Source organism: Gavia stellata, chromosome 4 (assembly GCF_030936135.1).
Source record: "Gavia stellata isolate bGavSte3 chromosome 4, bGavSte3.hap2, whole genome shotgun sequence".
NCBI classification, from domain to species: domain Eukaryota; kingdom Metazoa; phylum Chordata; class Aves; order Gaviiformes; family Gaviidae; genus Gavia; species Gavia stellata.
In genome coordinates, this window is record NC_082597.1 from 37,010,601 (window position 1) to 37,082,689 (window position 72,089).

The 72,089-nt window shown below is 38.6% G+C and overlaps 1 protein-coding gene across 1 annotated transcript; it reads right to left on the minus strand.

Moving 5' to 3' along the window:
• Positions 1–1,639: 1,639 nt before the first annotated feature.
• On the minus strand, positions 1,640–56,236 carry TAFA2 (TAFA chemokine like family member 2). Its single transcript, XM_059816131.1, has 4 exons — positions 56,128–56,236; positions 24,262–24,414; positions 23,091–23,215; positions 1,640–1,651 (listed from the first exon to the last, which is right to left on the minus strand). Exons 1-4 carry the CDS (start codon positions 56,231–56,233, stop codon positions 1,640–1,642), a joined length of 396 nt encoding a protein of 131 aa, XP_059672114.1. The 5' UTR covers positions 56,234–56,236.
• Between the last annotated feature and the right edge of the window lie 15,853 nt (positions 56,237–72,089).

Genomic DNA, 72,089 nt, shown 5'->3' on the forward strand with positions numbered 1-72,089 from the left:
ATGAAATGGTTTTGGAACAGCAGGGGCTACTGTGACAGGCAGAGCACTACAGGGTGTTCATCCATCATGGAACTTAATATATAACTGCTTAGCCATGTCAATGGCTTGTAACGATAAAATCATTTGCCTCTTTTTTCTGGGAGTCTGGTAACCACACAGGACTTTTAAATAAGCTTGCCCCTATGTATTTTTGACTACTGTTAAGTGTGTGTGGTTTTCATGTCAATGCACCAAAGCATACAGTCAGAACTCCCTCACCCTCTCCAGTCAGCATGCCAATGCAGTGTCACTAAAAGGAATTGCCAAATTTCTGCTGTATCGATGTTACAGATGGTACAATATACATTAAATGGAGTATAAAATTATACATTCTGTAATAACTTAGAAAAAAGCTCATAGATGCTTAAGGCCTTTAAATATTGAGGATTTTTTCATGTAACAGCACATCACAAAGTTCAAAAATTGCTACTGAAACAGAAAATAAAAAAGTAAATGTGATTTTGGCAAGGATCAGATCTGAATTGGATGACTGTAAGCAAGCAAAATACCCACGAACTGTAAATCTGAGAGGGCACTAGGACTTTTTTCCTTTATAGCAAACAGACTGAGCAGACATCTACATAAGCATCCAACAGTACTTAGGTTCAAGCAAGAGATTTTATTTTTTAATAAAAAGACAAAAATTCTGAATGATTACCGTCCAATTTCATAATTGCAAAACTCATTTACATCCCTGCCTACCCTTATAAAAAGGGATGAAATACTGTCATTGAGTGCTTACCACGAATTTCAATGAATTAAAGGTTGGGAAAGTAAAGTACTTATCAGGAACACCCACCTCCTTCAAACTAAATGGAAATGTATATCTTAAAGGTATAAAATGCCTTATAATGGAAGTGGTAATTGAGTTCTGACCACTACTTTCTTAACTGCCAAAGAGCTGCAGTAGTGGGTTACACTTAGGGAAACATGTCAACCTGACTATACATTCTAACATGACTGGTGTATTCAGATAACTATTACTCGTCAACAATAATTATTAACAATGGATCTATATTTCCATTCCTATAACAAAAGCAACTTCAAGATGTTGAAATATGTACCTTTGAGAGCTCCAAGATTAGAATATAAATAAAAATGTCTAAAACTGTGCCATGCCAGAGGACAATTTCTGCAACAGAAATTTAATTAAAGCAGTGTGCAGTCCCACCAGCAATCTGAATGGTGGACCAGGGGTCATTTGAGAGAGAAGGAACCAATACATTTTGGAGGTTGACTTCATCAGGATGAAAAGCCACTGCTCTGGAATGGAGAATCCGAAAGATTGCTGCTTTTCTGCACCTTTTGAATACCAGCTCTTGTGATTACAGCTGCAAATTCCTCAGCAAGTGCAATTTTACAAGTGTACACAGTTCAATCAGTTGAAATCTTTGTGACACAGAAGTTCAAAATAACTTTCCAGTAGTTTTGATCTCAAGGTTGTTGCTGATTACAAGCCAGGTTCTCATTGAAACAATTGATTCTGAAGGATACACCCCAGCAATATAAAATTTCACTTCAAGGATTGCCTGGAGGAATGAAATTCCTATGTGTTGTATTTAATGTTATCAGCCTTGAGACTGACTTGATTTGTCTTTAGCTATCGGGTTACCTGTAAAGAAAAAGAAAATCAGAAAATCAAAACTGTACATAGAGAATCTACTTCCGAAGTACTGGAAACTGAGACTGAAATATAAGAACTCTGTCCACAAAAGCTCTTTCAATTGTTTTTAAATAAGTGAATAATTCCCAATGGTAATAGATGGGATTGCTCCCCAACTTAAATTGTGTGTTTAAATGCTTTGTTGGAATTGGACCTGACAAGGAGAAATCGAAATGTGACCATGCTTAAAAATATAACAAAAAACCTGAAGGTCACAAATTACGAACCCACAAATGTCAAAAGCATTGGTTTCAAGGAGAATTTCTGTGTTTTGTTTATCTTTTTCGATGTCAGAACTTCTGCATGGTAACAATTATGCTTTTAAAACGTTAGCCATTGAGTATAACAGTGACTAATACTGGAAACATATTCTTCTGTTCTTTGCATGCTACTTTAAAACGCAATGTCCTGTTAAGGGCTAAATGCATCTTAGCAAGCAATAATCACTTCGTGGAGAAATAGGACAAAAATCATGCATACATAAACAAGAGATAGATAAATCCTGTTATTCACAAGGGATAAAATAACTACCAAGGAGTTCACTTACAGTGGTTTCACCCAGCCTAGCGTGAAACAAGAGTGGAACAGAAGGACCAGAGAGAAAGAGTGGGAGACAAAGCATTTCACAGTAATTGGACTTTCCCTGTGTCTGGTTTGGATTTTGAACATTAAAAGGAAAAAAAAAAAATCCATCATATCAAAGAAACATAACTTTGAGGAATATTTCTGCTGTGTCAGTGGATACAATTAATGATCATGTAACATTTTAATATCAAATTGTGTCAGGGGACAACATCCCAACTCTTGAGGAACAACCCATTGGAATGGTCACAATAACACTTTATGACATTAAGGTGCATATGCTTTTCATTTTGATCACAGAGAGAAGGGTCATGCTCCTTAATGATGAAACATTCTTTTGCCCTCAGCAAAACTGTTTGCATACAGTTCTCATCGGCTCTGCAGAGCATGAACATAGAGCAGAATATTAAAAGGACTGTTCAAGGAGTTCATTACTTTAGTTTCCCTTCTCCACCAAGTTGTTTCTAGGAACTGCACTTAAGAAGGCAATAATAAAATTGTGCTTTGTGATTTTTATGATACATGGGTTTATTTATTACATTGCTTTTATTTTGTTTTGCTCTTGCTCTTGCTGTTGGAAACAGCCTCATGTGGCCCCTTCTATAATGGAATATTGCCTGAAAAAATAATGAAGAATTAATTTAAAAGTCAGGCAACATATTTCTATGCCCTGCACCAAAGCTCAAAAGGCTGACACAGCATCTTATTAGTATTTATTTTTTGCTTTATTGTAACAAGCTGGAATGCTACTCATGGACCCAGGTGCCACTGAGCTACCTAATGTAAACTACACATCTTGTGATCCTATCCACAGGTGGATTTTTATTAGCTTCACTTGATATACATATACATATAGATATATTTAAAAAAACCACTGTGGTAAATCAACTGATGCAAAGCACACTGAAGCTACATCAAAGGCTGTGAGACTCCCAAAGAGGCCATGTAGATGCAGGGTCAAAGCATCTTACTTTTCCGAACAACAGAGTAGACCAAAACCAAAGCAGAATCAGAGGGCGTTTTCCTCAGAGGCACAACTGGACAGGCACAGTCACTGGAACTCAGCTGAATTCTCTATTCTGCCTACATATCCATGGAGTAGACCTTTGCTAGCTATTAAAAAGAGAGGGTGCCAGCTGACTTTTGAGAGCAAGCTGACCATGACTCAGCAATGTGCCCCTGCCGCAAAGAAGGCTAATGGTGTCCTGGGCTGCATTAGACAAAGTATTGTCAGCAGGTCAACAGAGGTGATCCTTCACCTCTGCTCAGTACTGGTGAGGCCACACCTGCAGTAGTGTGTCCAGTTCTGGGCTCCCCAGTACAAGACAGACATAGAGCTACTGGAGAGAGTCCAGTAAAGGGCCACTAAGGCAAATAAGGGACTAGAGCATCTTCGTATGAGGAAAGGCTGAAAGAGCTGGGACTGTTCAGCGTGCAGAAGAGGAGGCTCAGGGGGAATCTCATCAATATGTACAAATACCTGAAGGGAGGGTGCAAAGAAGATGGCGTCAGGCTCTTTTCAAGTGGTGACCAGTGACAGGACAAGAGGCAGTGGGCACAAACTTAGACACAGGAGGTACCCTCTCAGGAAACACTTTTTTACTGTGAGGGTGACTGAGCACTGGCACAGGTTGCCCAGGGAAGTTGTGGAGTCTCCATCCCTGAAGATATTCAAAAGCCGTCTGGTCCTGGGCAGCTGGCTCTAGGTGGCTCTGCTTGAGCAGGGGGGTTGGACTTCCAGAGGTCCCTTCCAACCTCAACCATTTTGTGACTTACTATTTCCATTACACCCAGCCCATCACCTGGGCTAAGGTAATATACTGCCGCTAGCAAAAAAAGTATTTTCACACATACATGACTGCTCAGTTATGTGGCTGTTTCAAAGTGCAAATGTGTTCTCTTCAGTCACAAAGAAACTCAGTAAAATCATAACCTGCAGGCCTATCTGCTCCCCCCATCTAGCTCTACAACTGTGTGGTGAAAATATCCCTATAAAAGCAACATACACTGTTACATAGAATAAATAAGTGATATATAGCAGAAAAAAATCAGATGGCTATTCAAATCTCTGCACATAACAGGTGGCTAATCATATACAAAGGTCATTTTGTTTATACAGACTGCACAGGAAGTCAAGCTGCATTCTCCTAGTTTTTATGATTACATAATTGGAGTTTTTAACTGCTTTCCTTTGCCAGAATTTTTATTGTTTCACCTGCCAGGTTGTTTTTTTTTTTCCTTTTCTTTTTTTCTGTTAACTTTCAGGTCACACAATGCTACTCTGAGTAACATGCATAGTGGTCCACGTTTGCCTCTATCTAAGAAGGTAATACTTGTTTTGTGTAAGCACAGACCAGACATTAACATTAATGGAAGTTATATATCTGTACACATTAGGGAGAGAATAGACCTCTCAAATGCTAAAGGCAGTTTCATAAAGAAGCAATGAAATTTTAGCTAATATCTAGTGATGGTATTCCCAGAAATGCTTAATTTTGGATATTGTAAAAGCTATTTGGTTTGAGTGGCTGGGAAGCAAGATATTGTGCCAAAGGTCTTTATAAGAAAAGGAGGACTGATAGCAGCATGTGTCTGCTCTTTAAAATCTTAGGAGAACAGTAACACACTGAATGGGTGCAAAAAAAGTCTAATCAATTTTTCAGTTAATAATTAATATCTATGGAAAATTAACTTTGCTGCTGTTTAACAATACAAATGAAAAAAGGACATAAAACCTTTAGCATCCTAGGTGTTGATTTGAATTAATTTGTTCATTCTTGGAACATAATTACTCCCTTTATGCTAATATATTTTTTCACATGGTTGTTATAAATACAATGCATTAGACTCTCTTCACTTTTTTGTACTAAATGTGCAATTAAAGTATAATTACTCTGCAGTTGCAGACTTTTTAATTTAAATTAGTGAGTGGCTGCTGTAAATTGGCTGTAATTGTATGTGAACTCACTTGTTTTATTTTAAAACAACAATATATAATTAAATGCAACTGACGTTTTCCACATTTCTTCTCCTCACAAAATGTTCGAAACAGATTCAGTCTTTGGGTAGAACATTTTTGCCAGGGTAACCCAGAATGGACCAGAGATGAAAAGACCTCAAAGGCAGTGCATTAGAAAAGGTACCAGCTCACGAGATTTTCTAGACAGCCTCCATTCCAGTGCTGCTGACAATGGGTGAAAAATCCCCACAGCTGATGAATACAGCACATAATACCATCTATTCCATAAGAATAGATTCCCAATAAAAACCCAGCCCGCTACTTTTACTCAAGACTTCCTTCTGCCTTAGAAGAGGAAGGGAGGAAAATCAAGACTACAGGATGTAAAGAATGGCTGAGTGAATATGCTCTGAACAGTAAAGCACTTTTCCTTACTTTTATGCACCTAAGCATCAAAGTTACATGATCACAATTAGGTATAATACAAATCTTCTGTTTCTTCAGAGAAACAAATGTATCACTAATTATTTGCTAACTACAGAATAGTTTATACATGCAAATGAGGCACATAATTAATTATTATTTAGTAATGTTAGAAGAAAACAGATAACAATATATGGTATATTGAAATAAGTGTGTGCTGGAACATTTCATAACACAACTTTGTATATTACTATCTTTTTGACTGGCAGCTCTTTCAAATTTTTTTTATGTTTATCACAAAACATACACAAAATCCATGTTAAAAACAGACTCTTGAGTTTGCCAATTCAAGCACTTGAAAGTTAGCAGCTTGCCTTTCTATGGGTGCCCTTGCAACTCCAATTCTATCTCTTTTCCGTCGTGCACAGTAAACAACAGAATTTAGTGGGGGAGGAGTGTTGGAGAGAAGCCTATTATGTCATCAGGACTATGTATCAATGCAAATGCAGAAAGGGGCAAATTTTTAAGCCAGTGTTTCTTCCCTCCACAAATGATTCAGCAGTATGATGGACCTTCTCTTCCAGGTGTTCGCCAAAGAATGTAAATAAACAGAAGAAACAGAAAGAACTTAATACTGGGATCTTTCTTTTTAATTAGAACTTTTCCATCAACTGTATAGGATTGTGTGTGTGGTCATAGCCTGAGCGTCATCTGAGCATACTCAAGATTCATCAAGTTATCTTTTTTTTTCTCCTGAGATACGTAAGACAGAGAAAGGAAATTATGTTTTTTTAAAAGCAATTAATAGCTCACCCTGAGCTCAGTGGAATTTCATGAGACAAAGAAAAGCCATCCTGGCACCCTTAGCATTCTTCTGTAAAATATTAAAGGCCTGTGGGAATCAAAAATGGTGTGGGTATTTCTTTAAAAAATAAAAAAGGGTCTCACATACTTAATGAACAACATGAGATAAGCTAAATACAGGGAATCCCACAAGAATCCCTGAAATAAATGCTTGAAGAAAGAGGCTTGAAGAAATGCCTAGCTATGGATTGTCCTCCAAGACATGGAGATAAGACAGAGATCTCGTACCAAGACAGCCCTTATTTGTAGGAGTACATTTCCATCCATTTTCTGTCCTTCTTTTTGTATTTTCTCATACCGTATGTAAACAGACCACAAAAAGATTTAATAAACTATGATCAACAAAGTGATTACTTAGCAAACCTTTCCTAATAAGGAGTGGACTTGAAGAGGGCTACATCAGTCATATTTTTCCATGACATAAATGACTTTGTTTTGGTAGCGAAAACCTAATACGAGTATTACAATGCAGGAAAAGAAGGGCCCATACAAACAGAAACATACAGCTGCCAATGCATTTTTTCCACTTATGTCCTCTGCAAATGAGGTCGAGGTTGGAAATGAATCTTTTGAACAGATGGACACCCACTATTTCCTGGAACTTCAAAATTCATACAGTGTGTTTGCCATGCACTATCATTCATATGTGGCTTATGAAAGAAAATGACAGTTTGCATTGCCACTTGTGCACGTTTATTCACTGAAACAGTTCAACTTGTAAGCTTGGAAGGTGCTTCTGATCTAATACTACTACCTTGTAGCAGTGATACGCAAAAGTACTTTGCAAAGTACTTTGTCCTTAACAAAGGACAGGCTCACAATTTCCTCACAGCTTGAGAATCCTGTAATTTATTTTCTAAAGTGGGAAAGCTGGACAAAAAGACCTGTTAAGGGCATTTTTGCAATAGGGCACCCATATGCATATGCACTTAACAGCAGATAGGTGTGGATTTGGGTGTTTATGCTAAATAACTAAGTTGCTGGGTGCACAGGAAGCCGTTACAAAAGTCTGAGAAATGTTAAGGTGATTCAACCATATTTCAAGGGTATGCTTGATAAAATAACTGCAGCAGAGAACTGTGGGTTAGGAAACAGGCTCTTGTTTCAATCTCACAGATCGCTATTTGACTTGGGCTAATGACAAAAGGCAAAATTTGAGTCATTTGTGAGCAGTTTGGAAAACAGATATTTAATGATAACTATATGGTATCAAGACTCAAGAGCTTTAAATTTTTCCCTTAACTTTATTTTAGGCACTGCAGTATGAAAAGTGTTAGTCTAAACACGTTCCCAAGCCTGTAAAAGAGCAATTTAGAATTCTAGATCCTCAGGTCTGTCCTTCGGCAAACATCTCTAACTCTTTTTATTAATTAAACAGAACATTTCCCAGTACGCTTAAATGGCTCAAAAGTTTCCAATGTCTTTGATAACTACCAGACTCTGAAGTTTTTAATTCTTTCATACTTCTATTGCACTGCGACTAATCAGAATTGCATTTGTGATAATTCTTGTCTTAGGACCTTCCATTAGAAAGAAACAAACATGCTGAAAACTCATTTCACACAATGCTATTTGAAGTCTAATTCTGTATTTCATGTTTTCCCACTGCTCTTAATGATTTCAGCAGGAGATTTTCGGTGTTAAAATGAAGACCTATACAATCAGTATTAAAAATTGTAATTAAAACTAAAAGGGTTTGGAAATATTTCACATGTAAATTGAGCTTTCCATTTGCTCCAAATAATCTTACAGTTAGGAATAGAAAAATAGGTAAAGGAAAAATACTTTAGAGCATGGCATACGTTCCTGAAAATGGCAGAGTTCATCCTAAACATGGTTTTAAGACTAAACAGACAACAACTACCATATTTTAGGAATATAGTGGAAATACCCCTTTCCCAACCTTTTCTGAATTTTAAGTAATTCAGTATTGGATGCTGAGCTTTCAACTACAAAGTGACACCTAACTGATTGTACTAAGACATACTTCCTTTTTAAGTGCCGTTCTTTTCTCCAGAGCACCTGTTGCTTTCCCATTATAGTGAGTAACTTAAGTTTATCAATTGGGTCTACCTTTGAAAGGAGAGTGAGTGAAGAAAGTAGTTTAAAGGCTCTCAGAAGCATCTGACTGACACACTGAGGCTGCTTAGGAGCACAATGCAGAGTTTCTCCAACTTCTCCTGAAGCTCTGCCCAAATAAGCCACGATTCCTGGGCATCTGCAGCAAACTAAGCAACTACAATCAGGGGTAAGGTACAACAATTCCTGTTAATACTGTGTAAACCTGTATTTGTACACACCTGCTGCTCTGTGAGTAATAAACCAGGGCTGGAACACATTTTCTGGAGTGGTTTGACTCTTTATTCCTCAGCGAACGTTCTGGCCCTTCCTTAGAATCCGACCAAGACTAGGATTCATCTCAACTAGTGCTCCAACGTGGAGCCAGAATATTTTGTGTGTGTGGAAAAATCAAAAATTGTCATCAGGCACAGCAGAAACCTCCTTTCTCTACTTCTCCATTCGGACTTGAGGAGTTTTACACGTTTGCCTAAGAAACAAACACATGTCAAGTACTACACTGTTATGGAATTAGTTACAGAAAACAAAAATGGGATAGATGGAATTTTCTTTAACTTACAAGGAAAAGTACTAAATGACAGGAAAAAACATATTTCAGAATCAGAGCAACTTCTCTTAGCAAAAGAGCATGGTCTCAAAAACACACCCAAGCAATAACAGTAACCCCAAAGGAAAAGGTTTAAACATACTCAGATTCAAACTCATTGATTTGTCACCAAAAAACAATAGAAACTGATTGATAACCCTCTTTTTTGCAAGTATATCAGCAATCTTTAACTATGATAAAACAGTAATTGAAAAGTTCTTTGAAAATAAGTCCATGGATAGTCCTCTAGTACAGAAAAAAGCCATGAAGTCAGAATACGATTCCTTCTAAATGTTCTTCCCATATATGTTTAAAGCAAAAAAAACCCCAAACAAACAAAAAACTCAAACCCCAGAAGTTTAAAGTTTGAAAAACGTGAGCATTCTCAGGGGCACTTTACTTACAGTCATTTCTATGGTTAGTAGGTTACAGGAAACACCATAAAATAACAGATGACACATTTCAAAAGACAATATTCAATTCAGACAGTTAGTCACGTATTTAGATATTTGAGGTAGTTTTTGCACCTGCTGATAATGATTGCTTCCAAAAAGGGTTGCACAGCACCTCAAAAGATCACCTAAATTTCTTTAAATAATGCTTACAAAAAGATTTTTATTTTCCTTTTTTTTCTTTAGGCTTTTTGACTTAAACGTCATGCTGCAGATCATTAGAAACATACATTACAAGATTAAACTCATAACTTTGATAACTTGTTGCTTTAATAAAATCTCTACACATTTAAATACTATGAAACAAATTAATATGGCTCTGTATTCATATTTCCTTGAACTTGATAGTTTACAAAATAAACTTAATTGATACAACTTACTGGGACAATTATAGTGTATCTCTGATGAAGACATATGAGTTATGTCAAGGCTAAATCTAATTCATTAGTCTTTCGAATGTACTTCGTTATTATTCTCTTCTAAAACGTAATGCCACTACAGTGCACATACCTAAACTTTCTCAATGTTTCTGTAACTCAGCAGAGAAATTAAGTTTATGGTAGAATTGTTTTAACGTCACAAGATTTTTCATTTACAGACAACAGTTTTGTATTAAAAGAAGACTTAAACATAAACCTTATTTTACTTTCTGTAACAGATAATAACTGTAGCAATTCAGACAAGGATATATCCTCTTGAGGTTTTTGTGGTGATCACAGCTCCATAGTGGGACTGCAGCATGGCGGCATAAAAGACTGCAAGACAATTAATTAAATAAATGTAATTTTCTTCTCTTTTACACCACTTATTCCATCTTGTCATCTCAAGTAGGAGATAAAAACAACCTCCTTCCTTTTTACAGGTGAGGAAACTGAAGCATAATAGAGTCATGCTATGCTACCATTCCAACTGTGAGAAAGTAAACAGAGAAGGAGGGATGGGAACAGAGTCCTCCTGTCTTTGGCTTTATCTGACCTTACTTACCTAAAGAAAAGCCTACTGTTGTTCTTGATTGGAAAGGAAAATCTGTAACAAGCAGTTTCCTGTGTTTAATATTCTAAAAATGAAAAAACAAAACAACAAAAAAACCCCAGCCTTGTTTTAAAGCTAGGTTGAGGTTTTAAATTGCCTAACAAGTATAACAGATTTTCATCTTTTAATATATTTTTCCAGAAACTGGGTAAGATTGAACTTCAAATTATCCCTAAGAAAAAGTCAGCTAGTCTAAATTCATCACATTTGATATCTTTTTCTTCTTCAGATGTTTATGGTGTGTTATTTTTTCTGGGATTTTGAATGGAGAGTAAAAAGCCATTTGGACGAGATCAAAATAGAAATTTAAATTATTTCCTTACCTGTAATCTTATCTTCTCTATGAGGGTACCTGCTGCTCTGTTAGTGCAGTACTGATGTGTTTTCTGCCTTTGTCCCAAGCTTCAGAGATTCCTCTGGTGATTTTTCCCCACTTGCTTACCAGCTTCCACTGCTGGCATTTTGAGGTAGTGCACTCACATTTGGCTCCAGGAATACTGCCACAGCTGAGGGAATATAAGACAACTAAAAAACAAGTTAGAAAACAGCAGAGCAATATCCAGGTAGGAAAAAAAATGTTTAAAAACAATGAATCAGTCATCAACTTGAAACCCTTCAATCATTTTCCTCTCTTTCCATCCATTTAGAATATCCACATCAAGAAAAGACTTTCCCGTGCTTGGAGAAATTTTTGCCAAGGTAGTGGATGCTGACAGAGTAGTGGGTACCCATTCAGAGAATATAAAATTATTTTAAGAGAATCTAATTTTAACTTTCTCCAGTATGAGTACCCATCACGCCATCACTCTAATACAGGTAAGAAACAGAAGAAAGATGGCAGATTTGGAGGATTTTAAAAAAAAACCCTGTCACCCTATCTCAAGTCTTATTAGAACCTGGGAAAAGGAAGACTCAAGGGCTTTTCACCTAAAAGCTGTTATAGATGAACAGTTGGAAGGATTTCTCATTGCCCAAGGAAAAATGCATAAAATCTGGTTCACTAAGAAGTAGTGAAAATTATGGTTGCTGTTTCCCAACTAACAGTTGTAGTCATATTGGTCATCAGAGAAAAAGAAGGGAAAAGAGAAACTAATACTGACAATTTAATAAGTAAATAAATTAAACACAAAACAGAGAGCACATCCACCATCCATACTTGAAGTTGCACGTAGATGACAAAATTTCACTGTCATTCTCTTGCATTTTTTACATGTAATGATCATAAGTTCCTGTGGCATTCTTGGAAGAAGATAGCATAACACACTGGTATTAATTCCAGAAAATGATGGCTTTTATGCTTTTCCCTGGCATTTGCCCTGAACTCATGATAAACTGATGCACATTGCAAGCATCATTCCTGAACTGATTAGAAATGTCTTCTTGCTTGAGTATTATGGAGATTTCCAGGTGAAAGTTACAACTTCCTACAACTCCTTCGTAGTGGGGATCACCTTGATACTGTTTCTGAACTTCACAGTACGCAGAAAAGATGTATCCTGTCAAAGGAAAAAATGAACTCCAGAAATTTAACTAAGAACCTGCTTTGGTATTCAATTTAGTTTGTCTTTCTTAAAGAACCTGACCAGTTGTCTTCATACCACATCTTCTCATTATCTTCTGACTAGTATGTGACCCAAGACAAGGTAAGTATGAATGAATTGGAGTAGATAATCACAATTAGACACTGGTATTCTAAAATCTCAAGTAATGAAGGAAACACCAAAAGGCTCTGAAGAGGTCGTTGCCTTCAAATTTCAGGAATGTAAGTACCAATGATGTGCTTTAAGGTCAAGAGAGAAAAAGGACTCTGGTAATTTCTTGAATGACACTCCAAAAAGAAATTGGCTTTGCAAGTAATCAGCTTGAAATTTGCCAAGCTGCATTCTAGGAGAATGTCTCCTGTTCCTTTTTCGTACTTTGAAAATGTTGAACAATCTTTATTAACAACTGGAATTAGAATGATGCCTTGAAGATGATAGATTTGCTATGCTCTTGTTTTCCAAGGTCACTCTGAAAAGATGATAAAGAGGCAGGACAGAGGGATCTCATAATTCTAGAAGAACAACTACTCTGATTTTTCAGTGCGCTTGCCTGAATTGGTAACAACACAAGTAGAGGTAAAGTCCTTTCGTCTTCTTCTGACAGGGACACGTTCCTCAGCCACAAAGCTTGAATTCAAGATGAAGGAACAAGCTGTTGTTCTTCTGGCTGGCATCAGTAAGATATTTTCTCACATTCTTGAACCTGAAGAAGCAAAGCTGGTTTGGACTTCTTAAAATATGCAGCTCCATTAAAATTCTCTAATCTTCTATTACTACTGAATTTGTAGGCACATGTTGGTTAGATACAATCCATTGTTTCCTTGAGATCATATCCATCTTCATAAACTGGAGACACACTTGTGTTCACTTCTGGTTTTAGAGGTCTTGCCAATATAATTCTACTGGTCACATCATACAAATAAGTCATGATGAACTGGATATTTTGTAGCTTCACCCAGAATCTTCACTTCAGAGCTCTATGACATTTCTCACTGCAGATATGGAAGGGGATGAATTGTCATCAGAACTGTAGCGTTTGAGAAGGAATCATCTGTGTATGATAATAATGCAGTAGAAGAAAGCTCAAAGTCCATTTTATAGAACACATAGAGTCCTTTGGAGTCTTTTCTCCATACACAGCAGTAGTATCCTCCCTAAGATGAACCTGGTGTTCACCAAGGTGGAAGAAGGAGCAAACTACAAGCTATGAAAAAAATTAACAATTTTGAAATTCTTATGAAAATTAATTTTATGTTGGTCCTCTTCTTTTTCAATTTAGTCCTAGACATCAATCTTCCACTTATTCTTGCCTGAAATACATTTTTTCTTCATTTTGAACAGTTCTCAGATAGGACAGGACTATCTTCAATATTCTTATGAAGAAATAAATAAGATTTACAACCCTGCTCACTTTGCTCTGCAAGGGAATAACATCTGAGTAATCCGATTTCAACTGGTTTGAGAGTTGTTCACTCCTCAAACGGTGACTGTGCATAACACTCTGTACGACTGACTTTCTCTGCTTGATATTGATTATTATCCATTTCCTTCCTTCTGTATTAGAAGGCAGAAAAGCAGAGCTGGGACAGGGCAGTACTTCGGAGGTTTTATACAAACAGTCCTAATGAGTAAGAAAATACCCCAAGAAAACTATGGGATTTTGGAGAATTGAAAGTAATACCTTTTGGACAGTTGGGGGCCACTTTTCCACTTCCTGATATCAGTTCTGCAACTAAACAGTGATGCACAGTTTTTGAAGCCTGTGCTAAATACCCATGGAAAGAGGCAAGACTTCTGCCTGCAGCTATTTAGGTAGTAGGCAATGTGAGGTTTCAGAACACTCCAGTTCCTCTGAGTTGAAATGCATCATTTCTGACTTGCAGAAATGATCCAAAGAAGCCCTTACAGACTGCAAAGGAGGGTGAGACAAGGAAGAAGCATTAGTTTTAGAGCATGCCAGCATGACTCGGACAATACTGGCATTGGAATATCATCTTCCTATATGGTAACTTGTGAAGTAGCAGAAGCTGACAAAGATTTCCCAGGAAAACTAAAAAAGGACTACTAGATATTCAAAGAGCCCTTCTTGCACAGCTGTGAAAGGGCCAAGAGACTGGAAGAAAATGCCGCTGCAAATGAGACTGGAAATGTCTTTGATTTTGGTGTCAGGACTTTTCCACTTTGTGGAGAAAACCAGTAATTTACATACAACCTTCAGAACTCATTCTTATTTTCCATCATAGAGGCAGAAAATTATTCTTCAGACATGAGGTCAATATCTCAAACATGCCAGCAAAGGACAAATTGGGGGGAAAAAGAAAAAAAAGAAAAATAAATCACAAGTTGAATCTTTTGGGACAAAGGCAGAAAACCTCTTGGCTGGACTGATGGAGTAGAGGATTCCCACGTGGAACAAAGTAATGCTTGCAAAAATCACTGATTAGTTAATTAGTGACATGCAACTGAAACCCATGTGCATTTTTCTTTAAATATTGCAGAAGTATTTTCCTTTGATTTCAGAGTAATTCTGTCAATTTTCAGGTTCTGCAGAAGCTAAAATTATGCTTTACAACATATGCTAGCTGCAGTCTTACCTTAGGAAAAACTATTCCCTCATAAAAATGTATAAACCACGGCATATATTGCTAACACTCTGCAAGTGCGATGAAAGGATTGCAAAAGATTTCATTTCTCGTGATTTGTACAGTGTGTCTACTCACAAAAAAATTAGAGCAACACTTCTGAATAGCTAGAGACAAGACCCAGTGTATTCATAAAGAGGTGCAGCAAGGGACTGGGGGGAAAAAAAAAAAAAAAAGGAAAAATTGCAAACCTTCAAGGCAAAAGCCTCTAATTAATAAAATAATTATTTTATTATTTTCGAAATTATTTTCATTCAAGTAATGCATTAACAGGCTCCTTCTTTCCAAAGGCGCTGTGTACCAATGAATATTGCCTTTAACCCGTTCTGTCTTTGTATGTTCCTCACTTTCAGTTCTTCGTATCAGTATCCATAGGACTCAAAGTCAAAACAGAACTAAACAAAATTTGAGACTGAAAATGTCTTGGTAGTTGCAGTTTGGATTATCTTCACCTGCCCAACAAGTTTCACTGACCTTTCAGTCTATGACTTTGCTCATAACATTTCACACCACAACACTTTTTTCCTTTATATCTTTTTCATCATAACTTGTGTTCTGTGGGTATTTTAAATTACATTTGCCTTTGGGAAAGGACCATGACTTGTCTAGTTTTCTGTGACCTACAAATGAACATCACCAAGGCTAAACTCATGTCAAAAGTAGACTTGCAACAGGAACCTTTTCATAGGGTAGAACTAGGCACGCTAACTTCACATTAAAGAAGTAAATTTGGTATATAGCAGCTATTTTTAAGAAAATCAGTGTATTGCATGGCCCTGAATACTGATGATTCCTTGTAACATGTGTTGGGTGGAATGCTAACTATTTTCATAAAAATGTCCATGTGTCCCAAAAGATTAGTTAGTGTTCAGGTTCCCTACAAAAAATACAGAGCTTCAATATGAAAGAATTGCGATGCTAGATCAAAACAATAATTACTGACTAATACAAAAAGCTAGCTTGACCTCAGAAAATGTCATCCTATTTCCATTACCAGCTCGTTTGCCCCCTGAAACTTGTATGTATTTTTAGGAAAATGTGTACATACCATCTATTGCTATTTTAATGACAGATTAGGTACAGTGGGTCTCTGAGTTAGCAATGAGAAACATGCTGAGACAGCTGCAAATTTCTCCTAGTGACAGATTAGCCAAAGGCATGGAAAGAGATACCATAGCAACAAAGAGGCTGTCACAAGTGCAATCACACTTTTCCATGGGTAATATTTTGCTACAGTCTGTGCACTTACTTATATTGTAATCACAACCTGTTTATGAACCACAAGGTATTGCTAGTCAATGTATATATGTGTATTATTCCTATAAATCTTCATCTGAAATTGAGATAGAAGGTGAGGAGTCTATAGACAGAGGCTCTGAAGTGAGGCAGGGGGATAGAGCAGTTTTACAGTGAGGTTGTTTCTTAATTTATTCATACAGACCCTTAAATAATATTAGGAAAAGCACTTCCTGTCATTATTTACTGCTGATACATGGCAGATCATTGGTTTATCCTGTAAGTGTTTTACATTTCACAGTGGTCAAAGCAAAAAGCAATTTTTTTCACATGATGGAAGTTAGTAGCAGTATTACACTGGAAAAATGTCATGTGAGAAATACATTGCCTTATTAGCACTGACTGACCACAACTACCACCCATCCGGCCTATTGGAAACACCCTAGAATAATCCATACACAATGTTTATATGATGAATTTCTACTTTTCCTAATTACATGCCATTACTACTGCTGTTTTTTAAAAGCTTGGAGGAGGAAGAGGAATAAAGACATGAGGCAAGAGGCTACAACAATGGCAATATTTCTTTTCGACTTTGGCAGAAAAACCAGTAATACTTGTTCCATTTTCTTCCACTCTGCTGCTGCTTAAAGAGACTATGCATCTGTTGCTCATGCGGAGAAGCACAGATCAACAACTAATGTAGCTGCATTGCTAACACTGATGTCAGGCTCAGTTACAAGAAAAATGCCACTTTCTTCTCATATCCAGGGACACATTTTAGCTCTCTTGTATTATGTTGTCTTACTCAAGCAGTGTTTATGACAGCACTGGTAGTAGTTAAGTCACCACTAATGCTGCCTCCTGATACTGGGAATCTCAGTAGCCCACTGCAAAGCATTACTGTGTAAAAAGGTACCTGACAGAGGTTCTTTCATTCCTTGTGCTGAAAGGGTTATGAACAGCATATTTCATAAATTGAAACATAAATAAAATTACTGCTTCTCCTTTCAGCAGCTGTAATTAATATACAAACAATCCAGCATCTGCAAGTGAGGAAGATGAGATAGGGTAAAAATGTAAGCAGAATTTATAGATAGCAACAGAACTGCATTGATTCAGAGTAGTGGAATGCACATACTGAACACCATTTGGCTTCATGTGCAGCCAGTTGGTGTGTTTGGATCGTACACTTTCTCCTCCTCCAAGAATGTTATTCAATTTTTAGTTTCTTTTAAACTCTGGATGCCATAATGTAAAATTAGATTAAATGGAATATTACAAATATCTGACTTCAGGCTCCCTCCAATATTGTTTTGGAATGTAGATAAACACTCTCAGTATGGATTTCTCTCCATCCTGGCAATATTTCTGTTCTTTTCACACTAGTCATCTATCTCTGATATTGATTTGGAAAGCAGATTTGGATTTAGAATGTAGATAAATATACTCAATATGGATTTATTTTTTGCCCTGTAATATTTCTCTTTTATTTCTCTCTTATTTTTTTACAGTACTCTATTTCTAATATTGTTTTGGCATATAGTTACATAGCAATATATTAGATATTGATTTCTTTCTGTTCTGCAGTGTGCTTTTCCCCACATATTAAAAATAATAGCCAGTTTTCAGAGTAACAATTGCAGTTCCTTCTGCCCCTCATAAAAGTGTGGGTGCTCAGCTATTCCAGAACTTGGATGTTCATTTCCAAAAGATAGCCCTTTATGACCTGTCTGAAAATACTACTTTCACTTTTTTATAGGAAAACATTCGCTTTCACCTTCTAGAGTTTTTCAGAGCTTAATAATCAATACCTGCTATGCATTACATCTGATCTTTTTGGTTTAATTTATAGTATTAGTAGTAATATTATACCAACAAGTCAATTCTAAAAGGACATCCACTGGTTGCCAATTTTTGCTGAATAATAGATACTGGACATGTTGCTCATCATAGCGTGATTCACCGATTTAGCTCATAGCTGTGTATCCTCAGAACATTAACATTTTTTAAACTTCTCGTATATTATATTGCATTTGATAGTGGCCAAAGTCCAAAGCTCCCCAAAGTGACAAAGAATGAAAGGGCTTTTTTGATCATCTTCCTACTGAAGACCACATCAAAGAGACTAAATTCTCTGAGCCAGCATCTTCCTATTCAACAGTAACCATCTAAATGTTAGTCACTAAGCTAGTCATCATAGCTTTCCTTTAGAGTTATTAGGGAGACATAAGCACCTCCAGAAGATAATTCATCTGACTTATCTTAGGACAAAATGAATTGTCTTCTGGAATTGAACAATTCTGTTCAATACTAAAAAGACAGCCTAGAGCTTAGGCTAGTCATCTTACTCTAGAGAGTCCTAACCCAAGCAAAGTCCAGTAAATTCCACTCCACATATTTTAACCAGAACTTAGTACTTAGCATTAAACTATGCCTTATTCCACAAGCAGTTCTACCAAATCAAACTAAAAGCTTAAGGACAAGGTACTATTTCATTACTACGCAATGGTTCAAAGCTGCGCCAGGGGAGGTTTAGACTGGGCATTAGGAAGTATTTCTTTACTGAGACGGTAGTCCAACACTGGAACAGGCTTCCTAGAGAGGTTGCCGATGCCCCAAGCCTGTCAGTGTTTAAGAGGCATTTGGACAATAACCTTAACAACATGCTTTAACTTTTGGTCAGCCCTGAATTGGTCAAGCAGTTGGACTACATGATCATTGTAGGTCCCTTCCAACTGAAATAGTCTATTCTATTCTATTCCACATGAAAAATATCAATGCATATTTCTCTACGTCTTCATAAAATATCAGCCCAGGGACACTTCCCCACTCCTGGGCGCAAGTGTACAGTTCTTCAGTCATGTTGCACGTCCAGGATCTCAAGATGAGACCCAGGATGCACCACTTTACCTGTGTTCCTGTGCTCTAGTTTCAGCAGGAAAGACACATGGGTTTACGGGCTGCCCAGGAGCCACAACATGCTCCAAGCTAGTCCCAGGGTGGATGCCCAGGGAACCAGGACCCCAGGACGCATTGCAGCATGCACTTTCATACAGGTTACATGCAGCTTCTGGTGCTCTTATTTTAAGTCAGCCTCTATTATAAAGATAACAGACAATGTACTGTTCTTAAAAATACAAGTAAAGCATGGCATCTGGATCTGGACATGAAAAACCCCTGTCCAGAGACCTCTGGTATGGAATACACCCCATAACTGAGAGAAATATGAAATTCTTTCTCCTTAGCTCTTATCTGACTGCAAAATTTTTTCTTCCAGTCTTTGTAAAGGGCTCCTTTGTTTAATACAAACTCATAGCATTTTTTTAAAGTCATTGTCAAATTTATACATAATACTGCTATATTTTGGAGTTTTCAACTGATGGGAAAATTCCCCTGTTTTAAACAGACATTTTTCTTATTTTGCAAAAAGGAAAGGAAACACAACCAAGAGAGCTTTTTGAATGAAAATAATTATATTAGCAAAAGACTGTAAGAACAAAAAATATTTCAAAGGTAAAAAAAATTCTTTGTATTTTTCCCTTTTTTAAACACTGTTGTCATCATTTAAATAGGGTAACGTGACAAAATTTTGGTGTTTGTTTATCAAAACATTGAGGCTAGCCATATAGAAAAAAATTCAATTGCTTCCTCTCACAACAGTTTCTCAGTCTGCAGAATGCCACAACGTGCCTGGTAAATCTCAGCTATGCACATAATCATTTCATAATTCCCCTAATGTGTACCTGAACATCCTCTTTTGTTGTGGTATAATGCTCAGGAATGCAAACACACATTTCTTTATATGAAGTCAAAAAAATTACTGTTTTAGCTAAATTGTCATTGCCTTTTCTCCCCTTCCCCTCCTGCAGGCTACATAGACCCAAAATAGTCAATTCTAAACCAGCACAAGTTAACTCATTACTCAGCTTATTCATACACACTTTCTCCCCTGTATTCATGCCTTTTCCATGGTTAACTCCTAATGTCATCCCTCTCCCACTAATATGCAGACAAATTAGGAAAAACAGTTTAATCTTTCCATAATATCTATTTTTGCATTCTGAAAGTAAATAATTTCCACCTGACTTTTCTTAACATTTGCATTCTGAGTACCACAACATTCATGCTATTTCTAATTCATTATTCATGTATTACCTTATTAGATCCCCTCATCGGAACAAAAAGAAAAACCTCAAGTAGCCCACTTTTTTAAAAATCAATTAGTTTTCTCCCATTATTCACTTGGCTTTTTTGCTTAGTGACTGATACCATAACTAATAAGAAGTTGGTATCATTTTTTACAACAGTGTGATTGAATATGCGAACAGAGGTAGACTAGCAAAATAACTCCTTCCTCCACTAGTTTCATCTCTAACATAATGCTTAACAATTAACAGCTTGAGATGTGGAAATGTAGGTGCTGCTTTTCAATTTGGTATCCTGTAGAAGAGAAGGTAGTACTTCAGTGGCTAATTGAGTTACTTTTTCTGCACATGAAGGATGCAAACTTACAGAAAATATTTGGAGGTGAATATAGACTTTCTTAGACCTTTCAGGAAAGCCTTCACAAGGCTTTTCTGCAATACACTTAAATCACCCAAGCTGTTCAGTTCCCTTTGTTTCTTTACGCTTTTACATTGTACATGATAATCACATATGAGTTCTTTCATTTGACAATCAGAAACTTATTATTCATGACTTCTTAATGCTGACTCTTTTTACAGTTCTTTTTATTTTTCTCAAAAAAAGAGGGTTTTGAAAACACCCTCTTGTGAAAACACAGAGCACTTCAGAATTTTTCCTTTTATTTATACAGACTTTAGGGAGCAGAAAGAGAAGTTACAAAAATATTGTAGTCACTACATATTTGGGAAAAGTACTTGGTTTTTGATAACAAGCTACTCTCTTAACACAAAGAATCACTCACATTTCCAATAGCAATGTGTATTTTTCTGGGCATCAGAATGATGTCTGTTAAAATCTCAGCCTCCTGCATCTGCAAAGACAGAGACTTTCATTCACCTGTCACCTGCTTTCAATAACTGAGACTAACTCTCTGTCAGAAATTTGAATTCAAATTTGGTATTGTCTCAAAACAGCTTTGCAGCTGTGTGGGAAATGAAGTAAGAAGGGCGCAAACATATAGTAACTGGACAAACGAGAAGGCAGAACAAATAGTGAGTGATTTAAGGGAATTAGTATTTTCCTTTCAGTGGTGGTAGGTCTGCAAACAGGTTATGGTAGCCATTGTACTGGGTCAGTGTGTATGATGGCAAATAGAGAAAAGAACTTGCTTTTTCATAGCTTCACTTCTGAAGAGGTATGAAATGAGTCCTGAGGATTGCCACCATCCATGGAGGACAACAAAAGTCCAACTGCTGCAAATAGCCAGACCTACGAGTCTGCAGCAGAGGCATAAGTCCTTGAGGACAAGAGCCTTGAGCTTCTGTGGACTCCTAACAGTGGACTGAACTTCATAACCTTGACCAATGTAGAAAAACCTATCTTCTGACAAAATATTAGGAAGAAATCTCCTCAAGGAAATTCTAATTGGTATCTCCCCCCTTCTGTGACTTCTTTTTTCCTACAGAAATGTAATCCAGACCCACATTTTTACTTACTGCTTGTTAAATACTCAAATATAAAATGGCATGCATTCTTTAACACTAATAGTGCCATGTAGAAGTAGCCAGGACAAATTTCAAAACACACAAACACACATATTTCTTTTTTTATTTCTATTACTATTATTAAATTCTATCTAGTTCCTTTTGGTTATAATATACGCACACACATTTTACATGCATATGATCAGATTTTCATTGGCATGTACAAAGTTAAGTGTGGGTGGCATTCAAGCAAGGTTAGCTTCAGAAGAAACACATTTGAAAGAGGAGTCAGGAGTGTAATTGTATATCAAACATTTAGAAAGTATCCTTTCCTCAAAGAATGTCAAAATGTTTTAAAGACTTATACATACAGAAACTGAGACATGTAGAGCTCTCTGTGGAACAGAAGGAATATAATTCACTCAGTGAACACTGCATTTCACTACAACTAAGGTGTACCAGAAATTTAGTGCCTATGCAAGGAGGATTTCAATCAAATGACACAGACACTCAAACACCTACATAGAGTAAACACCACACTAGCAAATTATGGCCTGACACTGCAAACAATTACTAAATACTTACAACTAAAACCAGTCACCAGTATGTGTGGTGGGGTGTAGGGGTGAAGGTGTTTATGCTTACACACATGCATGTGTGTCTTCAGAGTGCCTTTTAATCTGTTTCATGTTGATGAAGAACTGTGTTGACCCTATAGAGATACAACACTGTAGTTTTAGGAAGTTTGAGTGCTTAATGCTTATCTGAAGAATTTGTTATTCTTCTGTTTCTGTTAGCCACTAAAAAATATGATGAATATTAGATGTATTTCTGCTAATGTAATTTTGAAACAATAATATAAAAAGTGTCAAATGAAACTCTGTCAGAATTTTTTAGTAAATCCCAGTCGCACAAGATGGAAAGAACCAGAAGATCATACTGTCATGACACATCAAATGCTTACCATACTCAGCAGTTTCTATATAGAAACATGATAATTCCATGTTATTGACAAAAATGCACTTGTTTGCTATCCTGTGAATGAAGAGCTTAGCAAGGTGTATAGACATTGTACAACTGGTTTCAGAGAGAAATACATATCAGATTGTAATACCTTTGATCATTACTGGTAGCTGAAAAAGGGGTCAACTCTAGTATCTCCACTGCTTACCTGAGAAGGTCTGGCACACTGCTTATCATGTTCAAGCAATTGCAAAGTGTGCTAAGAAAAGTGTGCAGGACCAGGAAGTCCAATCCCGGTATCGCTCTCTTCCCACACTTCTTTAGTCTTCTCAAGTGATGTCTTCTATGTGCACCCAATTTCCCATGCACTTTTTTTTTTTACCTGTTTGTAACATGTAAGGTTGGTATCATACCTACCCTAGTTGTTTTCACTTTATTCCCAGAGGAACAGCTCCATCCCTTACGATCTGGAAGAACTTTACATTCCTCCCCTTCAAGACATGGTTGCATGTGGCACCACCATTTCTGCTCCACTATTGAAGCTACAAGAGAGGACCACAAACACATTTGCATGTTGTTGAAATGGACACTTCAATATGTCATTATGTTGCAACATTTCTTTTATTTTCCAGGAAAATGTTAGAAATATATTGACTGACAGCTGGTCTGTGATTTTCAGCCAGCTCAGAATCTTCATAAGAAATTAGGTCTCAATTTGCACAAAGTGCTATGTGCTTAAAAGTCAATCTCTTTACTGTGTTTTTTTTTCTAATTTACTGTAGTTCAGGAACTAATTTCACAGCATTTCTTTCCAACCCTCATTTTTTCTTGCTCAGCCAGATTGCAAAGTTGTAAGTACAATATCTTCTTTTGAGTTAGTGTATTTTCCCTGATCTACTATATAGTCTAGCATAGCCTGATTAAATTTATTCCCCAGTAATGACATATTTACAGCTTCTCTGGCAGGCAACAACATATCAACAGTAAAGAGATCATGTAAAGGGTGAATCCATCCTGCTCCTATTTCAAAGAAAGAGATGTGAAAAATCAGCTAGTATTTTCCCAAATAAAACATATGAGCCTATGGCAGATTTGTTAAGTAAAAGATTAATATTGCACTGTGAATAGGAAAAATAGTGTTGGTCTAAAAAGACTAAAAAAGAGCCAGAACTGTGTTCTGTTTGTTTGCTTGTTTGTTCCTGTATGATAAAAATGAATATACAGATAAAATTTACGACTGCAGCACATGAAAATGATATGCTCATGTAGATTTTGCATAAACACTTTTAATTAAGTGAATTTCATACAACTCCAAGGGCACTCTGTTAGTTACATCGAATTTAGCTTCTCAAGAGGTCCCTTTCACTGGCATCTAATAATTTTGCTTAGCATTTCCACAGAGTAATAGCAAATAACTCAATTTTCCCATCTTCCTTCCATTCACCTTGGGCATGCCCTTCAAAATGGAGCAGGCTTCCTACTCTTATTTTAAATAGCTAACTGTAATGGTGTGGTTCTCATCGATGACATAAAGCCAGCCAAACCCCCTAGGAACATGCAACGAAAGAAAGCAATAGAGTAGTCGCACCATCAACACAAGAAGGAGCTGCCCGAGTGGTACCTGCTACCTGCCCTGGGAAGCAGGAGCACTTCACCGTCTGTGATCTTTCTTCTATCTTGTTCTTATTGCAACATCTGTGGAGTGCCACCACTTCACAGGTCCCAGTTTTAACATGGTGAGCTGTTAAAATAAGATGAGTAATTTGATAACATTGTGAGGTAGCATCATACTGTTTGGTTTTTGGTTTTTTTTTAATTAGAAATGCATTAAACTTGGCTCTGTAAGGCAATCTGACATGCATGAAATTCGAATTACAATGGTACTAATACTAGACTGTAAAGCTGATTTCTTTTTCAAATGTAGTATAACTATCTCAGGCAGAAAACACTGGCTAAAGAAGAACAATTGGAGAAGGCTGCATACGGGACTGTTCCAGTGAAGCAGGAAGCAGAAACATTATAAAACTACCCTAGAAACTATATTAATTTCTGGACTCCTATAAACAGCTGTGTATTTCTACCAAGATTTTTTTTTCTTTTCCCTAAGGGAGAAGAAACCTTGAAATGGAAGTGTATCAATGTTAAAATACGCATACATGCATATGTTTTCAGAATCTATGTCTCCAGACTTTATGTCCAGAGCAGATGCAATTCTTCATATGGTATCCCCAAACCTTCCTACAGATGGACAGAGAAAACCGGCAGGATACAGGGACAGCCCTCAAACAAAACACAGAAATAAAATCCTCTAAGGAATCACATTTTAAATCTTTATGTCTGGCACTGCAAAGAAAGTCTGGGAACATGGGTAACCAAATTTTTCAAACACAGGGAGGCAACAGGACAATCTTCATTATCCCATATCCAGTACTCACCACCCGCACCCATGCTGCTTTAGCGGATCATCAGAATCATGCTACTGGGGTCCTGTGAGAGGACCAATTTGGTAAGAGAAGAACTTCCAAACTACCCTTTCTGGTTCAGTAGCCAGTTACCAAAGGATTTGGAGTTCAGAAAAAGTCGTTTTAACTCAGCTTTCAGTGGTGACTGATACAAGACCAGATATTTTGGGCGATAGTTCATTTCCATCAGAAGGAAGAGAGAAAGAAATCTGAACTTTTAGCTGATATTGTCCTGCAATCTTGTACAGGGAGGAATATTAATTATGCAAAGCAATATGTGTTTTAACAGTACCCCTAAGTTCTCTGTTTTTTCTGCTGTTTACTTTTTGTAGGCTTTATGCAAAGCCTATGTACTGAATGCTTCAGCTACCTTTTGTATCTCAGGCCCCTGAACCTCAAGGCAGTCCCTCCCATTGTAAGGGACGATCAGGTGTGAGACCATCTGAGGAACATACATAAGTCTATAGGACCCGACAAGCTCCATCCCAGGATCCTGAGGGAACTGGCTGATATAGTTGCCAAGCCACCCTCCATCATATTTGAAAAGTTGTGGCAGAAAGGTGAAGTCCCAAGTGACTGGAAAAAGGGAAACATCCCACCCATTTTTAAAAATGGTAAAAATGAGGACGCTGGGAACTACCGAGCAGTCAGCCTCACCTCCATGCCTGGTAAGATCATGGAGCAGATCCTCCTGGAAGATGTAGAAACATATGGAAGACAGGGACGTGATTAGAGACAGCCAGCATAGCTTCACCAAGGGCAAATCGTGCCTGACTAATCTAGTGGCCTTCTACAGTGGAGTGACTGTGTCAGTGGACAAGGGAAGAGCTACAGATGTCATCTACCTGGACTTCTGTAAGGCCTTCGATGTGGTCCCACACAACATTCTGGCCACTAAATTGGAGAGATACGGGTTTGATGATGGACTGTTAGATCAGCAGGAAATTGGCTGGATGGTCGTGTCCAAAGAGTTACAGTCAATTGCTCAGTGTCCAAGTGGAAACCTGTAACGAGTGGTGTCCCTCAAGGGTCCATACTGGAACCTATACTATGTAATACCTTCATCAATGACAGTGGGATTGAGTGCGCCCTCACCACATTTGCAGATGACACTATGCTGAGTGATGCAGTTGATTTGCTAAAGGGAAGGGATGCCGTTGAGAGGCACCTTCACAGGCTTGAAGAGTGAGCCTGTGTGAACCTCATGAAGTTCAACAATGCCAAGTTCAAGGTCGTGCACCTGGGTCGGGGTAATCCCCAGTATTGGTACAGACTGGGGGATGAATGGATTGAGAGCAGGCCTGCAGAGAAGGACTTGGGGGTACTGGTGGATGAAAAATTGGACAAGAGCTGGTAATGTGCGCTTGCAGCCCAGAAAGCCAACCATATCCTGGGCTACATCAAAAGAAGTGTGGCCAACAGGTTGAGGGAGGTGATTCTGCCCCTCCGCTCTGCTCTGGTGAGACCCCCCCTGGAGTACTGCATCCAGCTCTGGGGTCCTCAGTACAAGCCAGACATGGACCTGTCAGAGCGGGTCCAGAGGAGGCCATAAAAATGGTCAGAGGGCTGGAACACCTCTCCCAGGAAGAAAGGCTGAGAGAGTTGGGGTTGTTCAGCCTGGAGAAGAGAAGGCTGTGGGGAAACCTTTCAGTATGTAAAGGGGGCTTATAAGAGAGTCGCTTTATACCAAGGCCCGTAGTGACAGGAGAAGGGGCAACAGTTTTAAACTGAAAGAGGGCAGGTTTAGATGGGACAGAAGGAAGAAAAGTTTTACACTGAGGGTGGTGAGACAGTGAAACAGGTTGCCCAGAGAAATTGTGGACGCCCCATCATTGGAAATGTTCAAGGTCAGGTTGGACAGGGCTTTTGAGCAACCTGATGTAGCAGAAGATGTCCCTGCCCATAGCAGGGGAGGTTGAACTAGATGATGTCCAACAACATCTAGTCTGGCAAGTGATAGGACAGAAGGAAATGGCCACAAGTTGCATCAAGGGAGGTTTAGATGGGTATTAGGAAATCTTTCTTCACCAAAAGGGTTGTCAAGCATTGGAACAGGCTGCCCAGGGAGGTGGTGGAGTCACCATCCCTGGAGGTTTTTAAAAGACGTGTGGATGTGGTGCTTAGGAACATGATTTAGTGGTGGACTTAGCAGGTTTATGTTTATGGTTGGACTAGATGATCTTAAAGGTCTTTTCCAACATAAATGATTCTGTGATTCTGTGATTCTATTATATATCCCTAACAGCAAACAATGAATGAGAGCTTCCACGAGGAGAAGACCCTACTAACAGGCTTTCAGGAGCCCAACATTGATCACTGGATCCACTGAGTTGTTACCGCACAGTATCAGCTCCCAAAAGGGTTGGGGAAGGAAAGCAAATGATGTAGGCTATGGACCCCAAAAATGTGCCAAGAGGCAAAAGCCACAGGCAGCAATTAGACTCTGGGTCTTCATCAACAAAACATAAACTACTAAACATTTCATGCAGGCAATTATGCATCTTTCAATAGAACAAAGTCCACTGAACATCCTGTGATCTTTGTTGTCACTCACTGCATCATACTATGTCAGGTTAGATTACACTCTATCACATCATGCTGTACTACAGCTGAAATGATATTACACAATGCAAACAATTAACCCATGATCCATCATATTGTGGTACACTGAAATGTTACACATAAATCAGAAATCTAGGAGAAAAAAAACTTCTTAGCATAAAACCGCTTTTCTTTGGTTTTTAACTATTCATCACTTTTAATTCAATAGAGGATGAGGAAAGCAATTCATACTGTCTGTGTGAACTTTGGAATCTCTGATATTTTCATACCTTTGATGGTGAGAAAATATTTTTACAGCTACCAGCACAATCTGCTGTAAAAATTACTTTTAATTATTTTGCAAACAATTTCATTGGTATATATTCCAACAAAACAATTTAAACAAATGCATACATTTTTCTCAACAAAACGGTTATAATTTTTTTATTTGTGAATATGCTAAAAAAATTATTCTAGGATATATTTCTAACGTATAATATATAGTAGAACAAACACATGCTGCTTTTGTAAGTTCACATTAATTTTTATTTTGATAGGCAATTACACATCTTATACCCACACATGTTAACACAAATTCATTTATTTGTATTTTATGAAAGTTACATAAAAAGCCCAGACACTGAATCTAAAAAAGAAAGTAAATTTCATGGTAGGATGTGAACTTCATCCCACTTAATTTTTCAGTATACTAGTTTTCAGTCCATATTTGTATTCTGAGTTGTATTACTGATCCTGAAATTTTGTCTCCTCAGTCTCTTATTAAATAACTTTACACAGCTCTACCAGCTCTACAGAAATGCCATAATATACCTGATAAGAGAAAATAAAGTACAATATGCACCAATAGCCATCTGGAATGGAAGCCAGTTAAAAGAGCTGTTGTAAAATGCTGTGAGGGAAATGTTCATACTGAAACAAAACTTTTGAAAGACTTGGTTTGCAGTAATTAGGGAGAGAAAATCAGGCTTTTTAAGACTGTTATGGGAAAAGAGTGTAATTAAATGAAACAGTCACGTTCATGTACAATACAGAAAAGCATTTCAAAGTGTGAAAAGATATGTGAAAATGGCAGAGAACAAAAAATAATCACATACTATTGATAGTATTTTGGGAATCTTTAATAAAGCTGCTTTGAAATTTTCTACGTATAAAATCAAAACAACCTAGAAAAGTATACAAAGATATTTCAAGCATTGCAAATGTAAGCCAACCATCCTCTACTTTCTGTTTACCGTCTAGAGTATGCAATGAATATTTCTTGAGAGGAAATGTAAGGATTTCAGCTCCTTATGCTATAAAATAATTAAGTTCCAGTGCAGTAAGTACAGTATCTGTCACATTCATGTGAAACGAAAGCCTCTATACAGTAGATAAAGGATTTCCCACAGCCTAATACAAATTAACCTCATTAAGCCACTGCACCATTCCATGAAAGGAGGATAGTACTTTAGGAGATTCGTATTTTGGTTTTGTTTCTTTTTCTCCTAGCACAGACTTCAAAGTATGCTGCGTGCTTTACGGAAAATGTTTGAGGAACTGAATGTCACTTCTGGAAAGCTACAGAAATTCATTATTCAAAACCACTGCAAACCCTCAGTCCTGCATTCTCTGCTAATCCAAGTAATCCTTCCTGAAATCAATGTGAAGAAGGCCTGAAGAAAGAGACTCAGAGATATCTATGTGTACAGATTGTGAAGGTTTCCTGATGATTATGCATAACATAATATATTTATATATTATACATTATTACATTATATATTATACATATTACATAATATATTTATATATTATGTTCCAGAAGATGTTACACTGTATTATGACAGCATAACTTGGAAAACAGACATAACCATATCTCACCCATTAACGGTATATCCTGTAATTAACCTGCCACTTTTATAGCATTTCTCATGTAGTGAAATCATCAATAGCTATCTCACAAATCAGTATCATATTGGTACACCAAAAACTTAAGTGTTCATAATCATGCTCCTGGAAAAAATAAAGCTAAGTAATTATTATTCCTCATTTTACATAAAATTGAATGCACTTAAAGAGTAGGTTTAAACATATACAGCAAAGACCTTTAAATATATATAAATCCTACCTGTTCTTGTTCCTTCATGACAACTTTAAACTTCTTTCCTTCAGGTGAATGCAATTTCAGTCATATTTGCACAGTGCATCTGGCACTAAGTTATTGCCCTTACTCCTTTACTTCTGTGGGAAGTTTCTTCCAGGCAAGAAGGTTACAGTTCAAGATTATTATTTTGCAACTCAAAAATATGAATATAACGTATTTAGCGTAGATGCAGTGTTATACACAAACCTAGCATTAAAACAAGGAAAGTCTTCTGAATTCTATTGTTCGTTATGATCACCATTTCCTAACCTCGCCATTTAAACATTCATGTTCAGTTCTGACACCCATCTGCTTGGCTGTTTGAACCTTTTCTTTCCTGAAAGTTGCACAGGTCATGCATTAACACATACACTGGCCATTAACAAAGAAGAAGAAATCATGTTGCCATGGACTAGATGAAAAGAAGTCACAGGGTGTTTCTGTCCTCAAGTTCCCCATCATCGCAGTAACCATGTACAAACAGTGAAAAAAAACCATCAAAAAGGCTCTATTATATGCTCTCTGCAAAGACACTGGCACAACTGCGTGCTACAGCTAAACCAATCTAATGACTAACAGCTGCTGGAAGAAAAAGAAGATCCTTTGTCCCTTTTCCGGCACTCTTTCATCCCTTGCTTGCATGAACACTGTCATTTGATGGTGACAACGGTAAGCCAGAGATTTAGACTGGCAGAAGAATACCCCTTTTTTTTGTAGGGTTAGTTCTCTACCAGTTTAGCTCCTACAACTGGGTGCAGAGACTAGAGAGAAGCGGTTTCAGCCATAGGGAAGCAGCTGGAGCAGGCAGCCACGGACACGTGATTACCTCCTTCTGCGGAAACCAGTTCCTATATCGGCTTACAAGCACTGCAGCTCTGCACTCTTACATGGAATAAATGTATCTTATTTTATTTCATTTCAGGTAATTCCTCTGGAGTCAGAGACACTATGTAAAGTGTGCAAAGCTTTGTTTGCTTGTGTCTGTGTGGTTTTTAAAGCTTTTCACAAAAACAAAGCTTTAGTTGAAACAAGAAGCAACAGCAATAAGGAGAGGAATGGAAATTACCCTTAGCCATGAGTTTCAATCCATATTTCATCTAATATTATAAAAACTTTGGCCTTTTTGTCATCTTGGGTATAATCAGGAAGATGTCCCATATGACATACATACTATAGTGACCCAGTCTTTCAAAGTAGTCACGTAAGTAATCTTTGTTCATGTAAACCATATCCACATGGGTAATTGCATTAAGGACTATAATGGAACTAGTTTTTTAAATAACCATCTGCAAGGGAAAACAAACAATATTTCAGCAGATTATCAACCTGCTTCATCTGTTTCCCTGAGTGATTAGTCACTATTCTACACCACAATATTCAAACAAATGTGTGAAGGCGGGTTATTAATATCAGAAAAAATAAACAAAATTCGTGGTTATAATGTACCTTTTTCCAGATTAGGCTCTGAATCACTGTCCTACTCTTAAGTGAAGAGCAAAAAAGTGGGGTTTTCTTATTCACATAGTCTATTTGCTTTGTTCACACTGATTGACATGGAAAACAAATGTAGGTTATCTTTCTGCTACACTTCAGCAATTCCAATATGTCATATCAGTCTCGGTGTGTCACTGTAGATAGGAAGGATACAAATAAACTTGCAAAATCTCTCACACACACAAAAACACACTCACACACAGTATTGTTGCATTTTTTCCATAGTTTAATAAGTGTTAGTAGCTGCCACATCTAAGTAATCAAAATCTTATGTAACCACAGCTAAGCCAGGATTTCCATCAAAGCTTTCTCTGTTTGAACATCAGACAAAGGTATATGAAAAGAAATACACTGTCCAGTTTCTTCATTCAATTAATTTCAATATTTTCTGTTATATCCACCTAACAGCTGGTAGGGAAAAACCTGAATTTGTTTTATTCATACTCTATCAGCAATGGTGGTCATATTGCTGCAGTTGTGTGATATAAAAACATAAGCAATGTGAAGCTTTTTGCTAAAGATAAAATCTTTGATTTGACCAGTCATTACTGTAATTGGGGAAAAAAGCAGACAAGATTTTGGGAACACAAGATTCAGTTTGCTTGTGTGAACACAAAACAAAGCACACCATCATTTCAGCTCCATGGGCCAGAGGGAGAACTGGAAGTACAGACATCAGGAAAAGCAGAGGCATCTCCCATACCAGTCATATTCTCATTACCTCTGGCATGCAGCAAGCCACTGACTTCCAAACATGCACTGGTAGATAAACATTGACAGGAACCTTACCAAACACAAATTTAAAAAGCTTTCAAAAGCCTTTGAAATCAATGGTTTTGGTTTGATCAGTAGTTTTGAATGAGAATTTCAATGACAGAGTTAATTTTTTTTTTATTTTCAATAAAGATGACATCTGGATTTGCAAATGAGATATTTATTCTGATGATTGCATACATAGCACCTATTACAGTGATTGAGCAAATGATGACATATGGTCTAGATATGTGACTGAAAAGTACGCTGAATTAAGATTATTAAATCATGTTTTAAACCATCATTAGAGTTGTCATGTGTTTTTCATTGAACAGGTAATTTATTAATACTACAGTATCCAAGCAGCGTAACTATTTTTGAAATCTTGTCAAATTTGGTTAAACATTGAACCTAAAAGTAGGCATCCTCAAAGGATGGCAAAAAACATTGTTTCCGCTTTTTTTTAAATTTTTTTTTTACAATTTTTTCATTGCTATGACAAACTTAAGGGATTTTTAAAATTGTAAAAATTCTCAAAACAAAGCAAAATATTTTATTTTATTTGGAAAAAACCTACTTGTTATTTTTCTTTTTTTTTCCCTGTTTGGCCAGTGAACTGAAAAATCAATTACAGACACAGCAGTAATTCCTGTGTCCTCAGTGGTGACAATGAGGCATGCCACAGTTGTGGCACATCTCAGGAAAGACACTCATGCTGCTTTATTTTCCAGATGACACATGGTGTTGTGTTATAGAATCAGCAGGAAAAAATGATAATTTTATGCTGTCTTATTCTATGCTATCATTACATTTCACATGGCTACTTAAAAAATTATTTAGCTATTTATTCCACTGATGCCACGCACATTTAAAACATTAACGTAATTCAAAAAAGTAGTGTACAACTAAAACAAATACCAAATTTTATTTTGAAAGAGAAAATTTTCTGAAAGCAGAAGCTGCTCTCTAATTCTCTTGAGGATCCCTTTTCCAAATATCTAGAACTGAGGATGTGCCAAATAGCCCTCACCTTGGCACAGCAACTGGCTAAACATGGAGACCCTGGAGGACCAGAGGAGCCCCAGGGTTCTAAGGAGCACCAGCGGAGCACCCTGGCCTGCTGCTTCCAGTGTCATCCACAGGGAGCGATCAGCCCCTGGGCATTATAGGAAACTCACCAAGATGAGTCAACCCAAGAAAGTGCCTCCCCAGAAAGCCTTGCAGACTAAAGGGAGTTACTGCCTACAAGGGGATAGGACCAGTTATGGGATGAAGGGGGAACAGAATTTTGGGATTGTGTAAAATTTGCCATCAGACATTTTGTGGAAACGTGTGAGACTCATCATGGGATGCTTAGTGGAAGGACCAGGGGCAGGGAATGAGAGGGGGTCAGGGGGGAGGAACAAGCATGAGTCAATAAAGGGGACAGGTTAAGAGGGGCCAATGAAGTATAAAGAGCAACTGCTCAATACTGTTGCCTGGCTGAGCCTTGTGGTCACAAACTGCAAGCTATCCTACATTGTCATTAAATCCCATGGAATGTGAACTCTCTTCTCTGAGTGGGTATGTGTGAATGCTAGGGAAGTTTAAGCCAGACTAGTTGGTGATAGATTAAGAGATCTGATTACCTGCAACTGGCATGATATCACAAACCTCATGGGCTCGTGAATCCAAGTGAAAGCAACTGGCAATATGGGGGCACCTCGGACCAGCTGCCAGTCAGGCTGAGTGTCTAAGACCAGCTACTGGAGTGATGCATTTTGTGTATTTGTTTATATATGTATCTCCCTCCACTAGCAGACTTCAATCATAATCAGCCAGGGAAGAGGAAGAGGATTGGGCCGTCTGAGGAGCATACATGCTTAGCCTCGCTGTTGGCAGAACCTGGGGATAAGGAGCCGCAGTGGCTTCACATCTACTCAGCTACTATATTCACCAACCTCTAAAAGATGCAAGCATTAGAAATCTTTTGGAAAGAAAAAATAAGCAAGGAAGACAGAGGCAGCATTTGGCAAAATCACATTTAACCCTCAACCTTTGCTTCTAAGAAATGTACACAAGCTGTCAAGATAATTCTCTCATAGTAGGCAGGGTACCGGCTAGATCAGCAGATCAATAGCTGTCGAGAGGCACATGCCAAAACACTGCAGTGAGTCAAGCAGAAGACTTGCCCTGTTTGATCAGAACAGTCTATCCCATGCCAGAGGCCACGCAGACCTCTTTTTTGCTTGATTTTGGTAATGCTCTGATGTGGACAACTCCTTCCCACGCAAATATCTCTTAAACCCCTACAAACACACCTTATTGACAGAGCTTTGAGGTCTTATTCACTGCAATCACATTTCCATGCCTTGCACATCACCTATAGCTATTAAAAGTCACTTGGTCACCTTCGGCACTGAAGAAGTCCAGACAGACAGAGCACACACTATGCTCTGCTTACACCGGTAGAGAATCGGTTTAACTTAAAAGCACAGCATTGCTTTTCATTTCTTTTTTGTTCTGATGTCTTTTGCATCCTGGAACAGGTTCTCAGGTGAATTGTTAAAAAACTGAGCTGATTGCTTGCAGTGCCACCTGTAGGCAACACGTACACAAAAGATTCTGTTAACTGCAGCCCCTCCCAGGCTTCTTGGATTCAATGTGTTTTCTCTCCTGAGAGAACCATTTTAAAATAACAAAAGTAATTCTTGATAATTGTTTATTCTGCAGATGTTAGCCCAGCTCCTCTCATCGGGCGGCTTCTACCATGCAATTAACCCGGTTAGTCCACTTGGGTGAAGGATGGTAAGCAGAGTTCATATGACAACACTATGCAGACAGCATCTCTGGTAGCCTTTAAAAACCGAGCTAATGAATGGTTTGCCACAGTCTCATTGCCAAGCATACTCTTCTGCATAGTGCCAAAGAAAAAATCTCATCCATCAGCTTGTCTGCCAGCCACCAGTTATAGCCATCTGTGTGGGAAGACTTTTTCCCTTTTGGAAAAAAATCAAGGAAAACTATAATGTAAGCATTCCCCCGAGAAGAGCCCACTAACGACCCTGTGAGATCAAGACTCAGATATTTCCATAGCAAAACCTATGCACTGAAATGGGCTGAAGGACTGAGTTATCTCCACTAAGAGAGAAAAAGACTTACTGGAATAACACAGCGCGCTGGCACAGTCCCAGCTGGTCACATAATCCTTACAAGCATAAAACCACAGATGGAGCACTTCATGTAGGATCTCTTGGATCTGGAGAGCTCACAGCCATTTGACTTTATCCTCCTGGCCTTACTGAGGCTAATTTTATTCAATCAGTCCTTTGGCAGGAGTGAGCTACTGTTACTCAAACAAGCTTATCTCCTCTCTCACAAAAGTCAGAGCCTTTTTATGGCAACGGCTACAAATGACGCCTTCACACCAAACTTTTAGCCAAAGACACAGGAACTCAAAACACAACTAATTTTCAGGTAGCCTGAAGGATAATTTCCTCTTCTTCATATGACCCCCTCATATATAGGGAGTGTCGCCGTCCCTAGGTCCTGCTTTCAATTTTGAATTCAATCACTAGGCTCATGAAACCACAGAGTGTTCAGAGACAAGATCACAAGCAACCGTTGTTTGGGATCTTGCAGCTCTTCATATGTTCACCCACTGGAAGAAGAGGAGAAGAAGAGGCCTCTGCACATTTGCCCAGTCCCCGCAGCAAGCTCAGCTCCCCAGCTGCAGCCAGCCCCTAGGTCTCCCGCTGCCTCCCGCCGCAGCTGCCCAGGGTGGAAGCACTGCCACCCCGTCTGCTGAGCAGCGGAGCAGACAGGGGAGGACGCTGACAGCAGCGAAGGCTGCGTGTTTCCCTACGGGCCACAAATGGAGCCGCTTTGCTTTTCGCAGGCAAGACACTTCGGCGTTTCTTCTCTAGCGGCTGCGGGCTGACACCATCCACGAGACGAGCCTGTGTAGAGCTGGCAGAGAAACACCCAGGGCGAGGCACAGTTTATAAATACTACAAGAAGTCAAAAGCCCCAGTATCTCTGAGGTTGTTATCAAACATGTTAAGCAAATGATATATTAAAGTGTGCAGACATTTTGTAAATTAACAGGCTGAGGTTTGAGATTACTAATTATATGATTTCGCAGAGAAAAAAGACCAATCTGGCTCTCAGGCACTCAGAAGAACATTTGGCACGAAGACTTTTTATTCTCTCCTACTCTCTCTGTGGGCCTTCTGCCAAATTCTCGACTCAGCAAGAAGCAGTAGTACATGTCTCAGAGCGGCCTTCAGCATCTGACAGAATACAAAAAAACCCACATTTTTTCCTCAGTCTCAAGGCTTCAGAAGCCTGTAGTTTACACAGTTTATGGGGAATATGTTTCCCCTGTTTCCTTAGATGACTCTCATTATTAATTTTCTTTTCTTTCCAGCTGACCCAAATGGTCTCAGGGCACATTGTACTGTATGACAAATTAACATGTTCTCAGGGACACATCAGAAAAAGAAGAAACAAAAGGTTTTTTCTTCTTTTTGGATAACCCTCTGGCACACAACCCTCACCTGAAACAATGTCTTTAAGAAAAGTGCTGTATACGGGAGTCTCTATGAAATAGGATTAGTGTAACAAGGTGAAGAGGTAAATTCAACAGTCCTTGTGAACAGCCTGCTTTCAGGCTTCTCACACTTACTAGAAAATAGCTCAAGCACCTCAGTGAACTTTAGGTGCCTCTGTGGAGACAGCAGCTGAAGCCAAAGGAAGGACAACTATGGTTTCCCCAAGAATGATGCAGCTGGGTCCCTGCGCTTTATTTTCATCTCAACACACATCTAGCTCCTCATGTGTGATCTTGCTTCCACAGTTAAGGTATTTATTTATTTATTAAGGTGCAGAAACATACTTGGGTAATAGATCTCGGCAATAAGAAGGTCGATTCATATTTAAGCACCTGAATGTCACCATGAATTCCATTATCAAAGTCTTTATGGTTTATTCTGCTTTTCTTTTCAAAAAATTATGCTTAGTGCCCCTTATTCACTCCGTGCTAAGATTCTTCAAGGTTAGAAAAGCAACAGTCCCACAAATTTATTTGGGAAGTCTTTAATAAATTCCACAAAAAAAAAGAAGAGTAAAGAGAAAGCAATGACTTTCAAAGTAAGAAGCACAAAGATTTTTTTCTAAGGATGAATACGAACATTGTTTAATATCTGTATTGAAGAACTATTAAGCTAATCAAACCTAGGATACACGCTATAACAGAGGCACTCTGGGACTTTAGTGATGACCTGCCAGAAACTATTCAGTGAGGATAAGGTCGACTTCTGAAAATTCTGCCAACTTCAAGATTCCTATTGTGCAGAATTTTTCCAAACATAATATTCATAATACGGAGTCACTCTATATCCCTCTTCTCTACAGAAAGGCAGTTATGTACACCTGTGCACCCATTCATCTAGAAAGGATATTTAAATAAAAACAAACCATAAGATTCTAAAAATACTTTTTTACATTCACATGTGTGTATACATTCATCACATAAACATGCGATGAAATTTAACATAACTTACCTATAAAAAGCATTTAATTTTTGAAATTCCACATTTTAAAAACTCTCCAAGGTTTTTGCCTGCTTGCTTGCTTGGCGAGTTGTTTTTTACAGATAGACTTTTAGTTGGTGTGTCAGTTTTTTTTCTTTTAGGGTTTGTTTTGGCTTTGTTTTGCTTTGCCTTATCTGTTTTCATGACTGGGTAGAATGGTATCTCTGTACCAATTTAAAGTTTCTTTAATTCTGTAACATATTCTTATAACACATAACATTCCATCTTGCAGCTCTGTAATGCATTTTTACTTAGTCTGTCAATTAAACCAAATTATCAAATATACCTTGAACTATTCCTCCCACAAACTGCAGGCACATGTATGCATACTTGCCTTTCTGAAAAACTACCTAACTGGCTTTTTTTTCTTTTCCCTTTTCCACCCCCGCCTTCTAGGACTTCCCCACAGTGCTTCAGACTCCCCCACATGCGTTAAGAGAAACTCTGTAGGATGTCCCAGCACACAGTTCACAATCTGAAAGAAAGATCTTAATTTTAAGTTTCAGCTTGCTTCTGTAGAGCCCCAGGCAAGCTCTTTGAAGTGCAGAGTCAGGGGAGGAACTTAATTCAGGCCTTTAGAAAAAAACTACTGACAAGGCGCATGTCTAGTCCCGTGAAATCCCCTCTTTTAGACTGATGTCCCCTGCTACAACCTTCCCACTACATTATTGATTCCATATAAATAGCAAGTCTCTAAGCCATGGGCATGATGAATCAATAAGTATCTAGACAGAGTCTATGAATTGAAACTGGATGGCCTGGGAAGAGGCTGGCTATTCTTCAAGACAGAGGAAAAGAAAGCACATTTCAACAAGCAAAATAAAAGAGGAGAAACTGCCAGGAGAACCATTCAGAGCTGTGCAATCAGGAATATTTTTGCTCAAGGATTCCCAGAAGATAATACTTTCAGATATCTCTTCTTACTGAAAAGGTATCTTTTAAGATGCTCCTAGCAGACTCCCTGGCACTTGTTTCTGAAGGAACTCTGGTTAATAGAAGCTGTTGATAGGAAACATATACACCACTCTCATTGCTATCCAAAGTCAGAAGCTGCAAAAATATCACAGTTCCTAGAACTCCAGAAGCCTGTTTTGTAAAAACTGTCAGGTAGTGAAAGCATCCGAAGTAATTCACACCTTCAAGAGAAACCTATTTTTTAAAAACCAAGATATAGGAAAAAAAATCGTAATTATTCAGGGACATTTTCAGAGAATGAGGATATGGCTTCATGCTCAGCATTTTACCCTGTATGTCTATGAAAACTCATACAGTGCATCCAGGGATGTGAGAGGCTATGCCAGGCCAGCTCATGAACCCCTTCCGTTACTGTCCGTCCATGAAATAAGCCAAGCACCTTGTGTACCTAGACCACTGCTGAGATGCAAGTGCAAAGTGCAGCAGAGCTCACTGGGAAGCTCTTGGGCATGAACTTTCCAGGACCATAAAAAGCACACCTGGAGCAGGATGTAAGTAAATTATCAGTAAACTAATTTTACATTACCCCAGATTGGTCAAGCCTCCTGCATTGAACATGACACTCACAGACCAGCCAAGCAACCATGCCTCCTACCACAGAGCAGAAGGAAGGCTACAGTGCTGTGCTGCTGCTGCTGAAAGGGGTGGTGACGGGGCTGCTGTTCAAGGCAAACTTCCCACCCCTCACCAGATCCAGCTCCCACAGCTCCTCCTCTGCCATGTTACCCAACACCCAGATCCATCCTTCCCCCACAAAAGCCAGAGCAATGCTCCCTCGGCCGCCAAGAATGAGGCACCATCCAAGGTGTCGTGTCAGTGCCAGAGACTGCTCGTGCCATAGGGAGAGTCTGAAATGGTGTCCACAGTTTTCACATCTTTCTCACCGCTGTGAAAGGGTGAGGGGGGAAAAGGAGAGGGGTGGGCCCTCAGGGAGTAACAACAATTAAAAAACCCCAAACATTAATGGTCAAATTTTAATACAAATATTGCTCATAGCAACTTGCAAGGAAGCTCTTAGTGTATAGACAAATGACCATCTGCCCATAAAATGACAGCATCCATATACTGGCTGTATACATTTTTATGGCTGCATATTCTTTGATCTTATTGCTACTTTAACATAGGATTTTCCTCACAGAGGTCAACATTAGAACCTCAGAACTTCAACTCTCAGACTGCTTTGAGGAGTGAATTTCAGTTAAATAACTGAAAGATCAGTAGATTGAGAAGCAGTTGTTATCTGTGGGCTAGTTTGCATGTACTCTTTCAAAAGTCCCAAGTGCGAAGCTGAACGCCATGTACATACAGAGTAGTACAGTGTATTTGTCTTCCAGTGCCTAACAACGTGTCAAAAATGACAACAGACGAGTGGCCATTTATAAATATCCATAGGGCCATGCCTCTTTTCAAGGTTAGATGAAATTGTTATGGGGAAATAACCAACTACCTACAGTTCCTTAGGAGTATCTACACTGACTCACAACAAATGTTTTTACTGCTTTAGTTCTAAAATGCACACCAGAAAAAATAGATGAGCATTAAATAACTGTTCAGGTCCACAGCACTGACATGTGGAGGGAGCCAAGCGTAATCTTCTTTAGCTTGTGGGAAACTGTCACAAAACAAGAATTGCCTTCCCCTTCGATTCACCACCTTAAAAGCTGAACAGCAAGGGGATACAATGTAGGATTTGACAAAACACCATTCATGAGATACCTTGACTGATCGCGTACACAAACCTAGGGGGAGTTTTATCTTCACAGGGCTCACAAGTCAGGGAAATCCTGAGAATAATCCTAGCACATTTCCCTCCAGGTGCAGCTGTAGTTAGCAGAGCATTGTAAAATGAAATAAAAAGATGGGGAAATCAGAAACTGAAGATGCAGCAGAATGAGCCAGTCTTCCCTGACTTCAGTGCTACGGCCTTGCTTTAACAGCTAATTCATAACGTGAAAGTACTGCATTGCCTAGGAGTTATATTATGGCTGGGCACCTATAATTTCTAAGGAAAAAGACCCACAATATAAAAGTAAACATGGACACTGTGAATTTCCTTTTATTTCACACACAACAACTCTGACATTTGTGGTCAGTGACTGCTCTTTGCTTGGATTTTTACTTTAGCAAATATGCTGTATAATACGAATGCTATCTGATTATTTCAGATCCTCTGTCTCACCTGTTCAAGGGAGTGGCATGTTCATCCACATTTCCTTTCCCGTACAGTCGTTTCTAGAGTCTAGCAACACACATATTACATGAATATATTGTCAGCTGAATGAACAGAAACCAAATTTCAGCAGTGCATTCATGGTCCAAAACCCCAAAAGTAGTGCACAGCAGTGTCTGAACCTGCAAACTGGAGAGACTTGGAGTTTTGTCCCTGCTTATATTTTTTTCAAGTATTATACATATGCATACATACATACATATACAGTCAAGGACATATAAGAAATTGTCCCTATGTAGAAGGATCCAAAACTTTAACACAGCAATGCATCTTGACATTTTTTATTCACTTTCTGAACCTTTATACCACCATTTATTATATAACAATAAAGAAAGTGGGGTTTCCACTGTTCTCTACAAAAGCAAAGACCCATGTCACCATATGTTGGATAACTACAGCTTTGGCATCTAATCTAAGCTAGACATTCCTGTATAATCAATGCAGAGCTAGAAAAAGAAGCACCCCAGGAGGTAACACCTGAATTTTAAGTGTGCAAGATTAGATCCTCCCCTAAGAGAAAGAGCTACATCAGCAGAGACATGACTTTATCCCTGGCTAGTCATTTCTTTTGGGAGATTGCCCTCATGAGAATCTGACATTACCACAATACTGAAACAGGCCTAAGAGAAGGTCAGTGCTCTATGATCATGTCTGCTCTAGGACTGATAATATATGTATATAACTAAAGCAAGCTAAAATATATCCACTGATTTATCCTCTACCGTAAAGTTGTCTTCTAAGATCTCAGACATTTACCAGGACTCAGCAGAGGAGTGACTTTCAGGTCCAAATATAACACTAAAGTCAGAGGAGGAAGCAAAAGGATATTTGAAGAACATACTCCCCTAGCTATTATTTCAGGAGCTTTTAAAATGTTACTAGCTATGGTAGCAGCATATCTAGACTGATTTTCAAAGCTCTTTAAACAGTGAACTTTCTCCTTCAAAGAAAAAAAAACCCTGAAACTTAGAGGACTCAGACAGACTTCCTGAATTTAAAATACATCACTGATTTATTTCCTCGTTGTAGACAATTCATTTCAATGAAGAGACACAGAAATAGTCTGAGGCTTATAAATTCCACTCTATAGCTGTAAAATAACGTTTCCAAATTTTTCTGCAGGTTGTCTGTAAGAAAGAAATCTCATGTGTCCCATCTATCGCCTCCTTAATTATTCATTTTTGCTATGCATGAACCTAGGAGATTTTTCCATAAAATAAAGTACAAAATAAATGCCAAACATAAAAACTTCATTAAAAACTATTGAAATTGTTACCCCCCAGTGATCATTGTTATGAAAAATTGAGTGATATTTTATAGTTTAACACTCCTCTCCTACAATGACTCTATGAGAATAAGCCATAATTTGTCATTTTCTTATATTTTTAGTGTGAGTCATAATGCTGCTCAAGGGTAGACTGTTGTATTCCTAGCACCCAGCAGAAGAGCAAATTAGTTTATAATCACTCCTACAGATCTGTTCGGACAATAGAACAGATTTTTAGGAAAGCTTTTCTGGCAGCCAAGATCAGTTTGATAAGTGGGGCTTTTTACATTATTTACCTTACATCACTGTTTGGTGTGGTAGTTTTAAATGTGAGTTCTACACAGGATTTATTGTATCTACAGGTTGAAAATGCTCATTAGACTAAGTTATATTTGAAAATAGAAGCAAGAACTAGACTTGAGAAAGGTATTTGCTTCAACAAATTCATTATTTTTAGAAGTACTTTCAGTACTTACTGTCAATAGTACCCAACAGACTAGAAATGTTTATTTCAAAAAGATGAAAAAAGAATGTGGGTAAAATATTGCCTGTGATGAAATAAACCACATGAACTGCAAAAAATAAGAATATGATTTCCATGTGCCATTCAGACTGCTCTAATTTAGTTTTGCTCTGACTTTCAGCAAAAAACCCCAAGTTTTAAATGCCTATAACATGAACGTAAAATCTTGATAATCTATTAACGGAGGTCTTAGTCCAAAATAATTAAAAGATTTTTGTGTTTTGCTATTTCCAAAAAATACCTAATTGATTCTGAACATTTTTTGGGTATTTCTATAACTAAAGACCAGCTGTTCTAGAATACGGCATTTTTACAGGCAATAATATGCAGTGGACCTTCTGGTATTTTTTTTCTTTTTCCCAAAGAAATTATAAAATTACACCAGCTTAAAAATTGTTTCTTTTTCTCTAACATTTAGGTTTTACTTCAGATTTGTGAAGTACAATATACCTAACCCCTCTGTGGCAGTTAAACTCTTTTCTTCAGTCATTTTCCTCTACACAAGCTGTTTTTCAGAGTAAACCCAGAAAAATGTAATGACAGCAATATTGTGATAGAGGGAGGGTGGGAAACATGTAATGTCCTTAAATCGCTTAGCAGAAAGCATATCTAATGATGCAGGGCAAAAAATGAAAAGTCAAGTAAGGCGTAAGATAAGACTGGTGAGCACTGCCCTTGCACTGGCGTAACGAGGATCCTCCTAATTCCCCACTTTTTAGCTGTTTACATCCCATCCCATCTTCTTCTCTGACATTAGGCAGGGAGCCCAACTGCACTTCATTCCTGCAGTCCCCAAAGAGCAGTTTCCAGGGCTGGTGTTGACAGCAAAGAGTAAAGAAGCCTTTGAGCTCACCTAAACTATACTATGAACAGGAGTGGCATAAGTAGGATGAAAGGTTAATCCTTTTCTCAGATGTTTCCAGGGCATAACCTCTGCAGGATGACCTTTGTCTTCTGCAACCCAGCTTTCTAGTATACTATATATTGTTAAGATGAGGGACAAAATATGCAAAAATACGGATTATTTACTTATTATAAATGAGATTTTCTGGATTTTCGCATGTTCTGAAAAGGTAAACATAGGCATGGAAACTGTATTTTTATTCTCCTAAGGTGTTTTTGAACCAAAAATAGAAGAAGAAGAGAGATTTACACAGACTTCATATGCATAGTGTGCAGCGGTGTAACAAGATGGCACAATATTACTCTTCCTCCTTCCTTATTTAAACTATTATCTTCTCTCCGATACAGTTATATTTGCTCTTAATATCTCTGGCAGATGTTCTGGGGTGAATGATGCAATTAAGAATCCAAATTTCCCATTTCTTGCAGATGCTTATTTTCTCAATATTCACTCACTGGAAATATATTTACTTTCCATTCTGCAGTGTCTAGCAGTTAGCACACCTTCTGGGTTCCATTTCACAAAATTTCCACAGTTAATCTGACACATGCCAGTGCATCTTATCACCAGTAATCTTTTTTTTTCTATTGGTAGTGAATTTACATAACATAACAAAATTGAGCAAAGTTTTAAATAAGTATTTTACTTAAAAAAACTTTTTATTTTTTTGTTCATAGGTACAATACTTCCTGCTATCTGTCATCTTTTTAAAACTTAACTTTGGTATTCCTTAGTCTTCCAGCTCACTGAAGGAATCTAATGATGATTTCAGTCTTTTGTATGATTCATTCTTTTCACTGAGATTGAATTACAGGCTTAATTGCTTCATCCTTGCTCCCCTCCCGTCAGTCACAAACACAGTCTTGGGTTCAAATTCTGGATCCAGGAGAATTCTGACCTTCCCAACAACTCAGCCAGCCTCGTACAAGCCCTAGCTCTCCTCTCACACACGGTCCTGGAGCACAGACTCAGCTGAAGCAATTCTAATAGCTTGCGCCCAAAAATACAATGGCACAATGCACCCAAGATTTGTGTTGGTCTTAACAGAACACTTCTCTCAGGCATATCCTTTCTGCAGCTCTGCATTCACCCAGAATAACCCACACATTCAGCTTTATACTTCAGTCATTCAAGGACACTTGATATTGAAGCCAGAAGTATTTTGCAAAAAGAATTCTAAGTCTACTGCCTTTACTTGAGAACAATTTGAGTACAAGAGTTATACAAATCTATGGGGAAAAAAAGAACAAGACAGACTTGGCAGCTCCTGCCTCAGCCTCCTCATCACTACAGACAGAATTCTTGCTCAGCCTGGTAAAAGAAAGCTGCACAAAGCAGACTGCTCTTTTATGATTTTCTTGCTTTCTGTCATCTAAACCCCCAAGCCAGCCTCCATTCTCCAGTAAAGATGCCATGGCTTTGTCCCCATCTAAGTGGAGCAATGGGGTTTTCTTGGTCACAGACACCACTTTATCAAATGGTGCCTTCACACTTGAATGAGAAGGTCAAAATTTCAGTATTAGACCTCTGCAAATTTCAAGAATTCTTCCTGACTTTCTGTGTATTTTAGCTCAACAAGCAGAAACAGAGCAAACACCAAATCCAGGTTTTACAACCAAACCTTTTTTAATCCAACAGAATGACATTTGCAGAATGATATGCAGATACAAATGAATCTGTCACAGACCAAATTTCACTCGCTTCTGAACTGCAACATGAGACTCCATTTGAACAGTAGAAATAAAATAAGACCTTTACAATTTTATTCAGACATTATGACCCTGATACAGGAGAAGAATTATTAGGCAAATAAAAGAACAATATCCAAACTGAGTCCTCCTGCTAAGAGACTTTCCAAAAGTTCCAGAAGGTTTCCAACAGGTTGCAAACTCTATGGTATATGAATTCAGGGAAGTATTCACACCTACACTGAAAGCTTGATGTCCCACTTAGTGAAAGGAATGAGCTCTGAAGGGTGTTTCATAGTGCCTAAAGCTGGATGTTGTGGAAAATTCCCTGAGTTTTCAGTTACGTTTGAAAAGCACCTAGTATTTTGTGAAGCTCCCATAAATAAACAATAAGCACTTTAAAAACACTAAAATGGACCACGTAAGCTATTTCATCAGTGATGACTTTGCATTTTTCTCCTTCATCCAAGTCTCTCATCTCTCTGCGTGAATATGCATGCACATATGCATGTATACAGACACAGGCTTTGCTGCTTTGGAGCTGTTGGTTTGTGCAGCTTGGGCTCAGATCAATTCCCTGATCTTCCAAAAAGATGAGACTCTTTTACAAATCTCTACCTCAGTGGAAGACTGCCCCAGTGAGCCTTAAAATGGTGAATCCCCCTCAGCCCCCTGAAGAAGAAAAATTAAAATTTTGGTTCAGGAAGAAACTTTATAAATTGCTACTCAAAACCACATAAAGTATTCTTCTCCTGCTATTCCCCAGAATAGCAGACTGTTTCTGAACTTCTCCTTGGCACTTGTACGACTAAAGAACAGCTGTTCTAAAATATGACATTGTACAAGCAATCACTTAACTCTGCTATAGAGTAAATTCGGTGAAAAGCGTCAAGAGAGAAGGGCATAGTCTTTAGACATCATCAGCAGAAAATCAATGCAGATGAAAGTTAGGTTAACATATCCTCTGAATGCTATAGAAATAATCTCCACATGGGATGAGATTTTCCAGGCAAAAACCTCCCAACCTGAGTGTGTGAAATCCCTGAGTAGGATAACAGGGGTGTGCAGTAGATACCAGCAGATGTATGGGGCAGTCATCACTTCATGTATGGAATGTATGTTGGATGTATGGAATGTATAATGGAAAGCCTGAGGGGCAGTGCAGAAAACCCAAAGACCAGCACTGGGATATATGGTCTCCATACCTGAAACCAGATCTAGACTTTGAAGATAGAATAGGCCCTAATCTTGTCATTACAGTAATTTTACATGTCTTGATACTGTTAAGGATCTGACTCTAATTATAATTTGATATTGACCCATTATATTTGACCTATAAAAATGACACGATCTTAAGATGCTGAATTTGGAGAAAACATAATGTAAGGGAAGCTGTAAACTATTCAGATATTCTTTTCCATTTTTTTGCTAGTCCCAGACATTAATAAAATTTTATGAGCAATCCTCTGAGGAAAAAGACAAGAAAAAACAAAGTTGTTATACCAGTGGAGAAAAATCTACCTGATTTCTCCACCAAAGAAAGCTGGTTTCAGGGTCTTGGAGACAAACTTTTACTAGTCATGACTTTCCAATATACCTCAAGGTCATCCTACCATCTGAGCTCCAAAGCCATCAAAAGATCCGGACACAGCTCTTCTACAACACATGGAAAATTCCAAGGCTGGAAACCTGCATATAAGGATTCACACTTTTGGAGTAACTCAGTAGTTTCTTGTTATCAGCATTAAGTATTTATATAAAAACAGAGAATTGCATTTCCTCAAAAGGTTTTATTTATGTAAGCTCACTCTGATATTTACAATTAAAATTTTGCAATCATTTTCCCATATACAGCTCCTATACTATCTGTACTGGAAGCACCCTCTTTAAAGACAGTGTAGCCAATATAGTCAATGAGTAAAAATGTTTCCAGAAAGGGAGAAGGGGCTGGGGAGTGGGTACAGGCAGCTGCAGCAACCCCATGAGCTCACTGTGCCATAGCACCCTGCTTCATGATTATGATAAGAGTATCCAGGTCACTAAACAGTCCTTCACTTCCTTTTCTCTTCCTCCCTGATCACAACTGCATCTAATGTCCATTGCTTTCCTTTTCTACTCTAAGGAAAAGTTTATTTAAGACATTATCTATGACACAATGTACATTTAGCCAAATGAAAAATTCAGAATAAAACTGTAAGCCCAGAAAATAATATTTTAAATCTGGCAATGCTAACAATAATATACTACTATATGCTGCATTAACTGAGCACTTAACAAGTTAATGAAACAACAAGGAAAATTTTGATTAAAAGATCCAAGAGAGTGGTACTACTAAACCAAGACAAATTGAATAAAGACAACTATCTAGGGGGCTACCAATTTCTTTCATACTATTTTTATGTGTTTGGTTAAAACTGTGCCATGCAAATGTAAGCACTCTGTTTTCCTAGGTATAAGGATAAAGGAATCTAGCAGAATGCATTACTTAGTATACATAACAAATCAACAGGACTAATTTGAAAGAATATGAAACTGGAAAAGTAGATCTTATTCCACTATTAGGGAAATGTCAACATTTACTCATGGTAGGAAAAATTTCAGTCCTAATATCTTACAATATTTTCCTAAAAAAAAAAGCAAGGGAAAGCTTAATCTTCCAAAACAGAAATGGGTTAAAAGAACAGCTGATTGGTTGGCCAGCTATCCATGGGAAGATATCATTACTAAAAAATGAAAGGGCTGAAAATGTTAAAAAGTTTGGGATTTCTAACTGTAAAATCAATTAAGTTTGTAACTTTTACAAGAATATAATCTTTTGCGCAATCATCTCCTTTCCACCACAACACAAAATCTGAATGTATTTAAGGAAAAGATGCTGGGTACCCACTCATGGAAAGTTAATAAAAATTTGACATTGGGATTACAAGATCAGACCCAAAATAAAGAACTGCTATGCACTTTCCTTTTACTTGTCTTAGAAAAACATCAAGAAACCATAGTACCTGCCAAATATAAACAGAAATATTTTTAAGTTATCAATGTAAAGGAAAACACATGATATCTCATTGACACTCTCCAACTTCTCTTGCCATGGCTGCCTCAAGGACAGCCAAGTTTCATCATCAAGGTGGTGGTGGGAATGGGGGCAAAAATGAAGGCAGCCATTTTCTGTGATGGAGCTGGCAGCACAGAGAAGAAATAGGTGTAACTCTGCTACTGCCATGATTTCTGCACCTATGTCCCAGTGAACCCTCAGAACTATTGGCATATTGGCAACCAGAGAAAATTATTTTCCTTTATACACTAGCAGAAGGCCAAGAAATGTTATCTACTGAATTCCAACAGATACTGTATTAACATTTTAGATTTCAGTGACAGATACTGATATAAAAGTGTTTGACTGACTGTTCTATTTTATCTTCAAGCAAATGGCAATTTTGGGATCAGGTTCTGATCCTGGTATAACTGAAACTTTCAATTAATGCCCAAGCTAGATAAGAACATCTAATATCTTTCTTCCCTGTGTCTGCTAAAATGATTATCGTCTTCCTTTGTTTCTATATTTAAACATTAATTACACTCAGAATTAAGTTAGTGAAAGCTGCACACAAAGCATTCTCATTTAAGAGAATCTATCTCTGGGACAAACTTCCACAAGAGATAAGATTATCCATGTTTGAGACATTTAGCAAACATGACAAAAGATTTTGATGACGCAGGACTGACTGAGCGACAACAGACGAGTGGATGCCTCCATCTAATATTCTGAGAGACCCCATTGACTTTTTTCAGCCTCACCTGGTAGCTCCTAAGGCATCCACACACATCTCTCTGCATGCTTGTAACTTCCCTCATCTAAATATTAAGCAGTTTTCTCCTGCCTAATTCCAGTCAAGAAGCTGGAAATATGTAGAACAACTCTTACATCCTTTGACAGGCACACACATCCAGAAGGTGCATGTTGAACACATACCATTTACCCACAGGGTCAGATCCCTTGCCTAATGTTATGGTACAGGCAAACTGAGGCAAAGATGGTACTGCTGCTGTTTACCCTTTATATTACAGCCTACATCATGGAACTGGGAGGTCTGCGTTCCATGCCCTCTTCAGCTCAGAGAGGCTCAAACCACGTATCTGATGTCCCCAAAGAATGCCATTACATCCAGTAGGACTCCTTCAGGAAGGAAGGAGAACAAGAGGGAACATGTGGTGGCTACCTAGTGGTTACATAGCTGGAAGGAAGGATGTCTTTAATCTAGTTTCTGTTCTCTGCACCAAGGGTACTTACTCTTTTTAAAACTGAATACAAACACCCTCTATTTCTGCATTATGAATGCTGTCTTCTACACAGTGTAAAATCCTGAACAGAAAGAAAAAAAGGTACATTCATACTAAAATACTATAACTTCATTATGAAAGCACTTCTACAAAAAGGCAATGGTTTGAATACTTCACATGTCTCCCATGTATCAGTTAGGGCTAGTCTTACCTGGGCACTGTGACTCTAAACACTAAGAATGTAGATCTCAAACACCAAAATGAAAAGCACCCCCCTAATTTGCCTGAATAAAGTAGACTAGACAGCATTATTTAGCTGCAATGTGTTGTAGGTATTTACCCAAGCTTCCGAACATAGTCATCAGTAACCTTCACAGTCTTAATGAAATAACAAGACACTAGAGTAAAGGATTGATACAGTCTTTCACCAGCCCTTCTGATATGATTCTAATCTCCAGTGTGATTCCCAGTAGTAGAACCGGTTACATATATTCTGCAATGTTCCAGGTGTTACAACATTCAAGAACTTTTGATATGATTTTTAAAACAAAATGCAATGAGATCAAAGTCAATCAGAGGTCTGTAGTGGACCTTTTCTTACAAAGTACCCTAAAACTTCAGCAGGGCTAATAATTCAAAGTCATTATTATAAACTAGACACAAACATGTTTTAAAACAGAGAAAACTCAGTGGTGCTGAGTAAAACTGAACAGAAATAAAAGAACTTATAACAAATCTGCCTTTGGTGGGACAGATTCTTCTTTCCAAGTCTGCCCTCAGACCAGAACCCCTCAACAGAGTCACTTCTGGCTCCTTAAGACCCTTTCTTTCCATCACCTCAAAAGGCTAGCTGTTTGTCTCTTCATCAGCCGTCACAGCTGTACCCCAGTCTTTGCTCCTGCTGTAGGCTTCCTGCAAACTAGTCTCTCCTTTTTTACCTGACCACCCATGTCCTCTGGAGGCTTTCTCCCAGCCCAGTCAAGACAGTTTCATTTGGTCTGTAGCAAGCAGTCAGCACAAGAAAAACAATGTCTTGTGCTCTGCTGCTTCAGATTTAAACATACAGCAAATCAGGAAGACAAATAAGCAGAACTAATAATCAGTGCTCAGAAGCATTTCTACTTAGGCATCATCTTTAGTAAACTTCAAGGTACATTCACCCATGTCCATAATATATGATACTTCTGATGATAAAGTTTTGTCCTGGGAGTTCAGGGAGTGCAAGCCAGTGCTAGAATTTAAATACTGACATCAGAACATGAAGTCATATGTATAGTAACAGAGTTACAGATAGGCAACTAGATGAATATCAGTCAGTGGATAACCGTAAGGAGAAAGTTTGGCTAGGAGAAGATCTATTGCAAGGACCAGAGGATCAACGGTATCTTTAAGGCACAGTTCACAACACTAAGAGTTTGCAAAGCATTGCACAAGATTCACCAGCATGCCTCAAGTCCCTTGCACTGCCCTAGGGATACAAAACCATAAATATGACATACATCACCCATTAAGCCATCTAAACAGCTGTCCTAACTCACCAGTGAATTTCACCCTTGTGCATGAAACAGACATGAGGGCATTGAGGCAATGTGCACAGGACATTACCATAGCTTTTAACAAAGTGCTATATTATGTCTCCTCAGAACAAATCAATTCCACTGCCCCGGGGTCAGGCTGAGCCTGTCACATGCTGATTCAGTGCAGCGTTAGCATTACTGCACTTGCTAACAGAGCCCCACTGAACGCTAGAAGCCACAAGAACAAACTTGCATCACCCCATCTGTCTGCAAGGGCTACGAGTCCTTCCACTCCCTCTCCAGAAGCAGGCATAGTACTGCCCATACTGGCCTACAGTATCACATTTGATTGAGTTTGTTCATTACTATGAGATTTCATCCCCTAAAAAAGTTTACATTCTCAAAGATATACACATGTGGGACTTGTGTTAGACTATATGGAGCCCTGTTGAGGGCTTGCCACCTTTTTGTGGTGGCATGACAAAACATGACAAATCTAGACATAAGACTTAGAAGCTCTTCCAAAGCAAGTAGAAATGATGAGTTACCCAAAGAAGACACCTGGGGACAATTAAACTATATTTCTAACTCAGTTCCACAAAAACTTAAAATTTTCAGCCAGTTCCTTAGGCTTTCCAGGACTGTCCTGCACATTTTATTTGTACTCTTTTCACAAAACAAAAGGAAAGAAACCTGGTGATCAAGGCAGAAGGTGACTGATAATGAAAGTCCATCCATGTCAAAAAACACATCAGCATCACTGGAAAGCGTGTTACCGCTGCCACTGGGTTTCTTGCTTCTCATAGTCATACCCATTCCCAAATTCCAGACACGTGTGTGGCACAGGCTATATCCTACATCACAACACTGGTACCAGCAGTGCTTCTGCCCTGGCAATGCAGCTGAGAAAGGCAGACTCATCCAGGAAGAATGATCTAACTAGCAGCCTTAGAGGCTCAGTGGTTCCTTCATTCAGCTGGGCTTCAGAACAGCTACTCCTCTGCAAGGAGAAACCAGGATTCATATTCTCCTTGTAAACAGCAAGACATTCCCTCAGACTTCTATTTTAGTGCAAATTCACAGACAAGTAGGAGCAGCAATTCTGCATCACAAACAATAAAGAGTTTAGGTTTTTTTATCTATATGGTAGGCATCAGATGAATAAGTTCAGCTTATGAGTGAAATTTTTTAAATGAAAATAAATTATCATGCCTTTTCATCTAGTCAGTCCAAAAATACTCAATTATTTTATTTACCTACCTGGAGTGTTTTCTGGTTGAATAACAAATTCCTTCTGGCAAGCAAGCATTCATGATTAGGCATATTTTTAAGTAGCTTTCTATTTTGTCTAGGGATTTAAAATTTAATAAAAATTTTATTGTTTTGTATTTTGAGGAATATTAAACTATGCTCAGATTCAAAAGCACCTTTAATTTATTTAAATTACCTTATTGCTTTATCAATGTAAAATAAACTTAGCAATCACAAAAAGCTCAAAGAAATCCAAATTTTGAAAGAGTTTTTAGTTTTAGGGTAGAAACTGTCTTGCGGTAGTCTCTTGTCTACAAAGGAGTGCTTGTAAGGGGCTATCAGTATATTTCTTTCTCAAAAGGACCAGCCCAACACTTGAAACCTTAAACACAGGCTGTGATACAATGGTCACCAAATCAATTCATGTTCCCAATGACAGAAATAGCAAACAGGCAGTGATGCTGAACTGATGCCTGCCTGCCGTATCTGTCAGTGAACACTATATGTTTGCACAGGTTTATTTGTTTTCCAGGGGCTAGCAATGAGTAGGAGGATCAGGATCAACCCTATAATAAAATACTCTTATGGATTTCTTTCAGCCACCCTCAAGGTATATCAGCTCTTAGACCCATAACCTTGACAACATCCTTTTGGAGACTGATATGCCACTCTTTCTTTACTTGTCTTCTCATACATAGCTACTGCAGCACAAATGGATCTGGTACTGCAGGCTGATCCACAGGTGCATGTGCTCCAGTAAGGCACACATCACCATAGTATCAGGGTCCTCTGAAAAATGAAAAAGAAAAAGCAGAGTTCCTGTTTCTTTCCAGAGGATAGGATAAATGGAATATAAGCATGTGCACACCCAGGAACTACGCAGAACTCATAATCCTATGTGTGGCAAAAAAGTGAGCTTTCTGTTCTGTTTTAAACATTGTGAGTGCTTACCTTTTTTAGCTCTTGGACTTTCTGCCCAGACTGATGAAACTTTAACAATCAGACAAGATAAAGGGAGCAGACATATCTTCAAACCAGTCTGCTCAAGAGAAAGAAGGATGGACTTAGCTCCCACGCACCTGACACTGAAAAGCTGTAATCTGAAATCCCAGTTTGTAACCCTGGTGGTTGCTCAACTGGACCTCAAAGCCTGGTTCTCCATGCCCTGCCTCAGCCTCTGTTTTTCTTGCTGCTGACTTGGGATTTCTCATTTGCGTCGTATCCCTGAAGTAAGCGCAACAAGCCTAGAGACGGCCTGTCAAAGTCAGCTGCTTATATCCCTGCTGAGCAGAATGCTCATTAAACAATTCTTCACACATTGATGATCTTTCCTGCTTTTTCTTTTCCTTTTCTTTTAAAATAGCCTTCAGAAAAAGAGACGGGTTTAAGAGTTGGTGCAACTGGTGCATAATATGATTAAGCCAATAGGAAAGATTTTTTTAAAATGTAGATTATCAATCTTTGAAATTGTAAGGGCTCCTTCAAAGTCATTAGGGTTTGTTGTGTCAATATGTTAGCAGGACTTCTATAAATGAAGATTAATGATGCTAGGGATAACTATTGCTGAAGAAACTCACATATTTCTCAGTATTTGGAAACTCCATGCAAAGATGAACAGTTTCAGGTTTTCCTTGACGGCACCTTAGCTCCATTTCTGCTATTAGAGTAGGGGGAAGATTTTCTTTGACAATATGGGAAGTTAAACTCCCAGTTTCTTTGGAAATCAGTGGTAGCTGAGCTGCATTACTCTGATTTGTGCTTTTTAAAAATAATCCCCCATACACAGTGAGTGCAGCTGATTTGCAGATCTATTAAATCCACAAGCCAAAATCCTTCTGAATATTTTTTCTTTCCAAAAGAAACTGAACATGTACAATAGTTGCTTTTCAAAATTGAACACTCGAGTCATGTTTCTTCTTCTTATTGTTCCCTGCAAGACTTCATATATTTTGCTAAGGGGGTGAAAAGTTACAACTTAAAGAAAAAGAACCAAAGCTTTTTGTTAACTTGCAGGAATGTAAAGAAGTCCCTACAGCTAATAACCTGATTTTGCAGGGGGCTAATGTGCAAACTTTTTTTATCTAAAAACATCAGATTCAGTATTTCTCAAGTTATCCCTGCTCTAAGGCTGGGGCTCAAACATCAAGTACTGTCCAGATAATTAATGGTATTTTTCTGCTGGGGTTGCCCTTGCATGAATATATCTGGAAAGCTAAAATTAGTGGGGGATCATTTATTTCTCAATTATGAAGCACTAATTCCCCAAATAGTCCTTAGGATTATAATTTGTTTCCATTAAATACTTGGTGACAGGTTTTGCTCATAATTTTTTCAAAAAGAGTAGCAAGCATATTTTGGCAAAGTTTGAATTGGATTGAGGCAATCACAGCTTGACCAGCTTTTGTGGATGGAATCAAAATGATCTGGAGATGGGTTTTCTGATTTTTAAGGAAAGATAATCAAAGACAAAAGAATTCTGAATCCAGGCAAGGATATCTTGGCTCTTTTCCAATAGACAATTAGACTGGCAAGCCACAGCACAAATCCATATTCTGGTTCAGAGCGGAGAAGAGAGGCTGAGCAAAGGGTGTCAGCACGGTTCCTGTCTGGCATCATGCCCATCTTTGGTGGCCTGCCGGACCACGTCAGAATCTGTTTTGTCTGCAGCCAAATTGCAACTCACAAAAGACTTTGCAGAAAGTGCCTCTGCATCCTGAAGTCCTTAAACAGTGAGGTATTTTGAAGAAAGATATCTTCACACAGCAGAAAAATATCTAGCAGCTAGATATATAAAATACCTGCCCATGAAATCCTATCTTCACAGAGAACATTGTAAATTGTACACGGACATAGAGATATGAACTGACTGGTGTTATTGGAAACCTTCCCTGGTATTTAACTCCTCAGCTCTCAGTAATGTTCATGTCCCTCCCTTACTTCACCCAAGTTGTTAGCTTATTCTGATCTTGAATAAGCAGCTAAACAACCAACAGACACCATATGAAGACAAGAAGTGGACTTCAAAATCATATTATAATGCAGATCACATTTCAAGCATTATTAGCCTACAAGAAGATATTAATACATGAATCTGGAGAGCTTGTTCCTTGCACTAAGGGTTTACAGAAACACACACAAAAAAAAAAAGACACCTTTTTAAAAGATTCAATAAACCATCACAGTTTCTGATGGTGTGCATACATTTTAAAGGCTGGAATGACCAAGAGGAAACAAATCTCACATTGTCACAAGCTACTAAAGTTCCTGGTCCGGTGTTAGGAATGAAGCATAGAAGACAGACAACACTGCAAAGCAACAGTCTTTTTTTGGTGATGAAACAATCAGCACACATTATCCATGAAGTTAGCCTTGACAGATAACTGCACATGGTAGCAGCATATATGTTACTAAAAATTGTTTCTTTCTAAGGTTCATTCCAGGAATTCATTTGTAGCACACATATGTGCTCTCTGATATATCTATTTTTATGAGACAAGCAGTAATCAATATTTGATTTTTTTACTTTACCATCTTTTTTTACCTTACCAGCTTTTTTTACCTTACCAGCTTTTTTTACCTTACCAGCTTTTTTTACCATCTTTTTAACTGTACCATCATTACAAAATCACCTAAAATCAGAGAATGCTGAAAATGGGACTGAAATACTTAAATTCTCAAGAAATTAATACAAATCTATCCATTGAAAACTCTCCTCCTTTGGTACTGATTAGTGGATCAATATCAGGAGACACAAATATGCATAAGGAAAAATGGTCGCATAGACTGGACACTTCTGAATTTGTTGACAGAGGCCACAGATATGACAGTATAATAGAACAGAACAGAATTTCTTACCTTTATGATGATTTGCCCCAGATGCTAATTTCCCCCACAGCGTAACAACAAATATTATTATTAGCAGTTTTCCTTTTGTTGCTTTCTGTAAGTATCTCTGATTCATCCTGAAAATAAAAATGCACAAAATAAGTATTTATTTTAAGACTTCTTTAAAAAACATTTTTGTCTTAATTTAAGGAGAATTCAAGAAGTTTTTATGTCTGGCTGACAACCCTTAAGTCTTAAATTCTGTTTAGCTCTAAATGAGGTACATCGTATAGAGCATCAGTATAATCTCCCTCCGTGGTCTGCCAGCATTCCTCCACCCTGGTCAGTACCAGGAGAATTCAACACCTCCACTCATCACATTTCTCTCAAGGCACAAGTAGTGTTCATAACCACAGCAGACTCCAAAGCTGGCAAGAAGGATGAATCCATGCAGCTATTCAGCAGGTTTTGATGAATAGAGCATTTCCACTAGTGTGTTTGGGGCCAGCCATGGTCAATGAGGTCCTCTCCGACCATGCAGTGGAGATTTTAGCTTTTGGGATTGCAACATTTTTGGATTGTGCCCACGAGTAGTAAGGAGATAAAAGATTTTAATAGACCTCCAGCACATGTGCCAACCCTCCCACAGAGAAATCCTGCTACGAAGACATGAGTGGTTTGGAAACATGGACTCGAGCAGGGCGGATTCACTAGTCTCTCTCCTGTCTATCTTTGGGTAATGAAAAGATTTGATTTACTGCACCAAGGGAAATTGCACACGGCTACCCTCATCTTACTCAGTGATGTTTTCACTGTGACAGCAAGCCACCGTGGTGGTTCAAGCACAAGTTAACATATGACTTATTTCTCAGTAACCTCCTCCAAAGACAAAATACCCCTCCACCCGCCAAAAAGACAAGTTCAGGAACATAGGCTCTAGTGCTTAAGGATTACAGTTCTGCAGAGAGTGGCAAGAGGTATAATAATGAAACCTTCTCTCACTTTTCAGTCTCTGTTGAAGAGCCCTAGGGAGCTGGCTAAGAAACAGTGCTGTACAATGGTCATGTTTCTGCTGATAGGTCGATAGGACGATGATGCCTATTTCAAATCACTTATACTAGCAAAGCTGCAAATTTGATCACTTGAACAAAATTATCGCTGTTTTGTAATGCTTGGAACTAGGGTGCCTTTCTGAGCAGAAAAAACTGCATTGCTTCAGTATGGTTGCACATTTGTCTCGTATTATGTTCATAAGAAGCCCAAAGGAATTTAAGACCATCTCTTTTGCTCTGTTCATGTACAACACTATCTTGGGCAACCACAACTCTGTGAAAGGCAGACTGCTCTAATACAGAATTAACCAGCAGCCTGTTCAAAGTCCCAAATCTCTTTCCATTCCTTCAAAGCAATTCCTTTCCTCTGAGCAAATTGCTCTCTAACAGAACATCACACACTGATTAAGGCAACCCCCCACACACCCCACAACTTCACTCATGATTTCTAGACTTGTAACCAGGCCACTTCCCCCAAAACTGCCAAACTTGCTCTCCAGGAGATAGATGAGATCTTGTTAAGCATCAGTAAGTTTCCACACCAGGCTGTGTGCAACAAAACACTACAACTCAAATTAAGAACCCGCTGAGGAATGCACCAAGCCCTTTAAACCTGAATTCAGAGCAAATAGAACTCAGCGTCCTTTGACAGAAGTCACCTATCTACAGTGTGTTTCCCAGAGGTTCAGCTATGACATTTATCAGGAAAAAGAGAGAGGAGTAAGCAAGTGCTGTATCTAGGATGGTGGATGTGACCCTGAAAGCCTGACCGATTAATAATCACGATGGAGGTCACAGTGTGCTATGAACCACACCAAGCTCTGCCTCCTTGCACTGATTCCAGTGCCTTTGGAATGTAAACTGCATATTCATCATCAGCTCCAGGTTTATGAAGCACTCAAAACTAAAGGCAAATATATTATTTGTCACTGTAAATAAGAACAAAAAAAATGAAACTGGAATGCCCATTCAGCATATGCTCTTTCACAGCTATCTCTGTGAACAGAATATGAATTAACTCTTTCACTCCTGGATTCTCATACTGCACCTGTTATGATGCTGGTGCCAAGTCATCTCTCATTAAAATCAAATCTTTCTTCCTCACCTACCCAACACTGCTCAAAACCCAGTGGGGCTTGCACCATTAAGCAAAGTTGAATCTAATACTGTCCCTTCCTATACTCTGCTGATGCCAGATTCATTCGCTGTGCTGTGAGGCTGGCAACAAATGTACAGCAGAAAACACAAATACATAAGGAAAAACAGTAGTGGCAGGGGGAAAGGGAGAAAACCAACCTATCTGCCTGTGAACAGCAGCCCCTCAGGGTAGGTGGCAGAGTGAAGATACAAACCTCTGCCCACAGCCCAGCACACCAAAGAGGAGTAAGCCAGCATTGAATGTAGAAGAGACTGTTCGGAAGGGCTTCAGCTTTGATTCAGAAAGTCTGGGCTCAATGCCGTTGCCAGGTTTTCCAATCATGAGAAAAACAATACATTGTTTCTGTACCACAAGCCTACTGCACTATTCCGTGTTACTCACTTGTGGTATTCACCTTTAGAAGGTCAAAAATCATAACTTTGTCTTATAGCAGCCCCATAATAGGCACAATTAACAGAAAAGTCAGTGCAAGCAGCAGTTCTAGCTTGAGACTAATAGTTCAGAGGCCATCAGCAGAAGTACAAAAAACAGTATCTCAGCAGTTAAAGCATTCATAACATACAGCAGCTCAAATAAGAAGAAGTTGGAAGGTGATGTTAAGTTTCAAACTAATTCTGCAGTATAAGACTAGACCTGTGGTTGTGTGCGTTGGCCATTCACAATGGTCAGTCCAAGGACAGGCAAGTGGCTGCATAAGCACAAACAAGGTACAAAGCCCTCTGCTCCCAGCAGTCCTGCTACACACAGGGAAGCCACAGTGTAGCAATACAGCCCTAGAAACAAAAAAAATGAAGGGTTTGTAGTCCAAGAAACTCAGGGGTTTGGGATGGGTGCATATCATCAGCAAAGCAGTCAAACAGCTAGAAAACAAGGAGAGGCCATGAGATATGCTCAGTATCTGAGTGTACGCATTATTGTCTGGGCTCAGAAACTGTGATGCTGGTTATTTTTGTGGATTTGCAAAACAGCCCGTGATATAGCACTGAGAAGACACTGGAACTAGATAGCATTTGACCTCAGCTCTGAAACATAACTATTAGCCTCTTGCAACCCTGATCCATGTCAAGTAAGTGCATCCAGGAAATAAAATTCAGTCCATTACCGTACTGTTATTACACTAACATAACAGGCTGTGTTAAATAGAACAAATGAGCTCTGAAATGAGGTCTGCTTTTACTAGAGGTGATGCAGAGCTCCACAGATAAACTACAGCTATTAACTTGAATGGTTTTCTCTGTGAGACATTTTCCTCTTCTATTTACCTTTCTTTCTGCAGAATCTCTCCCTTGTTGTAGTCCTTACAGCCTTCAGTAATGCCACATAAGACAAAGGTGATCAAAATTGAGAATAGCCATGCTATAGAAGATGCCTACATCTGAAAATCAATTTTACACGAAAATACAAACTTCATGTGTAACAGAAATTTCCTCCAGTTTCTAACCCCATCATATTGGAAATAAATCCAAGGAATTCTCAGCACTTTCACACAAAAGAGGACATGAAAGGCTGCCATGTTTGAATTAATTTTTCAATGTGCTTAGAGGCAAGGAAAAAGAAAGATAGCTCCTTTTGTGGTTCCAGGGCCACATTCAAAATAAAACAAAAAGATGTCACCCACATAATTCAAACAGGCAGTGGCTGAGTGTGAGATGACTGCCGTGACCAGCTCCTCACTAACACCGTAGCACAATGAATAAATTCATAGGATTTGTTACTTTCACTCTATAAGATTCGTTTTCCCTGAAGTGCACTCCATGAAACCATCAACAGTCTGGTATCATGGACTCAGGAATAGACTGTTTTGGTGATTAGTGACAAAAGTAGATTAAAAATTGCAGGATTTTTTTCTCAGGGTGAAACCACATCTGATGCTGCAGAGAAGCTTCACAAACTGCTGTGTCAGCAGAAATCCTTCTCCCTGGCCTCCGTGGCTCGTCAGAACTGTGAATACACTATTAATAGGTTGCACAGGCTCTCCTCATTGCTGCTCCATCTCACTGTCAGCCCCCTCCCAACAACAGATGTGGCCCAACTATTTGGCTGTACTGAAACTGCCATGCGCAGAGGTGACTTTTCAATTCCACTGCAGCAATGTAACATCCATAAGCTCTTGAGGTTCTACTTTCTTCCTTCTTTGCTTCTGGGCTTGAGATCAGCCACCTTTCCAGCAGTTCAGAAACAGAGGAGAATCACGTGGGAATTACCTTACATTGTATGGCCAGTGCTAAATTGCCTTGCTTTCCTATTTTAAGGGAAGTATAACCTCATGTAATCTTTATTGTTGAGGAGAAAAAAAGTAAGGAAATAATAGCTTACATTCTTCCCTTAAGAGCTTATGCACTAATAAAATTCTCATCTGTTTCCTGAGAGGAACAGCATTTTTCTCTGTTGCTCCTTCTCTTTCTTTTCTTTACAAACATCACCTTCTGTGAAGCTGTTCAAAATTCATTCATTCCTGCTTTACATATGTAGTAACTTTCAGTGTCAGTAAGATCCATTTGTCTTCTGCAAACACATACACTCTGTGAATGCAAGTGTTCATCAAGAGAAGCGTAAGACTATTTCTCTACTGAATCCTGATGAAATGTTTAAGAGACAAAAACCTGATAGAAAATTAGTCCCATACTCCTTTGCTTTTCTTTTTACGACAAATATTTTGTTACTTCAGATATACCCTAAAAGAGTAGTAGAAATCACTTCTGACCCCAAGACTCTTGTAGAGAAATAATGCAGCCATTTACATTATGTTCTGTACTGTGTTGAATCTTACATTATTTATTAGTTGTGTTAGTTTCTACATCCCGCACAATGCAGGTATTTGCAATTTTATTTAGCCTTTCCTGTGTAAGCTAATGCAGATTTAAAAATGCCCCTCTGGTGGATAAGGTCACTTTGTAAAAGTAACACCCATGTGACCCGTGTGTGTTTGCATATATATAAATTCCCTCTATGACATTCCTGTCATGTTTGCTCAGTGAGCAAGTAATTTGCCACTCTCATTACTTCAGGTACAAGGTAGCTTGTGAAAATCAATCTTCTTTCTGCTTCATACATCACAGCCTGTAACAGACACAAAGTGCATTCTGATTCTGAAATGAAGCTGGGGGAAAAACACAGACCTGTTCTCATAAGCTACTTTCTTTGATCTAGGTGGGCAAGGAAAGAAAGAGAACAGGCATTTAGCCTAGCAAAGCACACAGGTCTTACATAGGAGCCACATAGGAAATCTCTGTATGCAAAGCAAAAGGAGTGGGCTTTGTTGGGTTTTTTTTTCAAAAAGTTGTCATTTACCAGTGTGGATCTTTTAATAGCAGAATAAGTAGCCCTAGAGAGCTTAGCCCCGCTATTGAGAAATAGTTGGAAATAGTTAAAGCAGTGTTGGCAGATCAATACAGTAAAGTTGTCACCATTACTTTCACCTGAAGTGTACCAGTGGAAGCAGATTGAAGAATTTTAGGCTTAATGCCATAAGGACAGCTTTTGAAAGGCTACTGTGCTAAGACTTAAGACACTGAGGCAAATGGATTCTTCTTCCCAAAAGAACTTAAGCGTGTGATTGACATGCATGCCCATGCTTGTCCTTTATTTAAATCAGTGTCACTTAAGCACATACTTAAATTTAAGCACATGCTTTCCCAAACAGAGATGTATGTACACAACATGAGTTCTTCAAAAATGATTAGCGAGTGAGCTTTCATAAGAAGAGACAGTTTCAAGAAAAGAAAATATCTCAAATATCTGAAAAACAAAGTTATGGAATATATGAAAATACGCAATAAACCAAAAAATATTTTTCTTTTTATACTGCAATTAGTTTCCCAGTAGCAGGAAACTGGAGACAGATGCACATACAGGTAATTACGTTTGTTGACAGTATCTCATAGCACTTGGATGTGAAATTTACATATATATTATTGTTTCCAAAATCTGATAAGCATGGACGTTTAAATTGCCAGAGGTATAAAATGCTTTAGTCACCTAGCTGCATGCCACCTCACAGCTAGAAACCCTGACAGATTATGGGGAAAACTTTTTTCCTCCAAAAGGGTATGTATAGTTGTCATGATAATGCCTTGAAAACTCAGATGATACTGATGAATGGCCTTCCCTCTAAACTGCTATCAGTGTTAATCTCCCCTGCTTCCAGATTAACACCAGTTCCTTGCAGACACAATTGACTGTAATTTTCACCTTCATTAATTTTCAGATGCAACACCTAACTGAAAGCAATAGAGAAAGTAAAGAAAGAGTAAACAAGAAATGCACTGTCCTCCTAGCCAGCTTCAACTCAAACAATACAGGTGTATTTAACTGTGTATATATTAAATTTCTTTCTTGGTCATTTCATCAGGACCAGCAAAAGAGCATTCACCTGATGAACATTGATGCTGACACATTACTAAGTACACAGAAAGAAAATGTCATGAATTTTTGTGGGGATAGATTCTGTACTTCTATGTATTTATGACTAATAGTAATAATCTAGCATTAGACCTGCACATGCCATTCATTGTGGTTTTAAGTGCTATCATAAAATATTACAGAATATTTAAACATCCAAGATATTCTAATATCTTTAATCTGCCCAATGATGTCCTACACCCTTGTGAAATAAGCTCTCACAGTTAAGTGTTCAGTATTAGAAGGTACTTAGGCTCCAATTCACATCATTTTCTCTGATATTATTATGCCACTTTAAACTCTTTCTCTCCCAGTTTCTGTGCTTAAAGGAGCTTTAAGTTGTAGGGGGTATTGTCAATTCACTTAATCATCACGGGAGTAGTATTTGCTTATACCTTACATGTGATCCTCTTGCAGACGGCTATTTAAATTTTCTTTATTCATATCTCACTAACCATTCAAAAGTTTAACTGGAAAAAAAAGAATAACAGTTCAATGGGCTTTGAACAAAATGTCTCACTGAGACCTGAATCACTAGGTATACTGTGATTTCATAAAGGTCATTGCAGTGGCAGAGATAATCCTCCAAATCTATCAAGGCGAGAAAGCATCAAATATTAGTGGAGAATGGCAACTGAAGTGCCCATATTTAAAAGCAAGGGTGAAAATGATCTGGACAACGGTAAGCCTATTAGTCTGACCTCTTTAGTTTGCAAGAGCTTAGAACAGGCTTTGAAGAAAAAGATAAATTAAAGACAGAGAAGTAAATAGAACATAAGATAAAATGTAGCAGTGTTACCAAGGGTAGATCATGCCAGACTAACTTGACAGCTTTTTTGATAAGATAACTGATTTTCCAGACAAAGAAATGAAGTAGGTATAATTTGTCTGGATTTAGATAAAGCATTTTCTACAGTGTCACTCCGGAACTTACACATTAAACTGAAGACTCTGTGGATTACTACAAGAATTGAAAGGTGTATCCAGGTGCGATAACAGCAAGTAGTACCGAAAGGTAGTATCAGGGATTAACAGCATTTCTGCTACAAGTTGGGAATTCATCACTTGAAAAAACATGTGTAAAAAATAACTAGTTTATTTTAGTTGATCAGCAAGAGCACATCAGTATCAATATGACATGAGATGGCTGTGAAAAAGGCAAATCCTATAAATTACTAAATTATATATTTCTAATAAAGACACAGAAGGACAAGTACGAAATTCCTTAAACTATCATTCAGAATAATCTATGTAATTCTGGTCAATCATCTTCGTGAAAGAAGAACTGAACCCACAAAACTTGTGGGGACAGTATTCTATGATGGTCACAGGAATGAAGACTCTACCACAGGAGGAGTTTGAAAGAGCTTGGCTTGTGGAGCAAAGCAAATGTTGAAGGGAAACAGAGACATCAAGGAAAGGAAATAAACACAGTGAGGGCAAGAAACATCCGTAAGAAATGGATTAGATGATATTTTGCCAGCAGACATGATCAGGACACTCAGCTCAGTGATTCAGGAAGTCTCTTCAGGTCTTGTCTCTACATCAATATCATGATTCCTTTTTTGTACATTAGTACAGGAAGTCAAGTGCTAGTTTTTTCATGAAGAAAACTACAACCGAGTTCTTTCCAAGTGCATTAGTGTAGTGGGTTTTTCCAATTCATTTCACTCTCCTCAAAAAAACAAGTCATAGCATTTCTCTCTGTGATATCCTATGTGAAAAAAACTGTGAGGCTCCTCACTAATTACCTGAACCCACACTGGGCTACATCCAAAAATTGGCCATGCTGATGAACATCTGATTAAGATGAATATTCCTCCTTCTTTTTCAACATCTTCAAGGCAAAATTGCCATCTCTGTGTCATAAAATTTAAGATGACCCAAACCGTCACAGTACTGTATTGGTGGACCATTCAGTACTAAAATTGCTTTTTGACTAACTTCAGTGAATTAAAGTCATACTGTTGAGCATGGGTGACTATTCCATGATTAAGACTCCCTCACTTTTTTTAGAACTCAGTCTCTTTTCTATCACTCTTGCTTTAAACTGAAAATCTTCCTATTGTCATCCTGGTTTTAGCATTGATATCATGGAAATATAAAACTGGCATCACAATTGTCAAAATATGAAGGAGTCTTGTTTTCCGCAAGAGTCCAAATGTAGAAAAAAAACGCATGTACTTTCAAAAATTAATTGAGAATTTTAAGAGAAAAACGGAAGAAACAATACCATTAGAAGTATTTTAAGAGTGTTAATACAGGAATTTAAAAATTTCTGTTATTATTAAATCCATTTGAAGTGACTACCATCTTAAACATAATGTCTTTCAAGCAATACTGGAGGACTAATTCTGGGATTCTTACATGGCTATAAGAATATGAATTAAGTGCTATGATTATATTACACGATCTTGCCAGACCTGAAATTTAGTATGTTCACAGGAACCATTCAGATTCTACTGCATGACTTCCCTACTGAAGGTTAAATTTTGTTATTCCAAAGAATTCTTCTGACAAATAACCCTGTGACAGACCTCTGCAGATGAACAGGGAAGCAAGACTCAGACTAAGTTCCCCCCTGCTATTTTCATGACAATTATATCTGCCAATAGGCATAGTAGCACTTTGACAAATAATAGGTAGGTCTGAGCCCGATCTATGTTTTATACCTGACTCCTACACATTTTGGGCCACACTTGAAAACAAGGGTTCAAGTGTAAATAAAAAATGACAGGCTGCTCAAATCACAGTATAATATAAAGCTTGCTTGTGCAATGACCAAAACAGCTCTAAGAGCTGCCATAACACACTAGGAAGACAGGAAAGTTGTCGACTGGGACTAAACCTAGTTGAAACACAGTTGGAACACATTCCTCCACTCTTTTAATATCAAGTCCTAACACATTCTCATTCATCACAGCCACCATAGGCACCACTTCCAGGGGAAAAAAGAATTATACCAAAGTTAGACCACGTTCTTCCAAAATATGGACTTGGTACATAATGCAAATCTCTATTCCTGAGCTAGTGCACAGGCAAAGACTTCTTTCACTCTGAGAAATGCTAAAGAAAGGAAGCCGGGCTGCAACCTTCAGCTACCAGCTCGGAAATAGAACACAAAGTCCATCACCTCATCCAGATACAGAGCCTTGTACTCAGCAGAGGTATGCCCACATAGGGACGCAAGGAAAATCTGAATTTTTAACTTACTTGTAGAAAAGTACAGTGGCTTTTCTGTCTATGCACAGGGTTGTATCAAATATTGGTGGGTTTTTGGCCCTGGCATGCTATCTAATATGTCACATAGACTATAATAACTAATGCTGTCTTGAGAATCATGCTGTATGCCACACAATTTTGAAGTCTCCTCTCAGTCTCTATTTCCTCATCAGTGTTCTGAAACAGTAAGAAATTATTAATAACCAGCTCATACTGAAAAAAAATTCAGAGTATTCCTGTGATGGCTTGCTAGGAATGGATTCAAGTCAGGACAGTATTTGCCTAATGATGGCTGAAGTATTTATATGGCACCCAGTCTTCCTTGAAAAATCAAATCCCAGCCCCTTTTCAAACAGCATCTTTTGAAGGGTACCAGCAGCTATATAAGAGCCATATTGACTGTACAATCCTGAGTTTCATCCAAGTGAAGATACCTCCAGAAACAACGCACTTACTTTGGCATGTACTACACCAGCCTTGCAATAGCATTTTAATATGACCAGGAGCTCATTAAATAAGCAGTCATAACCTGCACTTATGAAAAGTCTACACCCAGCTTCCTGCTGCATGATATGTAGCTTGGGATTTGCAAGTAGAGCACAACAGGAGCATGAATGACAAAACAAATCAATAAATAGTGTTCTGTTCCTCTAGTGCCCTGGATCAGAGACTCTTACAAGGTGCATTTGTGTTACCATTTCAGTTTGGAGCTGGACTTCATTTTTCAAACAAATTTTTGAGTTGTCTCCATTTAATATGATCTGGAGGAAACGAAATTAATCCCTTTTAGATGAAAATAAAGCAGAAGATGAGCCTGAGAGAGCACCTAATGCACTCCAGCAGTTTAGGGGTGTTCAGTTCAGGGGACAAGAGCTAGTTGAAAACAAACTCCTTCTCCACTAAGTTAATATAATGTGGACATTGTGCCCTCAGCAACAACAGTTTGGGTTTACAAAATCACTTCTGTAGGGATAAACTATTTGCTAATGTAGACACAGCCTGTAATCTCATGAGGAAGGAGATAATTATCATTATTTTATATTTGGATAAGATGCCCTTTTGGTTGTGATTAATCTGAAAAGCATTTTCAGATCCTCAGCAAACCTCAATGGCATGTTGAAAGGGACCTGTCACTCAGGAGGCCCTCAAACAAGTTCTGATCTGCATTTTAGGGCCATTATTCCTACCGTGACACCACAGCAAAGGGAAGGACAGCTTGTGTGCCAAAATCAGGGAACCGCTACCTGCAGTACAACCCCCTAATTTAGAGCATAGAGTACAAAATAAATTACTTCAAATTACTCAGTGAATTGTTCCTTTTTGTGAAACAGCAAAACCCTTGTCTTTCAATGCAGAAAATTAAAGACAAGAGTTTTCCTGGGTTTTTTTCACACTGAGTACTACCTAATCTACAAGCAACTCTACTGTTGAAGGAAAGTACAACTCATTGTAAAACTGTCAAACTGGATACTTTACTGGCTCCATACTTGCCATTCTCAGCCATTGGATTACTGACAGTTTTTCCCTGAGTCTGGTAGCCAAGCTACCAATAACCACACTTTTAGGATGTGTAGGCTGACCCTTCTAGGTGAAAAATCGAAAACAACGGGCCAAAAGGGAAAGCCTAAGAAATTACTGACCGGAGGTGTGACAGGCCCTGGCCAGCAAGGACCTGCCCTGCCCACTCCCCTACGACCCCTGGTCCCAAGGGAAGGCACTGGCTTCATGTTGCCCTGGCAGACAGGACTTGAGTTAAGGACTGAGCCCAAGTACATTTCAGTTGACTTTATCCAAAAAAAAAAGGTCATATTTGTAATTAGATTAAAATTCTTTTATTCCAGCCTAGCAATGTAAAGTATCCTTAAATGAGAAGTTTGTTAGAGTAAATTAAATCTGACTGAAGAGGGTTCTTGTTCCCTAATACAGATTTGGCTGAGAAAATCCTCAGATGTTACCATATTTACAACAGGATTAACTGTTTCTAACAAACTCTGTATTTGCATTCTTATGCATGCTCAGTGGAATACAAAATTATTTATTTTCATTTGTATTTCATTATTAAAGAGGGTTATGTCATTATACTTTCATAACAATTGCATTAACAGCACCAGTATTAGACACAAGGATGTTCAGGATTCTATGCAACTTGTTTCAAAAGAAGGGGTTACATCCAGTGTTTGTAGTATTTATGATTAAAGAGAGCTTTTTTTTCTCTTCATTCTTCATTTTATAATAATTAATTGGAACTGTCTAGGAACTAAGCCAAGTGATGCCTATTCTGCTGTCAGTAAAAATCTGTATTTGGTAACATACAAGAGCAGTACAGTCCACTACAATTCTTTTAGTGGTGTCTTAGAAAGTCTTTCCATGTGTCTTCTATACCAAGAGATCATAGTCCTCTAAATGTGCAAGACTTCAAAAGGGTCTTTAGACAAGAATGAAAATTAGCTAGTACAACATAGGAAGAGCCATAAATGAAAGACTGCAGAAAATTACCCAAACTTCTAAAGATAAATGGTGAGATAGAAAGGTTTAGAATGTTGTTTTTGTGAAATCAAGATTTAATTTTAATAAGGGAGCATTGTAATTTACTAGAGCACAGGTATATTACTGTACATACATTACTTACTATGAAAAAACTGATATAATATTTCCATAGCATTTCAGTCCCAATTATAGATACTGCACTGCCATCGCCATCAAAGGAAACGATTATGTGTTTGCCAGACTTGCAGGAAACTATATGTATGATACTGAGATCAGCAGTTCATTATATGTTGTTTTCATTTTGGAAAATCACCGCAGCTTTCATAACTTGAAGAGAAACAAAGCGCAGTCTAAGCCGACGTGTATTTTCTTCTGCATCAGTTAATTCTATTTCATTTTAGCAGCTATCTGCCTTGTTTTTCCATAATCCTTGCCAGTAAAAGGTGAAAACTCTTCTTATGACACTGGTGCAAGAAAGGATGTTTCCTGTTTTTATATTCCTCCTTGCGTAATTTGCAGTTGTGATTGCTAACAATGGGCCTCTATTTTAGTACCCTATTGAACAGTGAAGCAAGCACAGCTCCCCCAGTGTTTTCTTGAGTCCTTTGATATTTGGTGTTTCTCTGAAAGCTCCCGGAGTCCAATAATTAGGTAAGAACTGCAATTTCAAATATCCTTTGTATTTGCAGAGAAAATGTGATTTCTGAAGGCAACAAAACAAAAGGATACATTTTCATGTATTAAAGCCTTGAGAACCTGAGAAAGATGAACTTAAATTTCTGGACAATCAGATTTGGCCAGTATTGCCAAGTTCTTGGTTTGCAAATAATCAGTGGAGTTTATGTATTTATTTCATGCTGCTTTTTTCAAATTATCTACAGATGCTGTATGGAAATTTATTCTGAATAGTTACATTAACTATGATAAATTCACTTACATCACTGTTGTTCATGTCTAATTAATATAAATGCACAACTGGGAATATAAAGAATTTGCATAAAATAAGCCACAAATTCAGGAAATGAGAATTTTCCCCTCACTTCCCTATGTAACTTTTGAAAATTCAAAAGGAAAAATGAAATTGAAATTTCAAGGTCAAGATTGGTTAGCCCACAAGTGAATTAAAAAATCACAGAATCACAGATTCACCAAGGTTGGAAAAGACCTGTAAGATCACCAAGTCCAACCATCAACCCAACACCACCATGCCCACTAAATTATGTCCCGCAATGCCACGTCCACACATTTTTTGAACACCTCCAGTGATGGTGACTCCACCACTTCCCTGGGCAGCCTGTTCCAATGCTTCACCACTCTCTCAGTAAAGAAATTTTTCCTAATATCCAGCCTAAACCTCCCCTGGAGCAACTGGCGGTCATTTCCTCTTGTTCTATCACAAGTCACTTGGGAGAAGAGACCAACACCCACCTCTCTGCAACCCCCTTGCAGGTAACTGTAGAAAGCGGTAAGGTCTCCCCTCAGCCTCCTCTTCTCCAGGCTGAACAACCCCAGTTCCCTCAGCCGCTCCTCATGAGACTTGTGCTCCAGACCCCTCACCAGCTTCATCGCCCTTCTCTGGACACGCTCCAGCACCTCAATGTCCTTCTTGTAGTGAGGGGCCCAAAACTGAACACAGTATTCCAGGGACGGCCTCACCAGCTCTGAGTACAAGTGCATGATCACCTCCCTACTCCTGCTGTCCACACTATTTCTGATACAGGCCAGGATGCCGTTGGCCTTCTTGGCCACCTGGGCACACTGCTGGCTCATCTTCAGCCTGCTGTCAACCAACACCCCCAGGTCCTTTTCTGCCAGGCAGCTTTCCAGCCACTCGTCTCCAAGCCTGTAGTGTTGCATGGGGTTGTTGTGACCCAAGTTCAGGACCCGGCACTTGGCCTTGTTGAACCTCATACAATTGGCCTGGGCCCATCCATCCAGCCTGTCCAGATCCCTCTGCAGAGCCTTCCTACCCTCCAGCAGATCAACACAACCGCCCAACTTGGTGTCATCTGCAAACTCGCTGAGGATGCACTCGATCCCCTCATTCAGATCATCGATAAATATATTAAACAAGACCAGCCCCAAAACTGAGCCCTGGGAGACTCCGCTTGTGACTGGCCGCCAACTGGATTTCACTCCATCCACCACGACTCTCTGGGCTCGGCCATCCAGCCAGTTTTTACCCAGTGAAGAGTGCACCTGTCTAAGCCAAGATTCGCCAGCTTCTCCAGGAGAATACTGCAGGAGACAGTGTTGAAGGCTTTGCTAAACTCCAGGTAGACAACATCCACAGCCTTTCCCTCATCCACTGGGTGGGTCACCTGGTCATAGAAGGAGATCAGGTTGGTCAAGCAGGACATGCCTTTCATGAACCCGTGCTGGCTGGGCCTGATCCCATGGTTATCCTGCACATGCCCTGGGAGCACCCTCAAGATGAACCTCTCCATAATCTTCCCCGGCACCGAGGTCAGGCTGACAGGCCTGTAGTTCCCCAGATCCTCCTTCCGGCCCTTCTTGTAGATAGGCATCACGTTGGTAATCCTCCAGTCGTCCAGGACCTCCCCCATTAACCAGGACTGTTGATAAATGATGGAGAGCGGCTTGGCAAGCTCCTCCGCCAGCTCCCTCAGCACCCTTGGGTGGATGCCATCAGGCCCATTAGACCTGTGAGTGTCCAGGTGGCATAGCAGGTCATTAACTGCTTCCTCCTGGATCATGGGGAGTTTATTTTGCTCCCCATCCTTGTCTTCCAGCTCAGGGAGCTGAATACCCTGAGGATACCTGGCCTGGTTATTAAAGACTGAGGCAAAGAAGGCATTGAGCACCTCAGCCTCTTCCTCATCCTTGGTGAAAAGGTTACACCCCACCCCCCTGCATCCAGTAAAGGATGGAGATTCTCCTTGGCTGTCTTTTTGTTGTTAATATATTTGTAAAAATATTTTTTGTTATCCCTTACGACTGTGGCCAGATTGATCTCTAGCTGGGCTTTTGCCTAATTCCCTCTCTGCATGACCTAACGAGATCCTTGTACTCTTCTTCAGTTGCCTGCCCCTTCTTCCAAAGCTGATAAACTCTCCTTTTTTTCCTCAGTCCCAGCAAAAGCTGCCTAAACGACAAAAATTAGTTACCAGAGAAACACATACCTTTAACAAAAAGCCATTAATAAAAATGGAAATGAAAGCGTATTAAAGAAGACTGCTTCTTTTGTTTTCTTCTGGTTTTTAATAGGTAAAAGTAGGTGCCCCTTCTTGTTTTGCTGGTATCACGGCAATGCATATTTTGTTTTCACTGTCAAACCCAAATGCTGCTAAGACTCAGTCTCCTGTGAATGGCAGGAATGAGGATGAATTCTCATGGACATATTTCTGGAAAAAAGAAGAGCCATGAATTTGTAAAGTTACTGTCTTTAGGTATTTTCATTGGTAGCTGGGTTGCTCTTGTATATCCATTCTAATATATTTTATTTGACGGTGGCAATTCAAGCTTCTTCAGTAGAACAAGGAGGACCAAAATCTAGTTGAAAGAAAATAAGTGTCTAAAGGACACTTCTTCGCACACTAAATGATACCAGCGTCATTTTCCAATCCTATGTTTTCATTGTACTTCACCTAAGATAAAATAGAGCTGATGAACCTAAGTTGTATGCGGTGACCTGAAAGTTTAGCAGTCAT

Bases quoted from the DNA above. Each gene is read 5' to 3' on its own strand.
- TAFA2 (XM_059816131.1), bottom strand. From the start codon at position 56,233: ATGAATCAGAGATACTTACAGAAAGCAACAAAAGGAAAACTGCTAATA. The intron at 24,415-56,127 runs GTAAGAAATTCT...TTATTTTAACAG, and splicing joins TGGGGCAAATCATCATAAAG to CTCACCATGTTAAAACTGGG. The intron at 23,216-24,261 runs GTGCGACTACTC...CCTCTCTTGTAG, and splicing joins AGCTCCTTCTTGTGTTGATG to CTTCAATAGTGGAGCAGAAA.